Source organism: Petromyzon marinus, chromosome 15 (genome assembly GCF_048934315.1).
Source record: "Petromyzon marinus isolate PM22_M1 ecotype Great Lakes invasive population chromosome 15, UKy_Petmar_22M1.pri1.0, whole genome shotgun sequence".
Taxonomy (NCBI): domain Eukaryota; kingdom Metazoa; phylum Chordata; class Hyperoartia; order Petromyzontiformes; family Petromyzontidae; genus Petromyzon; species Petromyzon marinus.
In genome coordinates this window covers 712,361-783,495 of record NC_133681.1, presented here as the reverse complement: position 1 = coordinate 783,495, position 71,135 = coordinate 712,361, and the positions used below count along the sequence as shown (strand labels likewise).

General features: G+C 55.6%; 2 protein-coding genes across 9 annotated transcripts in view; one reads left to right on the top strand and one right to left on the bottom strand.

Annotated features, from left to right (window-relative positions):
• Positions 1-29,466, top strand: part of LOC116942550 (receptor-type tyrosine-protein phosphatase kappa-like) — a 180,280-nt gene extending 150,814 nt beyond the window's left edge. For 5 of the 7 annotated variants that reach the window (XM_076067180.1, XM_076067179.1, XM_076067181.1 and 2 more), the window contains 15 exons: positions 72-159; positions 2,310-2,386; positions 3,266-3,292; positions 7,645-7,681; positions 8,521-8,618; positions 13,022-13,138; positions 13,919-14,073; positions 17,191-17,326; positions 19,450-19,599; positions 20,647-20,820; positions 21,066-21,197; positions 21,507-21,632; positions 22,425-22,585; positions 25,778-25,913; positions 26,140-29,466. In XM_076067180.1, coding sequence (XP_075923295.1) covers positions 72-159; positions 2,310-2,386; positions 3,266-3,292; positions 7,645-7,681; positions 8,521-8,618; positions 13,022-13,138; positions 13,919-14,073; positions 17,191-17,326; positions 19,450-19,599; positions 20,647-20,820; positions 21,066-21,197; positions 21,507-21,632; positions 22,425-22,585; positions 25,778-25,913; positions 26,140-26,193 — 1,668 coding nt within the window. In that variant the 3' untranslated portion in view covers positions 26,194-29,466. The remainder of the gene's footprint in view (positions 1-71; positions 160-2,309; positions 2,387-3,265; positions 3,293-7,644; positions 7,682-8,520; positions 8,619-13,021; positions 13,139-13,918; positions 14,074-17,190; positions 17,327-19,449; positions 19,600-20,646; positions 20,821-21,065; positions 21,198-21,506; positions 21,633-22,424; positions 22,586-25,777; positions 25,914-26,139) is intronic. The other 2 variants (XM_076067178.1, XM_032954594.2) reach the window with 1 other exon arrangement.
• Positions 29,467-38,575: 9,109 nt separating this feature from the next.
• LOC116942549 (rho GTPase-activating protein 18-like) lies at positions 38,576-70,305 on the bottom strand. Of its 2 annotated transcripts, XM_032954592.2 has the most exons (16): positions 70,077-70,305; positions 67,930-68,372; positions 52,710-53,461; positions 52,259-52,572; positions 51,816-51,942; positions 50,871-51,031; positions 48,298-48,463; positions 47,716-47,807; positions 47,015-47,092; positions 46,329-46,488; positions 45,502-45,584; positions 44,855-45,061; positions 44,103-44,258; positions 43,516-43,643; positions 43,208-43,275; positions 38,576-42,582 (listed from the first exon to the last, which is right to left on the bottom strand). In XM_032954592.2, the coding sequence occupies exons 2-16, from the start codon at positions 68,034-68,036 to the stop codon at positions 42,479-42,481; spliced, it is 2,703 nt and encodes a 900-aa protein (XP_032810483.2). In that variant the 5' UTR covers positions 68,037-68,372; positions 70,077-70,305; the 3' UTR covers positions 38,576-42,478. The 2 variants fall into 2 exon arrangements, with proteins under 2 accessions (XP_032810483.2, XP_075923291.1); XM_076067176.1 differs by lacking the exons at positions 38,576-42,582; positions 43,208-43,275 and having other exon boundaries at positions 43,541-44,258.
• Between the last annotated feature and the right edge of the window lie 830 nt (positions 70,306-71,135).

The window sequence follows — 71,135 nt, the reverse complement described above, 5'->3', positions numbered from 1 at the left end:
TTGACCTTATACATCTCTCGCCCTCCTCTCGCTTCTCTCTTCCCTCCCTCCCACCCTGCCCATCTCTCCAGAGTTTCTTTGAAGGGCAGTCGGCGTCGTGGACCGTGGCCAAGCGGGAGGAGAACCGTCCCAAGAACCGCTATGGAAACATCATCGCCTGTAAGTGCTTGACCCCGCCAGGTCGCGGATCCCCCCTCGATCTCCCCCCTCGATCTCCCCCCTCGATCCCCCGGGAGGAACTGGGATCACTCGGTGCCACTCATCGCCTCGGGTCACGCGTGAGATCGCTCACTCGGCCGAGAGATAGCGGCGGCGACGCGCGGAGCGTGAGCTGGAGTCCGGTGGGGACGACTTAAGCTCCGTACGCATTTGTTCGTCCCTGCGACTCGAGCGGCACGGGGGGTGCGAGGGATCTTGCGAGGGGCGACAGTGTCGCTTGAGATGGAATTCCAGGTTCCTTCTCCATGCAACGGCGTGACGAACGTGACACTTGCGGTGCCAATGATATTATGTGTATGCAATGAAGGTGGTGATTGTGGTGATGGCGGCGGTAGTGATGATGATGATGATAGTAGTGAACATGACAGGAATGATGGTTGCGCTCATGGACCGAGTGCCCGTTTGCACAGCACACCACGTGGGCACCCGTCTGCCATCAGCGACCGTGTAGACACCTCTGTTGGGCCTTGAAGTTGGACCCTCGGTGATGCCATCCATCCATCACCCATTGTGGGGCCTTGGCCATGGATGGAGACGGCCCTGAGAGTGGGCCCTGGGGTAGGGATGGATGACGCAGCGCTCAGTATGGGTCCTGGGGCGGCCGGACTGCGGCCGGACTTCACTGAATTGGGCCCGGGGCTACTGATGATGGCCCCAGCAGTTTCCCAGTGGGTGAACGCCCCTCGCCCTCCCCCCAATATCCCCCCCCACCCCTCCCCCATCTCTCTCCTCAGCCACGCTCATCATCATTATCACTAAGACTCCACTTATAATTACATTGCAAGAGGAATGTTTTTTCTGCGTTGAACAAAATCCCGATTAGCATTCTCTGCTTTTATTATTTAGCCTTTTTCATATATATGTGTGTGTGTGTGGCGGTGAATCCGCGTCAAGATGGCCGGAGTCCGCTCGCACAACACCGACAAACTCCGCGTGAGCCGTGCCGTGGATATCGCTGCCGTCCTTACCGGAACGAAAACTCAAAAGTGCCAAAAGAAACTAAACTAGCGACCTTGGCCACAAGTGATAGCTCAACGAAGTGGCTTGTCATCCGGCGGACATTTATTGCAGCCAATTACTCCAATCGCTTGACGATGATTCTAAATGTGGAGGGAGAACCTCGGCGTGGAGCGGCACGCACCCGGACCGACCGCGAGAGACCGAGAAAGAGAGGAGCACCGGGCGGCTTGCGCAGGTCAGGGACATGGCCCACCGGCCCCTGCGCCATGGGGGGGGGCCGCCGGCCACCGGCCCCTGCGCCAGGCCGCCTCGTGGCAGCGCTCGCCGGGGGGGGGGGGGGGCCGCCGGCCACCGGCCGAGCCATTACGACGGTGGTGGCAGCCAGGGGACGTGACGAGGAGACGGAGCGATGAAATCGGCCGGCGAGCAAGGTGCTAGAACGGATCGTTGCGTCGCCATACCGTGAGAGACGGTGACGACTTGCAGAGGGAGCCTTCATCCAGCAGTGGATTGATCATGGCCGACGATGACTGTCATTGCAAGTTTGGCAAGCACGGAGGCGCAGCGTGGATCGGCTTCGCGTGCCCTCTTCGTTCACCTGCGTGAAATTCATGTTTGCTCTTTTATTTAAATGCAAATCATCGCAGCGTCTCACTCCGCGGCATCGATGCACGCGTCAACACACGCACAGTGCTCACGGGAGTGGATGTCACCAGCATGGCGTGCCTGGTGAATGTGTGTGTGTGTGTACGTGTGGGGCTCACAGTACTTGCCCCAATGCTGTTGCATGCTATATGGGGGATCTTTACCTTTTAACATGTGTCGGGCACGGTAATGTAGTGGTTGGCGTGCTCCCCTGCGAACCCGGCAACATGGTTTTAATTCCCGCCCATCTTTAACATCGGCGGCGAATGATATTAGAACAAGTGCCGAGCCCATAGGGGGACTCGGCGTAAAACGAGTACCTGGTGTGGAGTGCAATCATCAGCACTGGGGAGACGAAGGTGGCCAGACGCGGTGCCAGTCACAACGTATTCTCGTGAGCCATGCCACTAGCAAGAGGCGCTCGCTAACAGCACTTGCCCCGGGTCTCCATGTAAGCTACGTGGGGGATCTTTGTCTTTGTGCAGACGACCACTCGCGAGTCGTGCTTCAGCCAACAAACGGAGATCCGAGCTCCGACTACATCAACGCCAACTACATTGACGTGAGTGCACGCAGCCCCCCACCACCCCGCCCCCCACCACCCCGCCCCCCACCACCCCGCCCCCCACCACCCCGCCCCCCATCACCCCGGCCCCCAGCATTCTGCCCCCCACCACCCCGCCCCCCACCACCCCGGCCCCCACCATTCTGCCCCCCACCACGCCGCCCCCCACCACCCCTCCCCCCCCACCCCGCCCCCCACCACCCCGGCCTCCACCATCCCGCCCCCCACCACCACCCTGCCCCCCCACTCCCCCTGCCAACCACCGCCACCAACCTGATGGCCCTGCATCATCGCGAGCGTGGTTTAGATTCATGCCGAGGCCCCGTTAGAGAGCAAACTCCGTTTGGAGTAGCCAAGGGGTCCACGTGGAGTAGCCAAGGGGGTCCACGTGGAGTAGCCAAGGGGGCCCACGTGGAGTAGCCAAGGGGGCCCACGTGGAGTAGCCAAGGGGGCCCACGTGGAGTAGCCAAGGGGGTCCACGTGGAGTAGCCAAGGGGGTCCACGTGGAGTAGCCAAGGGGGTTCACGTGGAGTAGCCAAGGGGGTCCACGTGGAGTAGCCAAGGGGGTCCACGTGGAGTAGCCAAGGGGGTCCACGTGGAGTAGCCAAGGGGGTCTGTGTGGAGTAGCCAAGGGGGTCCACGTGGAGTAGCCAAGGGGGTCCACGTGGAGTAGCCAAGGGGGTCCATGTGGAGTAGCCAAGGGGGATTTTGATTAAGAGGTCACGGCACAGGCTCGTATTCCTCTGTCCATAAACCAGGGAAGAGGCAGCCATCCCTTCTCCCCCCGTGTAGCCCAGTGCCCCACCTGCCACCCCAACGTTCATATCTCTGTCTCCTCCTCCTGCTGCTGCTGCTGTGGATGCTGTGGATGGGTAGGTGTGCTGCTGCAGCAGCGGTAACCTGGTGAGTTGGTCCCTCTGTCTCTCTGTCTCTGCGTATGTCCGTCTCTCCGTGTTTGCCTCCCCATCTGTCCATCCTCGCGTTTCTGCCTGTACACCCCCCCTCCCTGCCCCACTCTCGCTGGGTTTCCACTTAGAATTTGGCAGGGATATTTTTGATTTTGCGGATAAGCATTGTTTATATTCTTAGCTCTTTCGGTAAAGTCACGTTGAAGGGAAACAATAAAATAATAAAATATATATAAAACAATAAAAATTCTCACGACGTTTCGACCATAACACAAACTGTCGTTGGTTTTTTCACACCTGATGACGACCGTTTGTGTTATGGTCGAAACGTCGTGAGAATTTTTATTGTTTTATATATTTTATTATTTTATTGTTTCCCTTCAACGTGACTTTACCGAAAGAGCTAAGAATATGAATTACTGCAGTCACGAAAGCTTTAAATCAAAATGTAAGCATTGTTTAGTTATGTTCTGAAGGTTGAATACACAAACAATTGATGAGATGGACACAAAATAAATGGCACATCTTTTAAAAACGTACTAAGGGAGCAGTGTCGCAGTGGTTAGCGCACACTGTGCTTCAATGCTGGAATATTGTGCTTTGATTCCCAGCCGTGGCCTACAGCAGTAGAGAGTGATATACGATCCGGTCCTGCACCACGAGGGTGGTCAAATATGCTCAAATAATCCCCGTGATTGATACGACATGGGGAGGTTTCCATCCAGCAGTGGATTAACAAAGTTACGTTTATATATTTTAAGTGATGCAAATTGGACACGAAATTACAGGAAGGGAAGTGTTTGTTCGGTGTGAGTGCTTCTAATTGGACACCCAGTGAATGTCCGACTCATTTTGTAACTCACGCTGGGGCGTTGGAATAGAGGTGCATGCACAGGAAACCTGCAACGCTGTTGTAAGATAGGGCAAGCCACTTGGGGGTTGGGAATTGGAGGTAGGGATTGGTGGCACAGATGTGCAGCGTGGAGGAAGAGGAGGTGAGGTCACGGAGATGGGCACAGCGGTGGCACACAGAGGTCGGGGACCAAAGGGAAGGGGATACCCCGAGCCAGACGACGTCGCGCCGTAAGCGACAAGCTTCGAGTTCACAAGCACCGCGGGATCTAGCGGAAGGAAGCGATTGCGGGGAGTGGCGGCATCGGCCGTGATGACCACATGCCCTTGAAGCGGTGGAGCACGTCGCGTCCGTGCGGGTGCGGAGCGAGCCAGGCCAAGGTTCGCTCTGCGGTAACGAGAGGGCTTGGGGGATTGGGCGTGGATCGGTGGCGTAGCGGCGTTGGCACGATGAGCCCTGGTGCAAGGAACACAGGGGGGGTGGTGGGGGGGAGAGACCGCCAGTCCAATTCTGCCTCACCCCCACCCTTCTCACTCATGAATCCCCAAGTGTTCGCCATCTCTTAGTCTCATGGTGCACCAATCCACCAGGCTTCTGTCCACGATATTTAATTGATCTACCACGTCATAGCCCGATGCCTGGGCCCTGGAGCAGTCGCACCCCCTGCAGGCACGGCAGCCTGGCCGCCCCCTTGTTCAGTGACCGCAGCGGGGGCCGGGGCAGACAACGGCGGGGGGGGGGGGCGTTAGAATTCGCGCCCAGGTTCGTAGGCAAAGGGGTGGAGGTAGAGTTTGTGCCGGGATCGGCGTTGAGGATGTTCACACCGAAATAATCTCTTGAATATTTAAGACGTGAGCCGCTACACAATATATTCAAGAGCAGTGGGGTTTTCAAGGTCTGGAGAGGGGGAGAGATCTTCGGACGGAATCGGGGCTGTTGTGCTGACGGCGTGCTGGGGGGGGGGGGCAGACAAGTGGACGAGCGTGGGTGGGGTGTGGGAGGGGTCAGGGGGGCAGCTGGGGGCAGCTGGGGGCAGGTGGTGGGGGGTGCGCGAGCATGCCGGCTTGTGATTATGTCTGTGAGTTATACGCTTCCTCCTGGGATGGGACATTTCCATAAGACGAGAGATTCCGCGTGCGTGCCTGTGTGTATGTGTGCATGCGAGCGTGTCTTAAAGTACCCATCCCTCGTGCTTGCATGCGTGAATGTGTCCATTCCTCCGCATGTGTGCGTGCGCCCGTATTTGTTTTACGTACACGTGTGTGTGTGTGTGTGTGCGTGCGTTCACCTCGTGTCACCTTATTCCACCGCCCCTCCCGGTTGCTGTGCACGCACGCGCTGCGTCTTGGCGCGGCACAGTCTCCGTGCGCATTGATACGTCCGAATAGCACAAGCACACGCATGTCGGTCATGTACTGCGTGCACACAGGATGCTCCTTGTTTTTACACCGATTCACGGAGCATCGCACAAGCTCACGATGCCTGTGGAATGCTCGGCGCGTGCGGTGGCCTAGAGGTTGGCACGCCGCACTGTTCACCCGGTGACCTGAGTTCCGTTCCTGGCCACGGCTAACATGAGCGGCGAGTGATATCTGAACCGGTCTTGGGGTCCACGTGCTTCACCGACCCACGCTGACCAGCGTGGTGAAGTATGGCTAAAACAACTTGCGTGACCGACTCGGAGTTTGGAGGCCTTCGTCGAGCAATGGATCGACAATCGTGGGTCGGTGACGTGGCCTAGCTCGTGGTAGCGTGTCGCAGAGGTTCGTGGTTCGAATCCGGAAACGGATAGCGTTCCCACGCAGGTGCACGAATGGCGGGGCTAGGCGGGGGTGCCTCGATGGCCTTTAAACTTCCAGTTGAGAGCCCCCTTCAGGTACGGGGGGGGGCGGGGGGGTTAAACGCAAAGAGCTGTGGGAGGGAATGTTTTTGCACGACGACAGTGAAGGATCGAAAATTGCGGAAGCTGAAACAAGTTTACGACAGAATAATGAAATGTAAGTTAGGCGAGCTGTTTTTAATTAAAGGCGATGTGCGATAATTTAATGTAAATTAGAAATGCGCTTGAAGCGGCATCTTTATCATCGTTATATCAGCCACAAAAACATCTGCCTCCTCCCAGAACCCTAGAAGTGATGGGAGGTGGTGTGGTACACCGTGTACATGGTGTACACGGTGTACACGGTGTACACGGTGTACACGGTGTACACGGTGTACACGGTGTACGTGGTGTACACGGTGTACACAGTGTATACGGTGTACGTGGTGTACACGGTGTACGTGGTGTACATTGTGTACACGGTGTACATGGTGTACGTGGTGTACATGGTGTACACGGTGTACACGGTGTACATGGTGTACATGGTGTACACTGTGTACACGGTGTACATGGTGTACATGGTGTACATGGTGTACACAGTGTACATGGTGTACACGGTGTACATAGTGTACATGGTGTACATGGTGTACACGGTGTACATGGTGTACATGGTGTACACAGTGTACATGGTGTACATGGTGTACGTGGTGTGCATGGTGTACACGGTGTACATGGTGTACATGGTGCACATGGTATACACGGTGTACGTGGTGTACATGGTGTACATGGTGTACGTGGTGTACATGGTGTACGTGGTGTACACGGTGTACACGGTGTACGTGGTGTACGTGGTATATGTGGTGTACGTGGTGTACGTGGTGTATGTGGTATATGTGGTGTACGTGGTGTACATGGTGTACGTGGTATATGTGGTGTACGTGGTGTACACGGTGTACACGGTGTACGTGGTGTACACAGTGTACATGGTGTACACGGTGTACGTGGTGTATATGGTATACATGGTGTACGTGGTGTACGTGGTGTACATGGTGTACACGGTGTACGTGGTGTACACAGTGTACGTGGTGTACATGGTGTACGTGGTGTACACAGTGTATGTGGTGTACGTGGTGTACGTGGTGTACGTGGTGTACGCGGTGTACACGGGATACAACACTGTGCCACCTCCCATCGCTTCGAGGCTTCCGGGAGGGAGCAGGCGGCCCTGGGCGCGTTGCGGGAGCAATCACGGCGTAACGGGCACGGCAGAGCGAACGCCATCGCCTCCGTCCTGGTTCCTCCACGGCCGCGCGCGGCTCCGGTGACCCTCGAGTTGCCGTGCGCTCCACGTGACCCGCGCCGCCCGTTAGCTTCGTTCCCCTGATGGGTCTCCGCATTAATCACCGTCCCCCCGCCTCGCCGCGAGCCCGAGGTGGCGGCAAAGCGATGTCGCCGAGCATCCGGCGAGCAATTTATAAACGCCTCGTTTCCCCGTGTCGCCCTCGCTCTCCGTCTCTCTCCGTCTGTCTCGCTGCTACTGTCTCTCTCTCTCTGTGTCTATTGCTCTCCCTCTCTCTCTCCCTGTGTCTCTGCACGCTCTCCGTCTCTCTCGCCGTGCATCTCTCTCTGACTCTCTCTGACTCTCTCCCTCTCCCCGTGTCGCCCCACTCTGCAGGGCTACCACCGAACTCACCACTACATCGCGACGCAAGGTGAGAGTCGCGCGCTCACATTCCACGATCTCCTGCCGTCGATCATCGTCATCAGCCATGATCAATCCACTGCTGGATGAAGGCCTCCGCAAGCGGTCATCGCTTCTGACGATCCTGCGACGTAATATTTCGTTGCTCCATCTCCGCGTTGGCCTTCTTCACCCCCCTTTGGCCGCATTCCCTCCTTTGACTGCAACACATCATTAGTCTCATCTCTCCGCGTCTATTTGGCTATTTCCACATCTGCTCTGAAGTTTGCGTGACCATTGTAAGCGTCTGGTTTTCGCCGACAGTGTTGTTGGGATTCGTTTTTTTTTTGTTGCGAGCAATTGTAATTGGAGCAGTGAGCGTTGTTTAAAGGGATTGTGTAACATTAAGTTTTCATTCCAGAGCATCTCAGATTACCTAGGGACTCGACACCTGGATCGTAAATCAGAGCCGGTTCCTCCTAGCTTGATACACACGCGTAGGGTCAGTCACGCAGAAATCTATTATTTACAAATGATGCAAATTTAATGCTAACGTTACCTTCAAGCCGACGGAGCGAATGCGAATGTCCGGACGAGACGAGACAGACCAAACAGCAAACATTGATTGAATCGCGACCCTGAATTATGATAATTAATGTCGTCAAGTCTGCGGTGGGAGGTGAATGTATCCATGCAAGGTAAGGTGGAGACCCTGACCCAGGCAGTAGGGGCGATAAGACCGTGAGAGCGGTCCCTGGATGTCCGGCGTGGCCTGTTGGGAGATCACGGAGAAGGAAGGATGGCGTTGTGGTGGCTTTGGCCATCGTGACTTCTTGACCTCGTCATGTTTGTGTCACGGCGTTCACGCAGGGCCCCTCCCGGAGACCGTCTACGACTTCTGGCGCATGGTCTGGCAGGAGCACTCTGCCTCGGTGGTGATGCTCACCAACCTGGTGGAGGTCGGGCGGGTAAGCGGTCGCGCTGCTCACCGCCCACATCGCCAGCCCCTCCTCTCTCTCCACCCCTCGTCGCCTCTTCAGCCTCACCTTCTCGCGCCTCTACTTCGCCTCCCCTGCCCATCACCTTCCGCGCCTTGTCGCCCTCTGACCTCCCTCGACCCCACACCCCCTGACACTCGTGTACTTTCCGTATCGTTGGTTTACGAGCCCTGCTCAGGTAGAACATCCGCCCGCACTGCGCCGTTCTGTACTGCTTCTGCCAAGGAAACGTGGAATTCCCATCGAATGTAGCCAACCGTGCTTATCAGAGGTGCAGGGAAAGACAACAAACTAAACACAGTGGCGAGAACGAGCGAAGTTCCGCGTTGCTCCCCCTGGTGCGGCAAACTCTGCCGACGAGGGGTTAATGTTTTCTCCCTATAGAGAGAGAGAGAGTCCATTAAACTTGCCGGGCCTCATGTTCTCAACAATTTGGCGACATTTGTTTCATAATCTCGACGTGGCGCCGGGCGTTGTTTTTGTTTAAATTAAAGACATTCATTTGGCCGATCTTGTCGCTAAATTATTTTGCGCCTGAGCTGCGAGGGAGGGGCGAAGGGGGAGGGGGGGCCCACCAGCCCCGCCCTTCACGGGGGCCGGACCACCTGCATTATTACAATCCCTTCCGTGGCCGAACCTCTGATTTGCTCTAATGGACTAAGAATGTAATTTTAATTGCAATAAGGGAGCCCCCGTCTCCGCTCAAATGCAGCTTTGCTTTATTCCCCCTTTCATTCGAGGCCCTTGCACTCGTAATGAAATACCCACAAATTGCGGTCAATTATTCATGAATAATAATCTAATCGTGCACACATATAATTTCCGCCCGCTTGTAAGATTTCCCATTAAATCATGAAATTTCATCAGACGCCCGACGCTCAGAAGATCAGGCGATCGGATATCACCCCCCCCCCTCTCAACCCGTGACCCCCAGCGCGACCCTCTATATGACCCCCTTCGCACACCCCTGCCCCCCAAACTCAAATGGTCCTTGCTTAGCATTCACAAGTGTCCACACACGCACGATGTCTAATGCACTTACTTTATCATGCGTATGCACGCACACACACACACACAAGTGCGCACGCAGTCATGCAAGCACGTGCAAGTGTAACAAGACAAAGATCCCCCTTATAGCTTTAAAATGCTGTTGGGGCAAGTGCTGTTCGCAAACACCTATGAAGGCCGGCACGGCACACGAAGGGGTGGGTGGTCAACACCACGCCCGGCCGCCTTTGTCTCCCCAGTGGCGATGTTTACGTATGGCACCAGCTACTCATTTGAGGCTAAGTCGACCTCGGGGAGGCCCAGGACCGATTCAGAATGTTGTTAGCGACGTTGGCCACCGCCCCTTTGTCATACATGTACGAACACATGCGTGCGGCCTCACCCGTGCACTCTCACACGCAGCCACCCTCTCTCGCGTCTACGTGCATGTGCGCGCTCCACGCGTGTTCCATGCGGGGTTGCGATTGGCATGGGAACGGGGAGAGTAATTTTCCGAGCGCTTGGCAGAGCAAGGAAATTATTTTTTTAAAGTGCGTGAAAGCCGTGCACCTCCCGAATCGTAATTCGCTTTTTGGGGGGAGGGCGGCGGGGGTTATTTATTTCATTTCCCCCTCTTCTCTCCCTCCTGCTTCTAACATGATGGATTCGTTAAGGGCGGCGGATTCGCTCCGACCGGAGCCGACCGCCGCATTGCGTGCCGAGCGGCGCCCACAGCAACCGCGATGTCCAGCGGTCGTCGTTTGCCGCTCGAATCGTCGTCTTGGTCGTTGTTCACGCGAGCGAGGAGCGGTGCGCGTGGTGTGCCGCCCTCCCCGTCCCAGCGCTTGGCAAGTGTGGCCAACAGCAGTCGATTGACAAAGGGCTCTAAAGTGTTGTGATCAATTTTCTTCAATTGCGCTTTAGCGGTTATGTCATTATTGCGGCTATTAAATGCGGAACTCCAAAACGTTGCAAAGTGCTACTTGGTGACGGACAGCGGGGCGCAGAAGAGGACATCGCAGAACTACTGCCGAAGTCATTTTTGATTGGTCTCTATGGTAGACGTCAGGAGGAAAGAGGAGAGAGCGCGGTGGGGGGAGGTGGGGTGAGGGGGTGGGTGTTGGTGCGGAGAGGGCAGGGTGCCCTGCCCTGCGGGTGGGAGCAGGGCCATGCCCAACAGGCCCCCCTCCCCTCAGCTGCTCACTCCCCCGCAGCCGTTCTGCTAAACGGCTAAAGGGTCCACAGCGCACGTCGTTTGTGAATTGCAGTACAAGGCGGATTTTTATTCGTTCATTCATTCTGAGACGGAAGTTAATGAAGCCCCCATTCCAGTGCGGCAGAGCAGACAAAGGTCCGCCGTGTAGCCTTCAGAGCCTGTTGGGGAAAGTGCTGTTGGCGAGTAGCACCTATGAAGGCCGGCACAGCACACAAGGGGCCGGTGGCCACTACCACGCCCGGCCGCCTTTGTCTCCCTAGTGGCGATGATTACGCACACCATCCGGTACTCACTTGAGGCTGAGTCGACCTAGGGGAGGCCCAGAACATTGTGAGGTAAGAGTTATTGGTGTTGGTCGTGAGCGGCAATCGAACTCGGGCCGCCGGGTTCGTAGTGCAGCGCGCGGTAGCTCCCCACAAGGGACCGATCCTCCGCTTAGCCTCATGAGCATTGCTGTTAGCGAGCACCTATTAAGGCCAGCAGGGTGGGGGTGGTGTGCACCGTTTACGTTCACCCCATTACCGGCCTAAATGGGCACTCGCTAACTCCGGCGGTGATCCCCGGCGGCTAACCACGTGAGCCAGAGAGCTCCGTCTCACTGGCTCCATCTCGCTGGCTCTGTGCACCACAGAGCGGAGGAGTGCCTCGCGATGATCGCCGTCAGTTTGTCCGTCGGCCTTCCGGCCCAGTCTCAGCCCATGGATCTCGCGTATGGCAGTCTATAGACGCCGACTCGCTTCACACTGGAGGTGGTGTTAACCTAATGACCAAAGTTGGCATTGACACAACCGGTCGCGCTGCCCCCGTCCCCCCAGCTCCCATGATGGTTTATTTGTCCTTACGTCTAGTTTTGTACGAAGAGAACGGTCATCATAATAATCTATCCCAATAGTTATCCTGGGCTCGAGACACCAGATAATGAATCCATGGTGAACATTCTTACAGTGCAGTGCAACTCTCCGTGTCAGACACTTGGAAGCGGATGTCACAGAGCCACCTCTGAGATCCCTTAATCCGAGTGATGTGTGGTCTCCGTAGCAAAACAGACAAACAGACAATTCGCCTCCTTCTCACCTCCGTTCCTCCGCATGCAGCCTGATCGGCCCCGCGGCCTTCTGGTTGGCACACAGTAGAGGGGCAGCACTTTCTTCCCAGCTGCTCGGCCAGAGCGACAAGGTTTGTTTGGCCTCATTGGTGATGGGGCTGGCACCCTCAGCTCACTCCTCTTGGGAACTCGGTTCGGTCGCTGCAGTTGGGCGGCTTGATTCCCCGGATTTGAGCCCATACTCTTGGCGGTGCCGCTCGGCGCTCCGACCTCTGAACCACCCCAAGGGGTTGATCAAGTCTCGGCGCTCAAATTAATGTGGAGCGGTGCTCATCTCCATCGGCAGCAGTGGAAGTTCCACATTCTTGTGACAAGCGCAGGATGGAGGAGCATGCATTGAGTACCACAAAGTGGTGCTCGTTTTATCTACCCTCAGTGGAGGATGAGGATGATAGGGACGATGAATAAGTTGTCAAGTGTCAACCTTCAGCGGGGATTTGAACCTGTACGCCTCAGGTGCAGTAACAGAGATTTTATCATTTTTTTCCAATCTCATTTTCGGAGCTGTGGAATGGAGATGCATGTGGGCGAGCGGCTGATTGCCGCGTATGTGCGTATGTTTGTGTGCTCATTTGCTCAAATGTGGTAAATTGCTAGCGTGCTTGTGTGAGTCAGTGTCGTTTCATCTGTCCTTTCACTGGAATTAGAGAGCTGTGGAATTAGGCCGAGAATAACATTCCACGTCCGTGTCTTCGTGCATGCGGTGTGCGTGTATCCTTTAGTGTGTGCTCTATTGGGAGCAGTAGCGCAGCGGTTAGCGCGCTGCGCTACAAACTTGGCTTCCCGAGTTCAATTCCCGCTCACGGCCAACACCGGTGACGATTACCTGAACCAGTCATGTGCCTCCCTTAGGTCGACTTAGCCTCAACATGAGTACCTTGTGCAGTGTGTAAACATCACCGCTCTGGAGACAAAGGGATGTGCCGTGCCGGCCTTCATAGGTGCCACTCACTAACAGCACTTGCCCCAACAGTCTGTTGAGGCTATACAGGGGATATCTGCCTTTGTGTATATGCACGTGTCCGTGTATATGCGTGCGTTCGTGCATGCGTGTTCTCCTGGCAGGTGAAGTGCTGCAAGTACTGGGCGGACGAGTGCGAGGTTTACAACGACGTCAAGGTGACGCTCGTGGGTACTGAGATGCTCGCCGAGTACATCATCCGCACTTTCAGCATCGAGCGGGTGAGGGTCACGGACACGTGGAAAGTTACACACAGACACACAGACAGTTACAGTACACGCAGACACACCAACAGTTACATACTGACAGTTAGACGCAGACACACGGAGAGTTACACGCAGACACACAGAGAGTTACACGCAGACACACCGATAGTTACACGCAGACACACCAACAGTTACATACTGACAGTTACACACAGACACACAGAAAGTTACACGCAGACACACGGAGAGTTACACGCAGACACACAGAGAGTTACACGCAGACACACCAACAGTTACACGCAGACAAACCGACAGTTACACGAAGACACACGGAGAGTTACACACAGACACACAGAGAGTTACACGCAGACACCGACAGTTACACGCAGACACACCAACAGTTACGTACTGACAGTTACACGCAGACACACCGACAGTTACACGCAGACAAACCGACAGTTACACGCAGACACACCGACAGTTACACGCAGACACACCGACAGTTACATACTGACAGTTAGACGCAGACACACCGACAGTTACACACAGACACACGGAGAGTTACACGAAGACACACCGACAATTACATACTGACAGTTACACGCAGACACACCAACAGTTACACGCAGACACACCGACAGTTACACGCAGACACACCGACAGTTACACGCAGACATCACACACGCAGACACACGGACATGTACAGTTACACACGGACGCACGGACAATTATGGACATGCAGCAGTGGATCAATCATGACTGATAATACTGCGGTCGTGCGTGCGCGTGGAGCAGGCGGGCTGCCCCGAGGTGCGCGAGGTCCGTCACTTCCACTTCACGAGCTGGCCGGACCACGGCGTGCCATACCACGCCACGGGGCTGCTCGCGTTCGTACGCCGCGTCAAGGCGCTCAACCCGCCCGACGCGGGGCCCTGCGTCGTGCACTGCAGGTGAGGAGGGGGGGGAGGTGTGGCTGGCCTCACCACAGGGGCGTGTTGTGCCGGTACAACTCCAGCACTCGCATCACTCGCCCCTGCAGTCCGTTGAAGGGTACACGGTGGGTGCTGTCTCTGTTTCTGCTGTGCGTAGGGGAACGGCGGTGTTACACTATATCTTTTTTACTATTTTTTTGTTCACCAGGTAAGGCCCACGCTCAGCTGCGTAGCGCTTGTTCAGAAGCGACCTGGATATCACAAATCATAGCTCAGCAAAGTGTGGTTTACCGTCACTTGGAAATTCATGGCGGCCAAATACTGTGAATGCAGATTGATTCTAAATGTGGAGGGAAAAACCTTAGGGCCCGGGAGGGAAAATCCACACGACCACGGGGAGAACACGCAATCTCCAAATACACAGCAGTCAGGGTCGGGATCGAAACAACGACCTCCTGCATACCAGGTGATGTAGTTAACATCTCGCCACCGTGGCGCCCATAAGGGTTAGAACATCGCGCAATGAACCACACACACATGTACACAAATACAGAGATGTCCCGTGTTGCCTACATAGTCTGTTAAGGGAAGTGTTGTTAGTGAGCACCCACGTAGGACAGGACGCCACCTAATTGGGCCGGTGTGGCCAGCACCACAACCGGTCACCTTTACGTCCCCCTTGCCGATGTTTTACATGATGTGACACACACTCGGCATTCATTTAAGGCCACCCTCGCGGTGGGAAGCCCAGGATCGGTTTGGACAATCACCACCGATGATCGCCGTGGTCGCGCATCGAACTCTGGTCACTGTCCCGGTTCGTGGAGCGGCGGACTAACCGCTGTAACAGCACACACACACACACGCCGAGAACCACCTCTCACACGAAACACACGTTCTCTTCCTGGTCACGGCTAAATTCAGTGGCGAGCGACATGAGAGCCGTCGTGATCCGTGCTTGGCACGTGCTGGCGGTGGCGGCGGCGGTGGCGGTGGCGGCGGTGGTGGCGACGATGGTGGCGGTGGTGGCGGCGGTAGCGGCGGTGGTGGCGACGATGGTGGCGGTGGTGGCGGCGGTAGTGGCAGTGATAGTGACGGTGCGGGGAGACGCTCCGTCACGACCTTCCCCGACATTGCCGATCTCCCGCCCCGCTGGGCTCCCAGCCAATTAGCGATGCAAATTACACCGTAAAGAGGCCTTAAAGGGATTGCTTCCCAAAATTTGATTTACAAACTGCGCAATTCTCAAAGAGATGCAAACACTTCCCGGCCCTCCTCGAGGGGACCGCTTGCTTGTGTAACGCACTCGCGGCACACGTGTGTGTGTGTGTGAGCGCAGTACACGTGTGTGTGTGTGTGTGCAGTACACGTGTGTGTGCGCAGTACACGTGTGTGTGTGTGACCGCAGTACACGTGTGTGTGTGTGTGTGCGTGCGTGTGCAGTACACGTGTGCGTGCGTGCGCAGTACACGTGTGTGTGCGTGCGCAGTACACGTGTGTGTGTGTGTGTGCGCAGTACACGTGTGCATGCATGCGCAGTACACGTGTGTGTGCGTAGTACACGTGTGTGTGTGTGTGTGCGCAGTACACGTGTGTGTGTGTGCGCAGTACACGTGTGTGTGCGTGCGCAGTACACGTGTGTGTGCGTACGCAGTACACGTGTGTGTGTGTGTGTGCGCAGTACACGTGTGTGTGTGTGTGTGTGCACAGTACACGTTTGTGTGTGCGTAGTACACGTGTGTGTGTGCGTGCGCAGTACACGTGTGTGTGTGTGCGCAGTACACGTGTGTGTGCGTGCGCAGTACACGTGTGTGTGCGTGCACAGTACACGTGTGTGTGCGTACACAGTACACGTGTGTGTGTGTGCGTGCGCAGTACACGTGTGTGTGTGTGCGCAGTACACGTATGTGTGTGTGTGTGCGCAGTACACGTATGTGTGTGTGTGCATGCGCAGTACACGTGTGTGTGTGTGCGCAGTACACGTGTGTGTGTGTGTGTGTGCGTGCGCGTGCGCAGTACACGTGTGTGTGTGCGCAGTACACGTATGTGTGTGTGCATGCGCAGTACACGTGTGTGTGTGTGTCCGCAGTACACGTGTGTATGTGTGCGTGCACAGTACACGTGTGTGTGCGTGCGCAGTACACTGGTGTGTGTGTGCGTGCGCAGTACACGTGTGTGCGCGCAGTGCGCAGTACACGTGTGTGTGCGCAGTACACGTGTGTGTGCGTGCGCAGTACACGTCTGTGTGTGTGTGTGCGTGCACAGTACACGTGTGTGTGTGTGTGCGTGCACAGTACACGTGTGTGTGTGTGCGTGCGCAGTACACGTGTGTGTGTGTGTGTGTGCGTGTGTGTGTGCGTGCACAGTACACGTGTGTGTGTGTGTGTGTGCGTGCACAGTACACGTGTGTGTCTGTGTGTGTGTGCGCAGTACACGTGTGTGTGTGTGTGTGTGCATGCGCAGTACACGTGTGCCCATCGGCGCGTGCTTGTGTGCCGGTCTTGGGCCTCCCCTAGGACAAATTGGCCTCAAATGAGTACGTGTTGCAGTGTGTAAATATCAGCACCGGGAATATAAAGGCAGCCAGGCGTGGTGCTGGCCACATCACCCCCTCATACACACTGCTCGCACCAATTACGTACGAGTTTATGTGGGTCCGCCTGTGTGTGCATGTGTTTGAAATTTTGTTTAATTAAAAATCACAATCAGCACATATAATAGGAAGATCATTTTTCGTGGAGGATTTTGTAAATTATAAAATCCGAGAAGAAATCGGCACATTGTGTGTGAATGACGTGCGCGCGTGTGTGTGTGCGCGCGCGTTTGCCTGTGCGCTAGTGCCCTAGTGTGTGTCTTGTGCATGTCTTCGCATCTGTACTTGTGTATGCGTGTGTGTGCCCGTGCACGTGTCCTCGTCCGCGCGTGTCGGGAGCGCTAGCATAGAGATTAGCGGCATCTGGACCGGTCCTGGGCCGCCCCTAGCGTGTAAACACATCAGCACCGGGGAGACAAAGACGGCCGGGTGCAGTGGCGGCCACACCACCCCGTCACGCGCCAACCTTAAAAGGCCCTCGCTATTGTGGTACTTTCCCCAACAGTCTGTCGTCGTATATTTGTGCGTCTGTGCGTGCGTAGCGCGGGAGCAGGTCGTACGGGCTGCTTCATGGTGATCGACATCACGCTGGACATGGCGGAGAAGGAGGGCGTCGTGGACATCTACAACTGCGTGCAGGAGCTGCGCTCGCGCCGCGTCAACACGGTGCAGACCGAGGCAAGCGGCGAGCGCACGACACAAAAGAGCCACGTGACTTCGGGATCTCCCACGCGCTCTCCTACCTCTACGGTGCAGAGGGGCTCTCTGGAGTTCCCTCAAGCGGAGGTCCTTCCGCCAGCAGGCAGCGGGGACGAGCCACTGCAGAGTTGCACGTCTTAATTTTCTACCAGTCGGCAAACGCCGCCGTTCTCTGCCGCAGAGACAATTTTCCAGCTCGTTAGGCTAATGGGCTGAGAGGGAGCGGAGCGGAGGGCTGTCCTCCGACCCCTCGGCCCCGCTGAGTAATTACCACCGGCCCCGGCGCGCTAATTGCCGGCAAGCGTCTTATTAACCTCGTCGCCGCCAATTAGCACGCAGACGCCCCTCATCCCTCGCTGTCCACGAGAGCTCTCACCGGGGCCCCCAGCGCCATGCTGGCCAGAAATTCTGGCCGGGCGGGGTCTGCGCCGCTGTGCGTTCATGACGGCGTCGGCCGGAGTCTACCGCACTGTGGCTTGGTGGAGCCTGGGGGTTCACTGTGGCTTGGTGGAGCCGGGGGGTTCACTGTGGCTTGGTGGAGCCTGGGGGTTCACTGTGGCTTGGTGGAGCCGGGGGGTTCACTGTGGCTTGGTGGAGCCTGGGGGTTCACTGTGGCTTGGTGGAGCCAGGGGGTTCACTGTGTCTTGGTGGAGCCGGGGGGTTCACTGTGGCTTGGTGGAGCCAGGGGGTTCACTGTGGCTTGGTGGAGCCAGGGGGTTCACTGTGGCTTGGTGGAGCCGGGGGGTTCACTGTGGCTTGGTGGAGCCAGGGGGTTCACTGTGGCTTGGTGGAGCCAGGGGGTTCACTGTGGCTTGGTGGAGCCGGGGGGTTCACTGTGGCTTGGTGGAGCCGGGGGGTTCACTGTGGCTTGGTGGAGCCGGAGGGTTCACTGTGGCTTGGTGGAGCCAGGGGGTTCACTGTGGCTTGGTGGAGCCGAGGGGTTCACTGTGGCTTGGTGGAGCCAGGGGGTTCACTGTGGCTTGGTGGAGCCGGGGGGTTCACTGTGGCTTGGTGGAGCCGGGGGGTTCACTGTGGCTTGGTGGAGCCGGGAGGTTCACTGTGGCTTGGTGGAGCCAGGAGGTTCACTGTGGCTTGGTGGAGCCAGGAGGTTCACTGTGGCTTGGCGCTCGCGGCCCGGCCAGGCACCTCGGGTCGCTCGGCACTCGGAGTGGAGTCGGATGCAGAGGGGTTAAATCACTCGCTCGACTATCCACTCCCTCCGCCCGTCCTCCACCACCCCCACCCCAGCCCCCCACCACCCCTCCCCACCAACCTCCCTCCAACCCCCCTCCACCTTGCCATCAGCACCTGGGCACCCCGATCACCGTGGAATGTGTTTACTTCCATTTGATTAACATTAATAATTTCCTTTTCGGGCCACTGTCTTCTTTAACTGGAATGTGGTGGGCTGATGCTGCTGCTGCTGTAATTATGTGTGTGCGCGTGTCCGTGTTGTGTTTTCAATCATCCTTTTACTTGAATTAGAATAGATATGCGTTACAGGACAGACTGCAAGCTTGGAATAAATGTTCTGTGTGTGTTGGTGGGTGTGAGCATATGTGTGTGTGTGTGTTCGTGTGTGTCTGTGTGAAGATATGTGGGGAGAGGTGGTGTAGCAGTTAGCTCGCTTTTCTACGAACTCGGCGACCCGAGTTCGATTCGCGCTCATGGCCAACAGCAGTGACGATCATCTGAACCGGTCCTGGGCCTCCCCTAGGTCGACTCCGCCTCAAATGAGTGCCTGATGCAGTATGTAAATATCGCCGTTCGGGATACCAAGGCGGCCGGGCCGCCTGTTCCAGACTTCATAGATGCTCGCTAACAGCACTTGCTCCAACAGTCTGTGGGATCTTCGTCTGTGTGTCTGTGGTAGCAGCGGTGTAGGCAGGGGTTTCTGCACTGCCCTATAAACCTAACAACCCGGGTTAGAGTCCTGCTCACGGCCACATCCGTGCTAACGTCCGAGCTAGTCCTGGGCACACAGCGGCGGTGGGCAGACGCGGGCGGACACGCCGGGGGCCGCACCTCCTCCCCGCGCGCCGCCCTCGATGGGCGCTCGCTGACGCCGTTCGTGTCCTCGCTTGGGTGGTCTCGGGCGACAGGAACAGTACGTGTTCATCCACGACGCCATGCTGGAGGCGTGCCTCTGCGGCGACACGGCCATCCCCGCGTCCGACTTCCGCGCGGCGTACTGCGACCTCCTGCGCCTGGAGCCGCAGAGCAGCTCCAGCCACGTCAAGGACGAGGTCCAGGTCAGAGGAGGAGGCGGAGGCCGGCCGCTCAGAGTCTCGGGGCGACCGAGCCGGCGGCGGCGGCGCCGGCGCCACGGCCGCCCGGGTTCCAATCCGAGTCGACGGTCCCGGCCCGGTCGAGGTTGACTCGCGTCGAGACTCTGCGGTTTTGGGCGACGCGAGCGGAGAGAGGAGATGGTGGCGGCGACGGAGAGTGGCGGTGGCTGCTCCACCTTCGGTGGTTGAGTCCTGGACGTGTGTCTCGTGTCGGGCGTCTTGACGATCGAGCGTTGTCTGTCTACCTGGCGTGGTGTCCACGGCCTTCAGATTCCATTGAGACGGACGCGATTCGCGCGACACGTGGGCTGTCTATCCCCAAATAAATAATAAATGTATGAATTTGCCCGTTGGCTGAATATATAGGTCCATTAGCGACGTAAAAAAATGTGCAGTAATAAACATTCCGGTCGAAAGTCTAAAATTAATTACGTGAATTCCAGAATGAATTGCTTTTAGACACGGCTACTTTGTCCTCAGGGTCCCTGGTTTGTGTGTCAGTGTTTGTGTTTGAGTATATATCTGTGGGTGTGTTGATGTATGTGTGCGTGCGTTCGAATGTGGAGCGGTAGTGTAGTGGGTGCACACTGTTCTATGAACCCAGCGACCCGAGTTCAATTCCCGCTCATAGCCAACACCAGTGACGATTATCTGAACCGGTCCTGGGGCTCCCCTAGGTCGACTCAGCCTCAAATGAGTACCTGGTGCTGTGTGTAAACATCGCCACTGGGGTGAAAAGGTGCCGTGCAGACCTTCATAAGTGCTCGCTATTAGCACTTGCCAAAAGAGTATGTTAAGACTATATGGGGGGTCTTTGTATGTGTGTGTGTTAGAGAATGTGTGCGCGCATGGGTTGATAACAAAAGTGACGTCACTTGGTCACGTTTCCCAGAACGTGTGAATTCCAAAACTCCGGACCTCAATCCAATTTCCGGACGAATCCGCTCTCCCGGCGCCTCCTTGGCTGACCCGTGCAGTGACTCGCTCGCTCGCTCGCTCGCTCGCTCGCAGACCCTGCACATGGTGACGCCGCCGCTGCGCGCCGAGGACTGCAGCATCGCGCTGCTGCCGCGCAACCACGACAAGAACCGCTTCCGCGACTTCCTGCCGCCCGACCGGTGCCTGCCGTTCCTCATCGCCATGGACGGGGACAGCAGCAACTACGTGAACGCCGCGCTGCTCGACGTGAGCTCGCCCGCACCGCGCCCATCGCCGCCCTCGCGCGCGAGCCGGTCGCCGTGCCGACCACCGCGATGTCGCCGCGGCGCCCGCTCTCCCATTCACCGTCTCGCGTTGCACGCGTCCCGCTTCCTGTTGTCTCGTATCCTGTCCGGTGTCTCGTCTGTGCGGCGTCCCGAATGCTCGGCGTCGCGTCGGTCTGGCCATGGGCCCAGAGAGTTGAAGCCGCGTCTCCGTGTCTCGCACCGCAGAGCTACTCCCAGCCGTCGGCATTCATCGCGACCCAGCACCCGCTGCCCAACTCCGTCAAGGATTTCTGGCGTCTCGTCTTCGACTACCATTGCACGGCCATCGTCATGCTCAACGAGCTCGACCCCACGCAGGTGCGGACACGCGGTCACGCTGGCACGTGGACACGCGGGTACATGGACACGCGGACACACAGACACGCGGACACGCGGACACGCTGGCACGCGGACACGAAGACATGCTGGCACACGGACACGCGGATATGCAGACACGCGGACACACAGACACGCGGACACGCGGACACGCAGACACGTGGACACGCGGACACGCAGACACACGGACACGCTGGCACGCGGACACACGGACACGCTGGCGCGCACACACGCGAACACAGACGGACACGAGCGTACGCGGACACGATCACGACTTGTCGCTGCCCACAGCTCTGCCCCCAGTACTGGCCGGAGGAGGGCCTCCTGCGCCACGGCCCCATCCAGGTGGAGTTCGCCGGCTGCTTCCTCGACGGCGACATCACCAACCGCACCTTCCGCATCTGCAACGTGACGCGGGTGAGGGCGGGGGGGTGTGGAGCGGGGGTGGGGGAGCGGGGGGGGGGGGCCGTTCCATTCCTCGCACCGCCCCGCCGCGCGCCGCCGCGTGCACAGGGGCCGGGGAGTCGACGGCCGCCGCCCCTCCGCGTGTACTCCGTGGGGAGCGGCGGCGCGGCGGTCATCGCTCTGTGCTGCGAACCTGTCGGCCCGAGTTCCATTCCCGCTCGCGGACAAATATCTTTACCGGTCTCGGGGCTCGAATGAGTACCCGGGGTGGTGTTTAAACACCGGGGAAGACAAAGGCGGCCAGGCGCGGTGCCGGCCACCCCACCCCCTCGCGGGGCCGTGCCGGCCTTGGCGGGTGCCGCTCGCTAACGACGCTTGCCCCGTCGGTCTGGTGAAGGCGACTCGGCGGATCTTTGTTACACGCTTTCATTTAACTCACTCTGCCTGTTGTTGTTGTCGTTGTATCCTCAAATCTTGTAACTCAATTTTAACCCACTTTCCAATGTGGTATCGACTGCAAATTTGGTATACTTATTTCATACTGATGACAATACTATATTATATCATTAAAAAAATACATCTTTTTAAACATTTTTTATATGTTATGTTTCGGCTTGGGTCTAATTGTCCACGGTCAACTCACGTTGGCTGTAATTGACCACGGCCCCTTACGTTATGGCAAGCATCGGGGCCACTTCCTGGAGTCGTGGAGTTCTTCCATTACTCGTACGGTACACTTCATTAAAGCGTGTTTAAAAAAAAGTTTTTTTTAAATATGACTTATTGCTTTGCGTTGTTTGTTAGCCGCAGGATGGGTACCGCACGGTGCAGCACTTCCAGTACGCGGGCTGGGCGCTGCGCAAGGACGTGCCGGCCTCACGCCGCTCCTTCCTGCACCTGGTGGCACAGGTGGAGAAGTGGCAGCAGGAGTACGGTGCCGAGGGGCGCGTCCTGGCACACTGCCTGTGGGTGCCGCACGTACACACGCACGCACGCACACGCACGTACACACGCACGCACACACACACGTTCACGCACATACACACGCACGCACACGCACGTTCACGCACGTACACACGCACGCACGCACACACACGTTCACGCACGTACACAAGCACGCACGCACACGCACGTTCACGCACGTACACATGCGCATATGCTGTGTATACCATGTAGACCATGTACACCACGTACACCATGCACACCATGTATACCACGTACACCATGCACACCGTGTATACCATGTACACCATGTGCACCGTGTACATCACGTACACCATGTGCACCATGTATACCATGTACACCATGTGCACCGTGACATCACGTACACCATGTGCACCATGTACACCATGTATACCATGTACACCATGTACACCATGCACACCATGCACACCATGTACACCATGTACACCATGCACACCATGTATACCATGTATACCATGTACACCACGTACACCATGTTCACCGTGTATACCGTGTACACCATGTAGACCGTGTACACCGCGTATACCATGTACACCATGTATACCATGTACACCATGTATACCATGTACACCATGTACGCCATGTATACCATATATACCATGTCGGTGTACACCACGTACACCATGTACACCGTGTATACCATGTACACCGTGTATACCTCTTCTTTGGTTCTTTCGGTAAAGTCACGTAGAATGAGAATAAAATAATAAATTGATAAAATAAAATAACACAATAATATTCTCGCGACGTTTCGGCCACAACACAAGCGGCCTTCATCAGGTGAAGGGACGAGACTGTCGGGTAGGACAGCGCTGGAGAATATTATTGTGTTATTTAATTTTATCAATTTATTATTTTATTCTCATTCTACGTGACTTTACCGAAAGAACCAAAGAAGATGAATCCTTGCAGTCACGAAAGCTTTAAATCGAAATTTAACCGTGTATACCGTGTACACCACGTATACCATGTACACCACGTACACCATGTACACCGTGTATACCATGTACACCATGTATACCATGTAGACCATGCACACGATGTACACCATGTGTACCATGTACACCATGTATACCATGCACACCATGTATATCATGCACACCGTGTACACCACGTACACCATGTACACCATGCACACCATGTATACCATGTACGCCATGTATACCATGCACACCATGTATACCATGTACACCGTGTACACGGTGTACATGGTGTACATGGTATATACGGTGTACACCACGTACACGGTGTACATGGTGTACCGAGTATTGTTTTGTTGCGAGGCCGTGTGAGATGGCGGTGGCTCTGGGAGGCCCTCACTCAGCAGCGGATAGATCGTGGCTGACGACGAGGAGGTCGCGGGGTGCGGAGAGAGGCAGGCAGAGCGGAGGATCGCCGCTGGCGATGGCGGAGCAAGCGGGCTGCTAGAAACTCCGCGGGCGTGCGGCTCGGTGGCGGGGTTAGCGGCCACCGCTAATTGTTACGGAGCCTGGTGGTGATGGTGGTGGTGACGATGGTCGTGGTGGTGGTAATGGTGGTGATCGTGGTTGTGATTGGGCCGATGGTGGTGGTGGTGGTGATTGCGGCGGTGATGGCGATGGTGATAGCAGCGGTAGTTGGGTTGGTGGCGATGGTAGTGATGCTGATGGCGGCAGTGGTGGCTGTGGCGGTGGAGATGGCGGCGGTGGTGGTAATGGTGATGGCAGCCGTGGTGGTGGCGGTGGTGGTGATGATGGCGGTGGTGGTGATGATGGCGGTGGTGATGGCAGTGGTGATGGCAGTAGTGATGGAGGTGTTGGCTGTGGTGGTGGTGATGGTGGTAGCTGTAGCTGTGGCTTTGGTTTTTAATGTTTTGAGACGGGGGCGTAATGCGGAGCGGCGGAGGCAATAAACGTAAATAATCTGGCGTCGCGGTTATTAAACCCACAGGGATAATCACCACGAGTTCCTCCGGCCTTCATTGGACTCTCAGCAGCCGCAGCGGTGCATGGCGAGTTCACTTGGGGGAGAGAAAACTATTTTAATGTTTTTCAATAATAAATTAAAATATTTTTTCCGCCACGTCCATACCTGTCAACCCCTTGTCAGTGCCCTACTTTATTACAGACCAATTCAAACCCTATTGGTCACCCCGTGCCCTTATAAATCTCAACGTTCATCCTACCAAGTCGAAAAACAAGGGATAAACACAAACAAATAGACTAAATTTCCCTGTACAAGAATACAGGTACACCGTATGGGTTGACAGGTATGCACATGAGTCACGCCGCCACTTATAGCGTTATACCGGAGTAAATGTTAGCGAGGTGAGAGAGGGTTTAACAGACGGGAGCAGAGCTCAGGATCAGCCATGAGGAGTGCAGGATGAGGATGATGACAGGGAGCAGATGCAGTTGCGTTCCTTCTGCCTCCGTGTGTGGCTCGTACAACACAGATGATGAAGATGTTGTGAAACTCCAGGAGATGGCGGTATAGCTTCTGTCAGTACGGGGATAGAGCGTTGCCCCCTCGCGCAAGTTGTGGGTTTTCTCCGGGTGCTTCGGTTTCCTCCCACACGAATGCAGAACGCTCGTCATTAAACATAAACACCCAACGTAGCAGCAGCAGCAGGACTTCCCGAGTCCTGCAACTCTCTAAATAGGTAAATCAGTAAATGTAGCTTCCTCTGTGCACAGATTATACGTGCATCGTTTCTGTCCCCCATTTTTTTTTATTGGAGGTCAGGATCATTGGGGGTGGCGTCTGGCTGGGTTCCGACCCCAGCTCGCGTCTTCGATCGGTCATTGTGACCGGGCACCAAGCGTGTGATCACACCGCCGCGTTAGAACACGTGCACCATACGGTGTTTAGCGAGCTGCGCTCCGAGCCGGCCAACCGAGTTCGATGCCCCGGCTATGGCTGACGTCAGCTTCAATTGACGTGGGGAGCGGTCGTGGGCACGTCATCCCCGCCGGTGCTCTGATCTCTGTCCACGCGCTCGGAGCGATTTGACTCCCAAACGCCTCCACGGCGAGCACTCCGAGTGGAAGCCGCTCCGTGTCCAGCGAGTGCGGAGCTCTCTGCCCAGTCGCCGCTTTAACAACCCCGCTTTGGTGCGGTGTGTGCGTGCGTGCGTGCGATGGTTGATGTGCGTGTCCACGCGATGGTGCGGTGTGTGTGTGGTCGCGGCATAGTAACGGCTCGGGGCGGACCGGCCTTTTCTGCGCCGCTACCAACGTGTGCGAGATGATCCGAAGGCAGAACGTGGTGGACGTGTTCTGCGTGGTCAAGGCCCTGCGCAACAACAAGGCCAACATGGTGGACTCGCTGGTGAGGCCGCACGCCACCCCGGTTCATCCTCACACTCGGCTGCCCGTCCACCCACCTATTCACCTACTCATCCAGCCACTCGTCCGCCCGGTCATCACCAGCTTACTAATTCACTCGCACGCTCACGGACACACCCAGATGGGTGTTAATGGAGTGAGTAACGTGCATCAACGCCACCGCGTCTGCGTGTCCCCTGTTGCCCTCCCCCACCCTCCCTACCCCGCAGAGTCAGTACCAGTTCTGCTACGACATCGCCCTCGAGTACCTGGAGTCCGGATAGACTCCGGCTACCCCAGCTCACAGAGGTCCTGACCCCGACTCAACCCGTGGTGGACATTCCTTGGCGGGCGGCCCCACCCTGCACGCTTACACGCGAACTGCGGGGGCAACAATGAGCTCACCAGCGCATAAGCATGTGAGCCGGTGAGCTCACGGGCAAGCCGGTGAGCTCAATAGCCAATCGGGGGGGGGGAGGGGGCAGATGGATGAGCCGGCGAGCTCACAGAGGAAAATCGGGCGTGAGCCAACACCGGGATTTGTGAACTCGCCGGAGCGAACCCCTGGGCCGGAGGGCAACCAGGCGAGTGACCTGGCGGACTTACAAGTGACCTGACGAGCTTATGAGCAACCTGGCGAGCTTACGAGCTATTGCTCGTGTGCTCACTGGCGAGCGGTTTGTTATTTTGACGGGTGGGCCACCGTCGTCGCAGCGTTGTGGCTTGACAGCTGTAGCCACCCGCGACCCCCGCACACTGCATGCTCCATCTCGTCGTCTCGCCGACGTGCGAGCGCACGCTATTTTTGTAGTTGAGCGTTTACGTCGTTTTGTTACGAATCCTCGCGTCGGGGGTTTAGTTACGCGTCCCGGTTTCCAAGGCAGCTGTGCGCCGTGCCGCTTACGAAGGCCGCAATTAGCGGAGGGGGAGTTGTGTAATTATATTTCACTCGAAGTTTTGTGGATTTTACGCAGAAAATAACGCGTTCCGTCGGGCTCTTGACATTTCGCTTTTTTTATACTGGTTGTAGCGCCTCGTCGTGCTTATTGTGCAAAATGTTATTCATAAAACGAGCTTTTTAACAAACGCCGACAATTGGTAAACGCTCGGTGAGCCAGATCACCGCATCGTCGCCATTCCTGAGATGAAGCAAAGACACCATGTTGCGGACACGACGGCGGTTTTATTTTTATTTTTTATGTTTGTACAGAATCTCTCCCAACGTGTTTACGTGCGCGCGCGGGCGAGTGTATGCACGCCTCTCCACACGCTTGTGTTTGTGTCTCGCTGTCGCAAGATTCGTCCACGCGAGCACCCGGAATTCACAGCCGTCACGTCACTTCCGACGTCTTTTTTTACACTGCACAACCGAGCCGCGCCGAGCCAGCCTGGCACGGTTCCACTGGCGCCACGGTCCTTTTTCCGCCACTGACGTCATGCGCAGTTAACGAGTGGAGAGGCACGTCGCACGCAACAAACGCATCATTAACCCCGCCCCTGCTTGGCCCCGAGCCACATTTACATGACTTATTGCGAGGCCAGCGCATCACGGTTTGGTCCCGGCTCAGCTAGGATGTGCCAATGGAAAAGGGATAACTGAGACACTCCCCCCACGCCCCCCCCCCCACTCCACCAGTTTTCGAGTGTGTGGTGCATTTTAGTGTAATTGGTGTGCGGGGTTTAATTGCCACAGCTGGGACCGTGCCGCTCTGAGCCAGCCTCACGTGGGGTGAGGCTGACTCAAAGCGGCAGCATCAACACCATTGTAAATATGACAGCAGAACCAGCACCATCAACAGCAACATGAGTACCAACATCACGTGTAATAGCAGCACCATCACCAGGACCAAAAAAATATCACCGCCATCAGCAAATTCCGCACCATCATTGTCGCCATCATCAGCACCAGCACTCACGGCACCAAAGCCACCACCAGCACGGATAGGTGCTGGCAATGCCCCATAACCCAAGGAATTGCAGCGGCTGCACTTTTATCTTTTGACTCCCATCGCGTTGCAGGGTCTGGATGCACAGCAGGAGGACACCTCTCTTTTTATACTTGCAACCACAATACATGAGCCACCCGTGTGCTGCTCTCCAACAATTCGACTTTACATTTGGTGACCGCCCCCCCCCCCCCCATCACGGGAGGGGTGCCCGGGGCGCGACCCCTCTGCTCGTCCTGTCCGGGAGAGGGGACGCGGAGAGGGTGCCGGGGGAAAGAGGAGCGAGATTCTGGATACGTGCCACGAGCCGGAGCGCCAAGAGCAGCGCGCCTCTGGTTCCGCGTTACTCCCAGCTTCACAGCGCCGAGCCACGGCAGAGTTAGCGCAGCTAAGACCCCTGGCTGCCGGACGTTCAAATCCACCCGGCTCCCCCACTCTCAAACCCTTGCACCTCCGTTCGTCTCCATCCTTCGAATCCACGGCCAACCACGTGGCCGCCGTTCATCGATCCCGCCCTTCAATTTTATTGGACACCGCTCAGCCAATCGGGGCTTAGGCCAGCTTTCCGCATTGACCAATTGGAGACCCCCCACGCCGTGTTTGAGTGACAGAGACGATTTTTAACGCGTGCGTTGCGGCGGCCAACTTGATTCATGACAGGGCCTTTGGGTCAGATGGCGATAATTGAAATGCGAATCAGTTGATCGGTGTCGCGAGCGTAGGCGTTCCCTTATCAGCAACAAGGGTCCCCCTCTCGAATGGCATTTGCGTTGCTACGTATCATTTCCGGCAATATATTTCGTCGACTTGTTTAACATGTCCTCAAGCAGTGACAACATACCAAATTAATAATTTAATATGCTGTCGGTAATTGATAATGTATTACATGCGTTTGTTAAATATATTTTCGGAAATCAATACTGTGACTACGTCCCTTTCGTCGACACAAACACGTGGCCTGCCGCGCCGCCACGTGGCCAAACGTGGCCACTGCACGCGACGCGCGGACAATCCTCGATTATTCACAGCGGACTGATGACATTGATGATCGTGATATCACGGTCACGGATGATGACGGTGACGATGGTGATGGTAATGATCATGAGGATGGTGAAGACCGCGACGGTGATAATTACCACGGTAATAACGATCATGATGATGATGGTGATCATGTTGATGGAGATCGTGATGATGATGATGATTACGAGGATCCTACATGGCCCCTGGTGTCCCAAAGCTTTTTTTGCAAATCGGGATTTTGTCCCCCGTTTGAAAATTGTCTGGCGTCATGGTGGACTCGTGATGCGGACCAAGGGGCGAGACTACCCGAGTAACGGGGTGAGGTGGGAGGAGGAGGGAGATGTGAAGAGGGCATCAGGAGGGGCATGAGCTGTCTGACCAAAGCGAGTTGTCTTGTGGAGAGAGAGAGAGACACACAGAGAGCGCTCCCAGTGCGGGACGGGAGAGACGACCACGTTCGCGCCACGTCTCTGTTCGCGTTTGGTGTCGCGCGCGTGGATCGCGATGTTGTGCCGGGTTCACCTCGGCCGCGGCTTTGGCGAACGAGAGAGTTTGTCGAGTCAGCAGTTCCCATTAAAGGCGCGGACCCTGGCTCCTGGTGCGGTGTGTGTGAGGGTGCGTGTGTGTTGTGGCGCGGTGATTAGCGCCCTGCGCTACGAACCCGGCGACCAGAATTCGATTCCCGCTCACGGCCACCAACACCATTGACGATTATGTTATCTGTACCGGTCCTGGGTCTCCCCTATGTCGGCTCAGCACGGTTGGTTATGTACGGTGCTAAAGAAGTTCAACACACACATGCCCGCGCATGTGTGCTGTGCCGGCCTTCAGAGGTGCTCGCTAACAGCACTTGCCCCAAGAGTGTGTTAAGGTTACACGGGGGATCTTTGTCTTGGGTGTGTATGTTCGTGAATTGGGTGCCAGTCAACCCGTGAGGCCTGCGTCCGTCCCGACACCTGCCCACGAGCCTTCGACACTTCGCGTGGCCTCAAAGTGCAATGTTCCCCACTACCACGCGGATCGGAAACATCGACTTGAGCAAAGAAAATGGAGCGAAAATCTACAAAGTGAGCAAAGCTGCCATGGAGAGATGACAGCTTGGCGTTGAGAGACGAGAGGAGCAACCACGTGGTTCAGAGGGCACGCAACGTGCACCACTGCCTTCAACAAGACTGGAGCTGGGCACGGCACGGTCGCTGGTGGACACCGGATGGGAGCCGAAGGAGAGATCACTGATGACGCGTGGCCACCCAGGAAGGCCTCACTGAGCCTCGTGACTCTTTTGCAGGAGGCTCCTGCCAAGCGTTGTAATGGGGGAGGCGGGGGGGTGGTCACTTTGTAAATCCCAATCGAGTAATTTGCGGTAATTTTAGTTTTTTATTTGACAAATCTTGATAAGTGACGCCGGTGCACAGTGGCTTCCTCTCGCAATAGACGCCACGGGATCTTTAACGTCCACTGGGAAGCCAGCGGCGCTGAGTATCGTCACGGTGAATGCGCACGCCCACGGTATTGATCGGGGCGGCCGCAGGAGTCGAACCGCGAGCCTCTGCAGCGAGCAGTGAACTCGCCTGCCGCTCAATCGCGTCACCACGACGATGGTGGATCAGCAAGATCAAAACTTGAAACTATTACATTTATAGCCAAACACTCACAACTCATGTTTCTAACTGTGGAAGGAAACCCGAAGGACCCGGAAAAGAATCCACGCGCCCATCGAGAGAAACGCAACCTCCAAATATACAGCAGCAGGGTCTGGATCGAACCCACGACCTCCTTGCAACCAGGCGAGGGAGTTAACATCTACCACGACCTCCTTGCAACCAGGCGAGGGAGTTAACATCTACCACGACCTCCTGTGTACCAGGCAAGGGAGATAACATCTCGCCACCGTGATGATGAGAGAGGGACACGCAAACTCTAAATATACAGCAGCAGGCGTCAGGGTCGGGATCGAATCCACGACCTCCTGTGTACCAGGCGAGGGAGTTAACATCTACCACGACCTCCTGTACACCAGGCGAGGGAGTTAACATCTACCACGACCTCCTGTACACCAGGCGAGGTAGTTAACATCTACCACGACCTCCTGTACACCAGGCGAGGGAGTTAACATCTTCCACGACCTCCTGTATACCAGGCGAGGGAGTTAACATCTACCACGACCTCCTGTACACCAGGCGAAGGAGTTAACATCTACCAGGACCTCCTGTGTACCAGGCGAGGGAGTTAACATCTACCTCGACCTCCTGTGTACCAGGCGAGGGAGTTAACATCTTCCACGACCTCCTGTACACCAGGCGAGGTAGTTAACATCTACCACGACCTCCTGTACACCAGGCGAAGGAGATAACATCTACCAGGACCTCCTGTGTACCAGGCGAGGGAGTTAACATCTACCTCGACCTTCTGTGTACCAGGCGAGGGAGTTAACATCTACCACGATCTCCTGTGTACCAGGCGAGGTAGTTAACATCTTCCACGACCTCCTGTAAACCAGGCGAGGGAGTTAACATCTACCACGACTTCCTGCACACCAGGCGAGGTAGTTAACATCTACCACGACCTCCTGTACACCAGGCGAGGGAGTGAACATCTACCACGACCTCCTGTGTACCAGGCGAGGTAGTTAACATCTTTCACGACCTCCTGTATACCAGGCGAGGGAGTTAACATCTACCACGACCTCCTGTGCACCAGGCGAGGTAGTTAACATCTACCACGACCTCCTGTATACCAGGCGAGGGAGTTAACATCTGCCACGACCTCCTGTATACCAGGCGAGGGAGGTAACATCTACCACGACCTCCTGTGTACCAGGCGAGGGAGTTAACATCTACCACGACCTCCTGTATACTAGGCGAGGGAGTTAACATCTACCACGACCTTCTGTATACTAGATGAGGGAGTTAACATTTACCACGACCTCCTGTATACTAGGCAAGGGAGTTAACATCTACCACGACCTCCTGTATACCAGGCGAGGGAGTTAACATCTACCACGACCTCCTGTACACCAGGCGAGGTAGTTAACATCTACCACGACCTCCTGTACACCAGGCGAGAGAGTTAACATCTACCACGACCTCCTGTACACCAGGCGAGGGAGTTAACATCTACCACGACCTCCTGTGTAGCAGGCGAGGTAGTTAACATCTTTCACGACCTCCTGTATACCAGGCGAGGGAGTTAACATCTACCACGACCTCCTGTGCACCAGGCGAGGTAGTTAACATCTACCACGACCTCCTGTATACCAGGCGAAGGAGTTAACATCTACCACGACCTCCTGTATACCAGGCGAGGGAGGTAACATCTACCACGACCTCCTGTTACCAGGCGAGGGAGTTAACATCTACCACGACCTCCTGTATACTAGGCGAGGGAGTTAACATCTACCACGACCTTCTGTATACCAGGTGAGGGAGTTAACATTTACCACGACCTCCTGTATACTAGGCAAGGGAGTTAACATCTACCACGACCTCCTGTATACCAGGCGAGGGAGTTAACATCTACCACGACCTCCTGTATACTAGGCAAGGGAGTTAACATCTACCACGACCTCCTGTACACCAGACGAGGGAGTTAACATCTACCACGACCTCCTGTGTACCAGGCGAGGGAGTTAACATCTACCACGACCTCCTGTACACCAGGCGAGGTAGTTAACATCTACCACGACCTCCTGTACACCAGGCGAGGGAGTTCACATCTACCACGACCTCCTGTACACCATGCGAGGGAGTTAACATCTACCATGACCTCCTGTATACCAGGCGAGGGAGTTAACATCTACCACGACCTCCTGTATACCAGGCGAGGGAGTTAACATCTACCACGACCTCCTGTACACCAGGCGAGGGAGTTAACATCTACCATGACCTCTTGTATACCAGGCGAGGGAGTTAACATCTACCACGACCTCCTGTACACCAGGCGAGGGAGTTAACATCTACCACGACCTCCTGTGTACCAGGCGAGGGAGTTAACATCTACCACGACCTCCTGTACACCAGGCGAGGTAGTTAACATCTACCACGACCTCCTGTACACCAGGCGAGGGAGTTCACATCTACCACGACCTCCTGTACACCATGCGAGGGAGTTAACATCTACCATGACCTCCTGTATACCAGGCGAGGGAGTTAACATCAACCACGACCTCCTGTATACCAGGCGAGGGAGTTAACATCTACCACGACCTCCTGTACACCAGGCGAGGGAGTTAACATCTACCATGACCTCCTGTATACCAGGCGAGGGAGTTAACATCTACCACGACCTCCTGTACACCAGGCGAGGGAGTTAACATCTACCACGACCTCGTGTACACAAGGCGAGGTAGTTAACATCTACCACGACCTCCTGTACACCAGGCGAGGGAGTTAACATCTACCACGACCTCCTGTACACCAGGCGAGGGAGTTAACATCTACCACGACCTCGTGTACACCAAGCGAGGGATTTAACATCTACCACGATCTCCTGTGTACCAGGCGAGGGAGTTAACATCTACCACGACCTCCTGTGTACCAGGCGAGGGAGTTAACATCTACCACGACCTCCTGTGTACCAGGCGAGGTAGTTAACATCTACCACGACCTCCTGTATACCAGGCGAAGGAGTTAACATCTACCACGACCTCCTGTACACCAGGCGAGGTAGTTAACATCTACCACGACCTCCTGTGTACCAGGCGAGGGAGTTAACATCTACCACGACCTCCTGTGTACCAGGCGAGGGAGTTAACATCTACCACGACCTCGTGTACACCAGGCGAGGGAGTTAACATCTACCACGACCTCCTGTATACCAGGCGAGGGAGTTAACATCTACCACGACCTCCTGTATACTAGGCGAGGGAGTTAACATCTACCACGACCTTCTGTATACTAGGTGAGGGAGTTAACATTTACCACGACCTCCTGTATACTAGGCAAGGGAGTTAACATCTACCACGACCTCCTGTATACCAGGCGAGGGAGTTAACATCTACCACGACCTCCTGTACACCAGGCGAGGTAGTTAACATCTACCACGACCTCCTGTACACCAGGCGAGAGAGTTAACATCTACCACGACCTCCTGTACACTAGGCGAGGGAGTTAACATCTACCACGACCTCCTGTGTAGCAGGCGAGGTAGTTAACATCTTTCACGACCTCCTGTATACCAGGCGAGGGAGTTAACATCTACCACGACCTCCTGTGCACCAGGCGAGGTAGTTAACATCTACCACGACCTCCTGTATACCAGGCGAAGGAGTTAACATCTACCACGACCTCCTGTATACCAGGCGAGGGAGGTAACATCTACCACGACCTCCTGTTACCAGGCGAGGGAGTTAACATCTACCACGACCTCCTGTATACTAGGCGAGGGAGTTAACATCTACCACGACCTCCTGTATACCAGGCGAGGGAGTTAACATCTACCACGACCTCCTGTATACTAGGCAAGGGAGTTAACATCTACCACGACCTCCTGTACACCAGACGAGGGAGTTAACATCTACCACGACCTCCTGTGTACCAGGCGAGGGAGTTAACATCTACCACGACCTCCTGTACACCAGGCGAGGTAGTTAACATCTACCACGACCTCCTGTACACCAGGCGAGGGAGTTCACATCTACCACGACCTCCTGTACACCATGCGAGGGAGTTAACATCTACCATGACCTCCTGTATACCAGGCGAGGGAGTTAACATCTACCACGACCTCCTGTATACCAGGCGAGGGAGTTAACATCTACCACGACCTCCTGTACACCAGGCGAGGGAGTTAACATCTACCATGACCTCCTGTATACCAGGCGAGGGAGTTAACATCTACCACGACCTCCTGTACACCAGGCGAGGGAGTTAACATCTACCACGACCTCCTGTGTACCAGGCGAGGGAGTTAACATCTACCACGACCTCCTGTACACCAGGCGAGGTAGTTAACATCTACCACGACCTCCTGTACACCAGGCGAGGGAGTTCACATCTACCACGACCTCCTGTACACCATGCGAGGGAGTTAACATCTACCATGACCTCCTGTATACCAGGCGAGGGAGTTAACATCAACCACGACCTCCTGTATACCAGGCGAGGGAGTTAACATCTACCACGACCTCCTGTACACCAGGCGAGGGAGTTAACATCTACCATGACCTCCTGTATACCAGGCGAGGGAGTTAACATCTACCACGACCTCCTGTACACCAGGCGAGGGAGTTAACATCTACCACGACCTCGTGTACACAAGGCGAGGTAGTTAACATCTACCACGACCTCCTGTACACCAGGCGAGGGAGTTAACATCTACCACGACCTCCTGTACACCAGGCGAGGGAGTTAACATCTACCACGACCTCGTGTACACCAAGCGAGGGATTTAACATCTACCACGATCTCCTGTGTACCAGGCGAGGGAGTTAACATCTACCACGACCTCCTGTGTACCAGGCGAGGGAGTTAACATCTACCACGACCTCCTGTGTACCAGGCGAGGTAGTTAACATCTACCACGACCTCCTGTATACCAGGCGAAGGAGTTAACATCTACCACGACCTCCTGTACACCAGGCGAGGTAGTTAACATCTACCACGACCTCCTGTGTACCAGGCGAGGGAGTTAACATCTACCACGACCTCCTGTGTACCAGGCGAGGGAGTTAACATCTACCACGACCTCGTGTACACCAGGCGAGGGAGTTAACATCTACCACGACCTCCTGTATACCAGGCGAGGGAGTTAACATCTACCACGACCTCCTGTATACTAGGCGAGGGAGTTAACATCTACCACGACCTTCTGTATACTAGGTGAGGGAGTTAACATTTACCACGACCTCCTGTATACTAGGCAAGGGAGTTAACATCTACCACGACCTCCTGTATACCAGGCGAGGGAGTTAACATCTACCACGACCTCCTGTACACCAGGCGAGGTAGTTAACATCTACCACGACCTCCTGTACACCAGGCGAGAGAGTTAACATCTACCACGACCTCCTGTACACCAGGCGAGGGAGTTAACATCTACCACGACCTCCTGTGTAGCAGGCGAGGTAGTTAACATCTTTCACGACCTCCTGTATACCAGGCGAGGGAGTTAACATCTACCACGACCTCCTGTGCACCAGGCGAGGTAGTTAACATCTACCACGACCTCCTGTATACCAGGCGAAGGAGTTAACATCTACCACGACCTCCTGTATACCAGGCGAGGGAGGTAACATCTACCACGACCTCCTGTTACCAGGCGAGGGAGTTAACATCTACCACGACCTCCTGTATACTAGGCGAGGGAGTTAACATCTACCACGACCTTCTGTATACCAGGTGAGGGAGTTAACATTTACCACGACCTCCTGTATACTAGGCAAGGGAGTTAACATCTACCACGACCTCCTGTATACCAGGCGAGGGAGTTAACATCTACCACGACCTCCTGTATACTAGGCAAGGGAGTTAACATCTACCACGACCTCCTGTACACCAGACGAGGGAGTTAACATCTACCACGACCTCCTGTGTACCAGGCGAGGGAGTTAACATCTACCACGACCTCCTGTACACCAGGCGAGGTAGTTAACATCTACCACGACCTCCTGTACACCAGGCGAGGGAGTTCACATCTACCACGACCTCCTGTACACCATGCGAGGGAGTTAACATCTACCATGACCTCCTGTATACCAGGCGAGGGAGTTAACATCTACCACGACCTCCTGTATACCAGGCGAGGGAGTTAACATCTACCACGACCTCCTGTACACCAGGCGAGGGAGTTAACATCTACCATGACCTCCTGTACACCAGGCAAGGTAGTTAACATCTACCACGACCTCCTGTACACCAGGCGAGGGAGTTCACATCTACCACGACCTCCTGTACACCATGCGAGGGAGTTAACATCTACCATGACCTCCTGTATACCAGGCGAGGGAGTTAACATCAACCACGACCTCCTGTATACCAGGCGAGGGAGTTAACATCTACCACAACCTCCTGTACACCAGGCGAGGGAGTTAACATCTACCATGACCTCCTGTATACCAGGCGAGGGAGTTAACATCTACCACGACCTCCTGTACACCAGGCGAGGGAGTTAACATCTACCACGACCTCGTGTACACAAGGCGAGGGATTTAACATCTACCACGATCGCCTGTGTACCAGGCGAGGGAGTTAACATCTACCACGACCTCCTGTGTACCAGGCGAGGGAGTTAACATCTACCACGACCTCCTGTGTACCAGGCGAGGTAGTTAACATCTACCACGACCTCCTGTATACCAGGCGAAGGAGTTAACATCTACCACGACCTCCTGTACACCAGGCGAGGTAGTTAACATCTACCACGACCTCCTGTGTACCAGGCGAGGGAGTTAACATCTACCACGACCTCCTGTATACTAGGCAAGGGAGTTAACATCTACCACGACCTCCTGTACACCAGACGAGGGAGTGAACATCTACCACGACCTCCTGTGTACCAGGCGAGGGAGTTAACATCTACCACGACCTCCTGTACACCAGGCGAGGTAGTTAACATCTACCACGACCTCCTGTACACCAGGCGAGGGAGTTAACATCTACCACGACCTCCTGTACACCATGCGAGGGAGTTAACATCTACCATGACCTCCTGTATACCAGGCGAGGGAGTTAACATCTACCACGACCTCCTGTATACCAGGCGAGGGAGTTAACATCTACCACGACCTCCTGTACACCAGGCGAGGGAGTTAACAGCTACCATGACCTCCTGTATACCAGGCGAGGGAGTTAACATCTACCACGACCTCCTGTACACCAGGCGAGGGAGTTAACATCTACCACGACCTCGTGTACACCAAGCGAGGGATTTAACATCTACCACGATCTCCTGTGTACCAGGCGAGGGAGTTAACATCTACCACGACCTCCTGTGTACCAGGCGAGGGAGTTAACATCTACCACGACCTCCTGTGTACCAGGCGAGGTAGTTAACATCTACCACGACCTCCTGTATACCAGGCGAAGGAGTTAACATCTACCACGACCTCCTGTACACCAGGCGAGGTAGTTAACATCTACCACGACCTCCTGTGTACCAGGCGAGGGAGTTAACATCTACCACGACCTCCTGTGTACCAGGCGAGGGAGTTAACATCTACCACGACCTCGTGTACACCAGGCGAGGGAGTTAACATCTACCACGACCTCCTGTATACCAGGCGAGGGAGTTAACATCTACCACGACCTCCTGTATACCAGGCGATGGAGTTAACATCTACCACAACCTCCTGTACACCAGGCGAGGTAGTTAACATCTACCACGACCTCGTGTACACCAGGCGAGGGAGTTAACATCTACCACGACCTCCTGTGTACCAGGCGAGGGAGTTAACATCTACCACGACCTCCTGTACACCAGGCGAGGTAGTTAACATCTACCACGACCTCCTGTGTACCAGGCGAGGGAGTTAACATCTACCACGACCTCGTGTACACCAGGCGAGGGAGTTAACATCTACCACGACCTCCTGTATACCAGGCGAGGGAGTTAACATCTCGTAGCCACCGTGGCGCCAGGAGCAGAGTGGATTGGAGCGCGGCGCGTCCCGAGGGGATGGTGACGGCGTGGGGCGGCGACCTTCATCCAACAGTGGAAAGATACTGGCTGATAATAATAATAATAAACAGGGGAGTCCACCAGGTAAGCACGTTCTTGGCTTTTAATGTCCAAAACCACGACCTTTCCGCATTACAAAATATAATAACATTAACATAGACGCGTGTGATCGTTAATACGGAATAGACAGCGATAGGTTCACACTACGCGTCACCAATACTGTAAGACGAGCACTGAACTGCTGTGGGGTCGTGATGGGCTACCGTATTCTCTCGATTAGGAGACACACTCCCTCTATGTCAGAGCAAAAGTTGGGCGATCATGTCTGTAATCTGGAGAATACGGTAAATCAGGAGATCGGAGACGACCTGGGAAGATCAAAAGAGCAGGGAACCTCACAGGGAGAGGGTCAGGGGAGAGGAGTAGAGAGAGAGCGCAGGGGTAACGAGGGGGATCAGGGGGAGCCAGAGAGATCACGAGCTGAGAAAGGGGATCGGCAGGCAATAAGGGGAAACCAAGGGAACCGGAGAGACCGGGGGGCTCTGAGAACAGCGGGGATCGGGGAGGGATCGGAGTCCTGGAGAGACCAGGAGCCAGGGGGGTCGCGTGGGACATCAGGGCGCCTCTCACGCGTCCCGCACCACGAGGGGTACAATGCTCACTCCACTGCTAGCGTGGCTACGCAGGAACATGCAGCCCTGGCCACGCCTGACCCGGCCGGCCTTTGGGCTGGGGTCAGGGTTAGGGCCCGGGTCACAGTGACGAAGCGGAGATGACGAGACTTCATTCTCCACATCATCATCATCATCACGATCATCACAATCATCATCTCTAGAGCGGTCTGAAGCTAAAGTGCGGAAATCTCTCCTCTCTCTTCATGGGTGGGGGGAGGAAGTCGGGCGTGGACGGTGGAGAAAGTGGGGGTGCATGGTGGGGGTGGGGGGGTACATGGCAGGGGGTGGGGGTACTTGGGGGTGGGGGTGAGACCATAGCAGCGAAATCCACGGCAGACGAGCCTGGTGGAGATGATGACGATGATCGCGACGCGTGGTTCACCAGGAGTCTCGAGACTCAAGCCAGGAGGGTCCTGCCAAGTCCATGATGCTACCATGCACAATGATGTGCACCTCCGATGAGCACGGTTGGCTACGTTCAACATATTTACACACATTATTGATGAGATTGCTGCTGTTGATGATGATGCTACTGATTATGATCATTTCGTATGGCTGATGAAGATGCAGAGCATCTACAATTTCACATTCAGCTGTTCAAGGCAGATAACGGCGTCAGATTATAATCACCAATGATGATGATTTTGCTCATGATTATGCTGCTGCTGCGGATGATAATTCCTGAATGATGCCACTGTCGATGATGGTGACAATAACAATAAAATGACTTCATAAAAGCTTGCGAATGCTGGGCTGGTGGGGGGAGGTAATGCGTGGGGTTCGCGAGGTCGAGGAGTCAAGGTCAGGGCAAGCGTCAGGGTCACCGTGTCACCAGCTCGCGTCCCAGACGCGCTGCACACGAAGTGCTGGCGGGGGTGACGCGTGAAGGTTGGCGAGGAGCCACGCTTTGCCCCGCCACAGAGCGAGTCACAGATGCAGTGGTCATACCCACTGTACGCAGGCCACGTGGAGAGGGACACGTGGTCTTAATATGTATGCACTGCACATATATACCTACGTGTATTTGATCAAATATATACCCATTATATTCCAGATATACGATATATACTATGTAAATGTAGGTTATTTATATATATTTTTAAAAAAAATAACATACTAACATATTCGAATTGTATCATAGCTCTTAATATCATTGTATGAGTGTGTGTCTGTGAATATTTGTGTATTTGTGTGTATGTGTGGCTGTATATGTGGGGCGTGGTGGAGCAGTTTGTAGCGCACTGCGCTACAAACTTGGTAACCCGAGTTCGATTCCAGCTCAGGGCTAACGTCAATGGCGACTGATATCCGAACCAGTCCTGGGTCCCTCCCATAGGTCCACTTAGCTGTGGAGACAAAGGCAGCCGGGCAAGGAACTGCCCACACCAGCCTCCATAGGTCCTTGCAAACAGCATTGCCCCCAACAGTCTGTGCAGGCTACACAGGAAGTCTTTGTGTGTGTGTACCTGTGTGTGTGTGTGCCTGATCGATGCCCGGGTACGGTCAAGGGATGGCTCCCTATTGCTCAACCACGTTATGTATACCGATGATTTGGTAATAGCTGGAGATGGGGCCTTACCACCAACCCCACCAAATCTAAGCACCTGCCCTGGGTATTTTGTACCATCGGACACTCCACCCCCACAACTCCCAATCGGTGATGGGGCAGTTGTGGAGAGAGTGGAGAGTTTCCCATACCTGGGTAGTGTGCTTATGACTGGCTCCAGTTTAACAGCAGAGGTCTCACTCCGAATCAGTCGAGCGGCAATATCTTTTCATCGGTTGCGTAACGCTGTGTGGAAGCTACCTGGTCTGTCGCTCCGCACTAAGCTTCAGGTCTTCTCGGCCACGGTCATTCCCTCCCTTCTCTATGCTTGCGAAACGTGGACCCCCCTAATGGAACATCTTCGCCGGTTAGAAACATTTAGGCTGGCCTGCCTACGATCCATCCTGGGTTTAACCAGACTGGATTGTGTGAGGAGCTCACAAATCCTTGAAAGATCTGGGCAAGGTCCCATCGGTGAGCTCCTCCGGCGGGCAAGGCTGCGATGGCTGGGTCATGTAGCCCGCATGCCCAGCCAACGCATGCCGAAACAGCTTTTGTTCGGCCTGATTGAGGGGGCTAAGCGGGCGCGGCACGGGCTAGAGAAGAGATGGAGTGATGTGGTACAGGAGGACGTGGAGCTGAGTGGACTTGCCGATGACTGGTACCAGCGGTGTCAAGATCGACCTCTGTGTAGGAGGCTCGTGAAGGATGCTACTGGGCAGTTGGAGGTAGTCGCCCTCCAACAACAACGGAGGGCGGAGGAGCGACGCTCACAACAACGAGCGCAGCGCCGGGTGGCTAAAGCACAGCAGATTGGCACAGTAGGGGGCACAGGTGGTGCATCAGCCAGTCATCTCAGTCATCTTAGTCAGTCGACCCGTGGCACTTGGGTCTGCCCCGTGACCTCCTGCCAGTGGGCGTTCGACACTTCACGTGGCCTCAAGGTGCACATGGCCTGGCACAAGCGTCGTGGTGACGTCACCGCCACTTAGTGGTGAATGGCGGTTGTTGTGTGCCTGTGTGTGCGCGCCTGTGTGTGTGCCTCTGTGTGTGCCTGTGTGTGCGCCTGTGTGTGTGCCTGTGTGTGTGTCTGTGTGTGTGCCTTTGTGTGTGCCTGTGTGTGTGTCTGTGTGTGTGTGCTTGTGTGTGCGCCTGTGTGTGTGTCTGTGTCTGTGTGTGTGTGCCTGTGTGTGTGCCTGTGTGTGTGCCTGTGTCTGTGTGTGTGTGCCTGTGTGTGTGTCTGTGTGTGTGTGCCTGTGTGTGTGTCTGTGTGTCTTTGTCTTTGTTCACGGTGTGTGGATACACTTTGGGCAGCGCACTGCGCTGTGAACCCGGTCACCTGAGTTCGATTCCTGGCGACATCAGTGAGAACACGTGATCTGGACCTGTGCTGGCCTTCATCCAGATAGGCTCGGCCTACAGTGTTGGTCGCACCACTCCGCCACTGTCATCCCGACCTTCATAGCTGCTTGCTAACTGTCCGCAAGGCTCTGTCGAGAATTGGAGTCTATATGCCGCACACACGCAGCTCTTTGCCACTGCTGGATGACGGCCTCCCCACGCATTGCAGCTCGTGGGGGTTATCTGACCAGATGTCAACACGTTGGTCAGTTCGGGTTGGTGTATGGGAGCAGTGGCGGGGAGCATAGAAGCGCAGCGTAACAATGGATGTCACTGCCCCGCCCCCCAATTCTCGGTGTAAGCAGAGGTCTGGGTTCAATCGCACGTCCCTTGGGCTCCAGTCCCACCCGGCCCGATCTGACCCACGCTAGGCTGAGACCCGCTTCAGTCGGCGCTTGACGATCCATTCCGCGTTCCTGTTCACGGCGCACAGCTCCATCATGCGCGCCCCGTTGTCCAGAACCCGCTCGTCTGGGGGAACACGCACAGCGGCCGCCGCCGTGGTGACGCTCCGGCGAGACGTGGGAACGAGAGGCACGGGACCCCCGGTCGGCGGTCACGCTTCCAACCCCGGCGAGTGGTGGGCGCGTCCACGTGGAGGGTTCATGCCACGGCAAGGATGTGGGGGGGGGGGTGGGAGGTGGGGGGTAGGGGGAGGTAGGGGGAGGTGGGGGGTGGTGGGGAGAGGTGGGGATTGGGGGGGGGAATGGGGGGGATGGGAGGGATGGGGCGGTGGGGGAATGGGGGGGGATGGGAGGGGATGGGGGGGGTGGGGGGGGTGGGGCAATGGGGGGTGGGGGGAATGGGGGGGGTGGGGGGGTGGGGGGGATGGGGGAGGTGGGGGGGGTAAAGCGGCCGAGAGACCAAGTTCACCGTGGTCCACGCCGTCGCCTCCCGGGTTGGGCCTCTCGGCCGCTTTACCCCCCCCCCCACCTCCCCCCACGGTAACGGGGGGGGTCACGGTAACGGGGGGGGGGTCACGGTAACGGGGGGGGGTCACGGTAACGGGGGGGGGGTCACGGTAACGGGGGTCACGGTGGGGGGGGGGGGTCCATGGCCCACAGGCTCCCTGCCCCTGCCATGAGGCTCCACTCACCGATGTTGCCCTTCGTCTCGCAGAGGCAGCACTCGTCGAGGAACGAGCTCTTGACGTGCAGCTCTCTTCTAGAGGGGGGACGAGAGAGTGCATCGTCGTCATCATCAGACACGATACATAATCTTCATTGTCATGGCACACACTATCCATCATCATATCGGATGATGATAATGATGCACCTCCCATTAGCAGGGACCAGACGCAGAGACTCAGAGACGCAGAGACAAGACTCAGAGACAAGACAGAGGGGCGAGAGAACCATCCATGGGTCCCCGATGAGCTGCACTACATCACCCCCCCCCCCCCACCTTTGGCGCAGGACGTGCTGCTCGAAGCAGACGAGGACGTCGCCCACCGTGGTGCCACGGACCAGGTCCACGGCCAGCTCGGGCACGCGAAGCCACCCGTCGCCTCTCACCGTGATCACGCCCGTCGGCTGCTCGCGCGACACGTAACACCATCGGCATCGGCGTCGTCAGAAGCAGCAGCATCAGCAGCAGCATCAGAAGCATCAATCATCAGCAGCAGCATCATCGGTATCATCAGCATCATTAGAATCAGAAGCATCATAATGATCAGCAGCAGCATAAGTAACAGCAGCATCATCAGCAGCAGCATCATCATCACCAGTCTCAACATCATCATCAGCAGCATCAGCAGCATCAGCAACAACATTATTGGCAGCATCATCAGGAGCAGCATCATCATCACCAGTCTCAGCATCATCATCAGCAGCATCAGCAGCATCAGCAACAACATTATTGGCAGCATCATCAGGAGCAGCATCATCATCACCAGTCTCAGCATCATCATCAGCAGCATCAGCAGCATCAGCAGCAACCTTATTGGCAGCATCATCGTCAGCATCATCATCATTGGCAGTGCCACCTCCCACCTGTGCGGGATTTGTCCGTAGTGCTGAACCGTCTCGACCCCCCTGGATGCGTCTCAGGAACCTGAGCCCCCCCGCGTTGGCCCCGTGCTCCTTCTGACGATGCCGCTGCCTCAGCTCGTTCTGCTCCCTCACCTGGCGCAGCAGGAACGCGGGGACCTGGGGGGAGGGGGGGGACGAGAGGAGCGAGGGGGAATGGTCGTTGAATGGAACATTACTCCAATAGCAGCCCCCTGTATCTGCGGAATGCTTCTGTAACTCATCGTTATATTGTAACTATAGTCAGTCTAAAAATAATCTGCCCGAGTCAGCTTTTGCCTCGCAGTGAATTTATTATCGAACATGTTTGTGCAATATATTCGCTTCCCCATGCGACAGAGAAGTTGTCTCTGTGCCCCTTTCTATTTGCTCCATCGCTGTACTTGATTTAGATTTGCCTTCGTCACCCACGCAGGAGTGCACACACTGATCAACGCGTGAACACACGCACACACAACGTACACAATTACATCTTCACAAAGACGCCCCCTATAGCCTTCAACAGATTGTTGGAGCAAGTGCTGTTGGCGAGAACCTGATAGTTGCCAACACCACGCCCAGCCGCCTTCATCTCCCCAAGTGGCGACGTTTACCAACCGCAACAGATACGTATTTGAAGCTGAGTCGACCTAGGGGAGGCCCACGACCGGCTCAGATAACCATCACCGCCCGCACCAACACACATACAGAGACCCCTCCCACGGCCACACGCGCACCGTCCAGATGATGTGGCGGTAGTTGACGAGGAAGGCCACCACGTCCGCCGTATCGGCGTGCGCCTGCATCTGCGCCCACTCCCGGCCCATGCCGCGTAGCCCCTTGGGCATGAAGAGGTTGGGGGCCATGATCTTGGCGACGTTGCCCAGCCCCATGCGGTTCTGCTGCTCCCTCGACACCACCTTGCCCAGTAGCAGCAGCAGCGCCTGCGTGGGGCGGGGCGGAGGGGATGGAGGAATCGGGGCAGAGGTTTTAGACCATTTATCGATATGTTCATTATTTTGTTTTATGTTCTGAGGGTTTGCATTCACTTATTCATCGCCATAAACAGGATGTAGGAGACGGGACGGCTGGAGGTGTTCCGAGTGAACCAGGCGTTGGACCTGCCACCAAATCTTCCGAAGTCATCAGATCTTGCAAGCTGAGCGGGGGTAGTGCCTGGCTAGCCGTGGCCGGGAATCTAACTCGGGTCACCGGGTTTGTAGTTTATCACGCTAGCCGCCATGCCCCCCCCCCCCCCCACACACACCTCGACTGTCCCCCCCCCCACCGCACGTTGCCCAACCAGACCCTGGTCACGAACCCTAACCGTGACCCCGACCCCACCGACCCCCAGCTCCTCCACACCGTCACCCACGGCCCCCACCTCCAGCGTGTCCCTGTTGGCGTCGGGCAGCAGCAGCACGAGCAGGTTGAGCGCCTGAATTCTCTGTCTCGTCGAGTTGATTTCTGGTGAGGACGGTGGGGGGGAGAGAGGGAGAGAGGGGTGAGCGGTTGGGGTGAGCGACATCACACCGATGATTGGTTCGTATTGAACGTGCACCAGTGTGCACGTATAGCCGCGTGAATGTGCATGCATACATGCATGGACGTGTGTATATGCACGTATGTGTACACGTGTTTGTGTGTACACATGTGTTTGTGTGTACACGTGTGTGTGTGTGCGTCTACACTCGTGTGTGTGTGCGTGTGCACGTGTGTGTACACGTGTGTGTGTGTGCGTGTACACGTGTGTGTACACGTGTGTGTGTGCGTGTACACGTGTGTGTACACGTGTATGTGTGTCCGTGTACACGTGTGTGTACACGTGTGTGTGTGTCCGTGTACACGTGTGTGTACACGTGTGTGTGTGTGTGCGTGTACGTGTGTGTGTGCGTGTACACGTGTGTGTGTGCGTGTACACGTGTGTTTGTGTGCGTGTACACGTGTGTGTGTGTGTGCGTGTACACGTGTGTGTCCACGTGTGTGTGTACACGTGTGTGTACACGTGTGTATGCGTGTACACGTGTGTGTGTACACGTGTGTGTACACGTGTGTGTGTACACGTGTGTGTTTGCGTGTACACGTGTGTGTACGCGTGTGTGTGTACACGTGTGTGTACACGTGTGTGTGCGTGTACACGTGTGTGTACACGTGTGTGTGTACACGTGTGTGTACACGTGTGTGTGTGTACACGTGTGTGTGTCCACGCACTGGTGACGGTGGCGAAGGCGATCATGTACTCCACTGTAAGCAGTGGGGTCGGCAGCTCCCGCACGAACATCTTCAGCAGCGCCGCTGCATCCGCAGAGCTCAGCTGCCCCCACGCGAACGAGTCCCGAGTCAGCGGATTGTCCAACTGCTTGCGCGCAGCCTGAGGTCACGGGGGGGTCACGGGGGGGTCAAGGGGGGGGGGTGGTCACGGGAGCGTTGGGGGTCAAGGGAGAACAGGAGGATGGACAGCCATGATGATGATGACCGTGGTGGTAGTGTCGGTGCTGCTGGTGGTAGTGAGGATGGTAATGATAATGATGAGGACTGCAGTGATCATGATAACTATTGTATAGATGTTGATGTGTCACAATGATAATGACGGTGATCGTGGTCATCATGACAACAACGATGATCGTGGCAATGGTGGTAGTCATTGTAATTGTGGTGATGCCAACCATCACCAATCATGGCGGTGGTAACGGGGGAAACGATAACGATCGTAAGCGATGATGTGATTATGATGACGTTGATCGTTGACGATGATTACAGAAATGATACTGACGATGACTGTCATGGTGACGGTGATGTTGACTGCGGTGACGACGATGATCATGGTAGTGGTGGCCATGATGCCAATGATGAGCACGATGATGCCCCCCACCCACCCCCTCATCCCCGTCGCTCACCTTCACCCTCGCCGCGTTGCCCGACACGCGCAGGATCCCGTCCTGGTCGAGTCCCTGCTTCTCCAGGTGCTGGATCAGCTGTGAGAGTGGCGGGGTCACACGGGGTCACACAGGGTCACACGGGGTCAACCCTACCCGACCTCCACACACGGGCGCAAGCAATTGCCCAAGCTCTGAGGTTTGCCAGCAGGGGGTGATGGTCCCTTTGCATAGTTTTCTGTAATCATAGTCGCGTAATTTGTGGTGATTTTTGTTATATTTGGAAAAATGTGAACCATGAGACTGCCTAGCAACAATGACCGACTCTTGCGGAATACGTCACGGGATCTTTAACGCCCGCGGTGAGGCAGACGGTCCCACTCGGCGCGCTCTGTAAATGTGCCTGCGGGCGCGGCTTCACCAGAATTTCTGCGTCGTTGTCATCGTCATCAGCCATGATCAATCCAATGCTGGGTGATGGCCTCCCAAAGCTGTCGCCACCTCTCACGACCCCGCGATGGAACAATCCACCCGGCACCAGCTCACGAGCTGACCTCTTTGCTCCATCTCCCCGTTGGACGCCCTTTTGGGTGCATTCCTCTCCTTGACACACACTCCATTCTCTTGACAATCGATCAGCAACCCTTCCTGGGCGCACTTTGTAAGCGTGCTTGTGGGTATGGTTCCTGCAGTGCGCCTGAGTGCAGTGTGAGTTTGCTCACCTGTTCCATGATTCGCGGCACGCAGATGCCTTCCTCTCTCCTCCGGTCCTGCTCCAGGAGCTCGGCGAGGGACACCCCGAACACGGCTTGGTCTGTGGGAGAGACGGCACCGTAAACGTGATCAATAGCAACAGCACGAGACTTGTGCCAGGCTAGGTGCACTCTGAACTCTGCACCCCACACCCCATACCCTGCCACTCCACACCCTGCACCCACACCCTGCACCCACACCCTGCCAACCCACACCCTGCACACAGACCCTTCACACACACCCTGCACCCACACCCACACCCTGCACCCACACCGTGCCAACCCACACCATGCACACACACCCTGCACACACACCCTGCACCCACACTCCACACCCACACCATGCTACCCCACACCCACACCCTGCACCCACACCCTGCACCCACACCCTGCACCCACACCCTGCACCCACACCCTGCCACCCCACACCCACACCCGCATCCACACCCTGCACCACACCCTGCACCCACACCCTGCACCCACACACCCTGCACCCACACCCACACCATGCCACCCCACACCCCGCACCCACACCCACACCATGCCACCCACCTCCGCGCTTGGTCTTGGCCGCCCTGCACCGCTTGAGCTGCAGGCTGAGGCTGTCGAACAGCGCCGTGAGCTCGATGAGCGCCACGCGCCGCATGCGCGTGAGGTCACGTGGGGAGAGCGCGTCCGGGCGCGTGGCGCCCAGCCAGTCCTGGCTCAGACAGAACTCCTGCACAGCGGCGGACAGCGGGGGGGGGTTCGATGGGGGGGGGGGGGGGGGGGCGATGGGGGGGGGGCGATGGGGGGGAGCAGGAAGTGGAGGAGGTCCATCATATTACTGTTTCCATAATCGCCGAGGATGGGTCATCATCGCCATCGCGATCAGCATCAGGGAGCTGGTTATCGGCCAGCTACAACCAGCGCAACCGAAGTGGTGGTAGTCTGGGTAGTGGTTGAGAGTCTCGAATTCTCAGCGCTTGGGGAAAAGAGATGATGGTGATGGGGGGAGGAGGAGGGAAGGGAATTCCAAAGCGGAGCAGTGCGAGGGAAGACGCAGAGAGAGAGAAGAGTTTTGACCTGCAGTGTCGTGAGTGGGTGGGTGGGTGGGTGAGGGGGTGAGTGGGCGAGTAATTGGGTGGGTGAGTGAGTGGGTGAGTAATTGGGTGAGTGGTGAATCAGTGGGTGGGTGAGTGGGTGAGTGAGTGGGTGGGTGAGGGGGTGAGTAAGTGGGTGAGTGAGTGAGTGAGTGGGTGAGTGAATGAGTGAGTGAGTGGGTGAGTGAATGAATGAGTGGAAGAGTGAGTGAGTGAATGGGTGAGTGAGTGAGTGGGTGAGTGAATGAGTGAATGAGTGGGTGAGTGAGTGAGTGAATGAGTGGGTGAGTGAGTGAGTGGGTGGGTGAGTGAGTGAGTGAGTGGGTGAGTGAATGAATGGGTGAGTGAATGAGTGGGTGAGTGAGTGAATGAGTGGGTGAATGAGTGAATGAGTGAGTGAGTGAATGAGTGAGTGAGTGAGTGGGTGGGTGAATGGGTGAGTGAATGAGTGGGTGAGTGAATGAGTGGGTGAGTGAATGAGTGAGTGAATGAGTGGGTGAGTGGGTGAGTGAATGAGTGAGTGAGTAAATGAGTGGGTGAGTGAGTGGGTGAGTGCGTGAGTGAGTGAGTGGGTGAGTGAATGAATGAGTGGGTGAGTCAGTGAGTGAGTGAGTGAATGGGTGAGTGAGTGAGTGGGTGAGTGAATGAATGGGTGAGTGAATGAGTGAATGAGTGGGTGAGTGAGTGAATGAGTGAATGAGTGGGTGAGTGAGTGAGTGGATGAATGAGTGAGTGAGTGGGTGAGTGAATGAATGGGTGAGTGAATGAGTGAGTGAGTGAATGAGTGGGTGAGTGAGTGAATGAGTGAGTGAGTGAGTGAATGAGTGAGTGAGTGGGTGAATGGGTGAGTGAATGAGTGGGTGAGTGAATGAGTGGGTGAGTGAATGAGTGAGTGAATGAGTGGGTGAGTGGGTGAGTGAATGAGTGAGTGAGTAAATGAGTGGGTGAGTGAGTGAGTGCGTGAGTGCGTGAGTGAGTGAGTGAGTGGGTGGGTGAGTGAGTGAGTGAGTGAATGAGTGGGTGAGTGAGTGAGTGAGTGGGTGAGTGCGTGAGTGAGTGGGTGAGTGAGTGAGTGAATGAATGGGTGAGTGAATGAATGAGTGAGTAAATGAGTGGGTGAGTGAGTGGGTGAGTGCGTGAGTGAGTGAGTGAGTGGGTGAGTGAATGAATGAGTGGGTGAGTCAGTGAGTGAGTGAGTGAGTGAATGGGTGAGTGAGTGAGTGAGTGGGTGAGTGAATGAATGGGTGAGTGAATGAGTGAATGAGTGGGTGAGTGAGTGAATGAGTGGGTGAGTGAGTGAGTGGGTGAGTGGGTGAGTGAATGAATGGGTGAGTAAATGAGTGAGTGAGTGAGTGAGTGAATGAGTGGGTGAGTGAGTGAATGAGTGAATGAGTGAGTGAGTGAATGAGTGAGTGAGTGGGTGAATGGGTGAGTGAATGAGTGGGTGAGTGAATGAGTGGGTGAGTGAATGAGTGAGTGAATGAGTGGGTGAGTGGGTGAGTGAATGAGTGAGTGAGTAAATGAGTGGGTGAATGAGTGAGTGCGTGAGTGCGTGAGTGAGTGAGTGGGTGAGTGCGTGAGTGAGTGAGTGGGTGAGTGAGTGAGTGAGTGGGTGAGTGCGTGAGTGAGTGACTGGGTGAGTGAGTGAATGAGTGGGTGAGTGAATGAGTGAGTGAATGAGTGGGTGAGTGGGTGAGTGAATGAGTGAGTGAGTAAATTAGTGGGTGAGTGAGTGGGTGATTGCGTGAGTGAGTGAGTGAGTGGGTGAGTGAGTGGGTGAGTGAATGAGTGAGTGAATGAGTGAATGAGTGGGTGAGTGAATGAGTGAGTGGATGAGTGGGTGAGTGGGTGAGTGAATGAGTGAGTGAGTAAATGAGTGGGTGAGTGAGTGGGTGAGTGCGTGAGTGAGTGAGTGAGTCGGTGAGTGAGTGAGTGAGTGAAAGAGTGGGTGAGTGAGTGAGTGAGTGGGTGAGTGAGTGAGTGAATGAGTGGGTGAGTGAGTGAGTCCTCAACATCGGTGGATTGTGGGGGGGGGGCTCGTACGGGCAGCCTGGTGCCCGGGGTAAGTTCTGGGGGGGGGCCGTCATGGGAGGCATTCCCCTGCTCCGAGTAGGCGATGTCCGTGCGGAAGAGGCCGAGGTCGGGGGCCCTGTGGGGTTCACGCCTCTCGGGCGGGGGGGGCCGCTCCGAGCCGGCCTGGCGCTCTGCGGCAGAAACGGTCGCATCACCGTGGTTACGCGTTGCAACTCATCACCGTGGTTACGCGTTGCAACTCATCACCGTGGTTACGCGTTGCAACTCATCACCGTGGTTACGCGTTGCAACTCATCACCGTGGTTACGCGTTGCAACTCATCACCGTGGTTACGCGTTACAACTCATCACCATGGTTACGCGTTGCAACTCATCACCGTGGTTACGCGTTGCAACTCATCACCGTGGTTACGCGTTGCAACTCATCACCGTGGTTACGCGTTGCAACTCATCACCGTGGTTATGCGTTGCAACTCATCACCGTGGTTACGCGTTGCAACTCATCACCGTGGTTACGTGTTGCAACTCATCACCGTGGTTACGCGTTGCAACTCATCACCGTGGTTACGCGTTGCAACTCCTCACCGTGGTTACGCGTTGCAACTCCTCACCGTGGTTACGCGTTGCAACTCCTCACCGTGGTTACGCGTTGCAACTCATCACCAGGGTTACGCGTTGCAACTCATCTGTTGTAGCCTGTTGTGGTGGTGGTTGTTGTGGTGGTTGTTGTGGTTGTTGTGGTGGTGGTTGTTGTGGTGGTGGTTGTTGTGGTTGTTGTGGTTGTTGTGGGGGTGGTTGTTGTGGTTGTTGTGGTTGTTGTGGTGGTGGTTGTTGTGGTGGTGGTTGTTGTGGTTGTTGTGGGGGTGGTGGTTGTTGTGGTGGTGGTTGTTGTGGTTGTTGTGGTGGTGGTGGTTGTTGTGGTTGTTGTGGTAGTGATTGTTGTGGCTCCGGGCACCTTCCGCGTCCTTGACGCTGTAGTGCGACGCGCGCGGCTTGAAAGCGCTCAGCATTCCCGACGGACTCACGATGGCCAGCTCGGGTATCGTGAGGGGGTTCCTCTCCTGGGGATCAGAGCTCATCGCCTGGGGGCACGGGGTCAGCAGAGGAAGGGGGGGGGGGGTGAGGATAGGTGTGTGTACGAGCCCAGTGACCCGAGTTTGATTCCCATTCACAGCCAACACCAGTGACGAGAATCTAAACCGGTCCTGGGCCCCCCCTAGGTCGGCCCAGCCTCAAGTGAGTCCCCGGTAAGCGATGTGTAAACATCGCCACCCACCCCCTCGTGTGCCGTGCCGGCTACCTGCTAGCAGCGCTTGCCCCCACAGTCTGCTGAGGCTACAGGGTCCGGGGCGGGGGGGCGGGGGGGCAGGGGGGGGGATCTTTGTTGGTGCCGCCCACCTCGACGGCGCTCAGGAACACGTCGCGCACGTCACGTGGGCCCTTCTTGTCGGGCGCCCGGGTCGACTGCGTGAAGTTGTTCATGCGCTTCTGCACGGTGATCCTCTGCGCAACGCTCAGGGTGGACATCAGCTCCTCGCGGTGCGACTCCTCGTCCTCGTCCGATTCCACCAGCCCCAGCTCGTCCCCGGCAGTGTCGTCGTCGCCGCCGCCGTCGCCCGCTCCGGTGCGGCCCTTGCGGCTCGACCTCCGCGGCCGCTCCCCCTGGGTCAGGAATCCGGTCTCCTTCAGCCAGTCGGCCTCCTGCTCGTTCTCTGGATGGCGCAAAGACAAAGATTAAGCGCGTAGTCTTAGCGGGCTGTCGAGGCCCACTGCGGGCCCACGGGGGCCCACGAGGGACCACGTTGATCCGACCCTCCCCCGGCCCTCGAGCTCCGCCGCCCAATCTCACCGTCCGGCGTCTTGATCTCCACCAACGTGAAATCCTCACTGCCGCGCCGAATCTTGTTCACCTCGCGCTGGAAGAGGTCCTCCTGCGAGTCGTCGAGCGACTCCTGTGAGGCCCACGAATCGAGGCCCGACGTTTCGCTGCTCTGGCTCAGGCTGAGGCTGGGCGACGGCCTCCTCCTCCCGCCGTCGCTGCCGCTGCCCACACTGGCGCTCAGGTCCAGCGAAGAGCCGGCTCCTCCTCCGTTCCTCCGCATCATCCTCAACGACGACATCTTCATCATCGTCGTCATCATCATCCCGTTCTCCTGGCTGTCCAAGCCGCCCTTCTCCTCGTCCTCCGCAACGGAGGGTGGCCGGTCCGGCTGGCCGGGGCCTTCCCCGGGGGCCCTCAATGATCTCGGAGCCAGCTCGGGGGACGCGGCGCACAGGTCGATGACGTCGTCGTTGGAGTCGGCGTCGTGAGATCCTCGCGGGGACGAGACTCCGGAATCCGGGGTAGGGTCCCCGTTGGAATCGCCTTTCTCTGAAGAGGAGGAGAAGGAGGAGCGGTCCGTGGTGGCCGCGTGCGGCGAGGCGTAGTAGCCGTTGGTGGCCAAACGGGAGATCGGGGGGCCCCGGAACGGGAGGTTGAGGGTCGGGGTCCGACGGATCCCGGATAAGGGGGCCCCCTCGTTGGGGGACTGCGACACGCGACCAGGAGCAGCGGAGAGCCGGCGGACGGGGGCACGCTCGGCGGAATTGTGAGCGTCACTCCTGCGTGCAATCAGAATCATCTTAATTGTCATCATTATCATCATCATTGTGATCATCATCGCTGTCATAATTTTCTTCATTATCATCAGCAGCATCATCGTCATCATAAGCAGTAGCAGCAATACTACCACCACCACCGCCACCGCTATCATCATTCCCAGCAGCCTTATCATCACCATTAGCAGCAGCAACAGCTGCATCATCAGCAAGAGCAGCAGCACACTCTGGAATGATGTGTGTGCAGTGCATTGTGTGCCATGTCAATCCCCCAATGCTGAGAGGATCGTGAGGATGCTCATCGCCGCACGTGCACACTTTCGGAGGCTTTGCCGCAGGAGGCCGCCCCATTCGCCGCTCTCTGTCTCGCTACTATCGTCCATTGGGGGTTCCTACGCGACCGCGAGTCCCAGCATCACCTCTCATGTCTACGGTGCACGATGGGGGGGGGGGGGAGTTCTTTCGTGGTTGTGCCGCGAAGCTTCTTTAGAAACTGGAGACCGCGGAGTGAAATGTCAGAGATGCCGAACAACACGCGGCCCGGAGCCGAACACGCAGCGGACAGCCGCGACGTCACAGCAGCTGTGACGTCACAGCAGCAGTGAAGACGGCAGCCACGTGCACGAGTCATGAGGCCAGAGCGTGGCGCGCGTGGCGGAGCGCAGACACCCTCGGGAGGAGGGGGGGGGACCAAGCAAGGGAAGTCGGGAAAATAAGTGACTACCCGCTCACTTACACACTCACTTACAAACTCACACACTCACCCACTCACTCACCCAATCACTTACCCACTCACTCATTCCCCCACTCACCAGGCCACTCAACTCCTCCACTCAATTACGCACTCACCCATTCACTTACACACATACACACTTACCCATTCACTTACACACTCACTTACAAACGCACACACTCATCCACTCACTTACTCACCCACTCACTCACACACTCACTCACACAATCACGTACACACTCACTCACTTACATAATCATACACCCAACCACTTACAGCTTCACCCACTCACTCACCCACTCAATTACACACTCAGAAACTCACCCACTCACACAATCATACACCCAACCACTTACTGCTTCACCCACTCACCCACCCACTCACTCACCCACTCACCCACCCACCCACTCACCCACCCACTCACTCACCCACCCACTCACTCACCCACTCACCCACCCACTCACTCACCCACTCATCCACTCACCCACCCACTCACTCACCCACTCACCCACCCACTCACCCACCCACCCACTCACTCACCCACCCACCCACCCACTCACTCACTCACCCACTCACCCACCCACTCACTCACCCACTCACCCACTCACCCACTCACCCACTCACTCATCCACCCACCCACCCACTCACCCACTCACTCACCCACCCACTCACCCACTCACTCACCCACTCACTCACCCACTCACCCACCCACCCACTCACCCACCCACTCACCCACTCACTCACCCACCCACCCACTCACTCACCCACTCACCCACTCACTCACCCACCCACTCACCCACCCACTCGCCCACCGACCCACTAACTCAGCCAGTCACGCCGCGCTTCATGGACAGCGGAGCGAGCGCGCGACGTGAAGGAGATGCACTCCAGTGACGTCACCGCGAGCCTGGCTGATCGCTTTGATAAAAATCAACCACCAGGCGCCATCAGCATTATCATCATCCACGCCATGCGGCGAATGCGCAAGCGGCCGTGGCATGCTGATGAGCGATAAGAGCTCAAAACTTGTGCACTTTTTAAAAATCTCATTGCGTGCGTCACTGAATCTGCTGTCAACGTTGGAACCAAATCAAAGTGTTAGGCAGTGGCGTTTCTATCCTCGGCAAGAGTGAGTGCCAGAAACGTCAGCCTCATATGTTATTTTATGAGGCAGCGTTAGTGGTTAAAGGAATGCGATTTCTTAAATGTCATCACAATTAAAAAAAAAATATACAATGTTTTTTATTTACACGGGATCGCCTCAATGAGTCTCAAGACTCGATTCCACGAGGGTCCTGCCCCACGTTCATGAGTTTGGCTTCTTCGAGTTGGAGGTCAACCAGAGAAATCTCATCACGGATACCTGGGGATGCCGGATTCAGCTAGTGCCGGGCCTGTAGATTATGTTATAAAGGGGCCCTAAAAACATTTTAAAAAACACATAAATATTAAAACACTAATTGTAACTTGCATAGCAAAGTCACTGTATTTTTTTATTTACTATACAGGCAGATAATACGACAAATTTCTAACGTTAAACACCCAGTCGTTCATAATAGTTGAAGGCAGTATAGTACTATAGTAATAGAGCAAGTGCAGAATCACTGAACCGGAATTGATAGCTTGAAGGCATTTAGCGCGGGGCCCTTGAAAGTGCGGGGCCCGTAGCTACTACATATGTAGCTACTACATGTGTAGCTACTACATACGTAGCTACTACATATGTAGCTATTACATACGTAGCTACTACATACGTAGCTACTACACTTGTGTAGCTATTACATACGTAGCTACTACATACGTAGCTACTACTTGCTGCAAGGACAATCCAGCACTGATACCAGGGGGTGACACTCAAAGCTCTGGGATTCTATCATCCATTGCTGTTCTACCAAGGCAATCTGAGCACTACCCGGGCTCAATCCCACTTCGCTTTTTGGGATCCGACGAGGTCCCGGAGGATTTAGTCGGAGGTGGCAACTCTCAAAATCTGGTTCTTACTCAGCCGAGCGAGAGGCGGTGACGATGTTCTGTTTACAGCTCAGGGCCGATGGTGAAATTCCACATTCTATTTGTCGGGGAAAGTACGTCTATTCCACAAGCATTGCCCCTTACCTTCCAAGTGGTGGCTCCATTATTCACGGTGGCTAGGAGATGTTAACTACCTCGCCTGTTATGCAGGAGTTCGTCGTGTCGATCCCGACCCTGACGCCTGCTGTATATTTGGAGTTGTGTTTTTCTCTCCCCGTGATCGCATGGATTTTTCTCCGGCTTTCCCCTCCACATTTAGAAACATGCGTTGAGATTATTTGGCTGCTATGAATTTCCACATGGGAAGCCACTTCGTTGAGCTTTCATTTGTGGTCAGGTCGCTTCTGAATTAAAGCTATATAGCTCAGGGGGGCCTTACCTAGTAAAATATGTTTTTTATAGTGTTAGTTTATGATCGATCCCCGAGGCATAAAGAGCTCTTGGGATGTTATTGAACTCTCGTCACGTCGTGCAATCACCGTCATCGCAATCGCACCTCCGGCTGACGTCACGAAACGCGTTCCAATCATTCCGCCGTGAGCCCGAGAAGTTGTCGTGGTGAAAAGTTAAACGAAAACCCCCGGGTCCGCGAAGACGCACGGCTCGTTCTCCGAGAGGGCGCCCATCACCTGACCTAGCGAGTGGACGGAAATGTTTGAATGGAATTGGGAAAAAAACAGAAGCTCATAGCTCAGCGGCCACCGCCTCACTGCCATCTGCGAGTCGCAAAAAAAACACAGCCGACAAACGGGCAAAGCGTGCGGGAAAGCGCGTGTGGATTTAGCAACAGGGCTTGTTGCAGTTGGCGGCCCGCAACAATAACACGGCCGCACACGTTCAGCGCTGTCGAGTTGGTGGCTTAAACAAGGCTGAGAGCATTGCGCACGTGGTGTGGTGGTCACATGACATGCATGCAAGGCATTATGGGAGTCGAGCCCTCAAGATGTGTTTGAGCTTCACACCTCGGGCGTGGTGCTGGCCACCCGCCCCCTCGTGCGCCGTGTCAGCCTTCACAGGTGTTACTCGCTAACAGCACTTGTCCCAACAGGACGCTAAGGCTATACGGGTGATCTTTGTCTGCTTGCTATCTCTGTGTTGCCGTCCTGCGCGACGCAGTTCCGTGTCGCGATAGGATTTCTCATCATTCGCAGAAAATGTTGGATATTAATTACGGCGCATGCAAGGCGACGTCAGAAGGCGGGGACTGCAGGCCAGGTCATAACGTGGGCAGCCTTCCGTGACAACTATCATCCATGATGACGGGTTGCTTGTGTTAGATTGCGTAAATGTGAATGTGTCATTAAATCCGCCCACCCTTGGACACAGCCAATTAGTGAGGCTTGTCACGAAAACAAAACGTGCCAATTAGTTTCTAGTTCGAAGGTAAACCCACAACATGTACAATTCAAGAACGACGTTTCGCTGGTGATCACAACCGGCGTCTCTATTCTGATTTGCAGGTCAATCGACGCGCTGCAGCGGACGACTGCGGACGGGGAGGCGCAGCGTGAGGAGGTAGTGGAGGAGGAGTGGCGACCGTGTACTCAGGGTTTTGTGTTTGTCAACGCCGACGGCTATTTTTAGATTCGCGCTGTTCGACTGAGAGCACAGCACCCTGCGTGCGCACACACACTCACAATACAGACAAACATCCCCCGTGTAGCCTTGACGGACTGTTGGGGCAGATGCTGTTAGCGAGCAGCACCTATGAAGGCCGGCACGGTACACGAGGGGGTGGGTGGCCAGCGCCAGACCCGACCGCCTTTGTCTCCCAAAGCCGACGCACACAACCTCGCACACGCGCCGCGGACTCAAACAAGCTCGCGCAGCACGCACGCTCACAACACACATTCGCACTAACCCCATTCCCACAAACACTTTCTCGAATAAACAACACAAACTCATCCATAATAGAAGTGTTTTTTGGAGTAAGATCGCGTAAATATGAATGTGTCGTTAAACCCGCCACCACCCGACACGACCAATTAGTAAGGTTTGGCACGTAACCAGAACGTGCCAATTCGTTACTAGTACAGCGCACCGGTGTGTTGGAGAGCTAATCCACAACATTTACAATCCGAGTACGACGTTTCGCCAGCCTGGTATCATCAGGCGACAGAGCCAAGCGGTTTTCACGTGGGCAAATATGCCAAATGATTTGCGGTGATTCGCCAAACGGGAAGATGATGAATGTCGAAGTGCGTGCCGCGGCTCTCGATGCTGGAGGTCATCTCCAGGGAAACGTCTTCGTGTACAATTGCCACAATGCCGATTGCTCGTCGGCGTTCCGGTTTTGCTGCACTCGCATCGCTCGCTCGAAGGTCAGGCCACGGGGGCCCGCCTCATCAGGGTCACGGCTGCTCTTGCCCATCTCTCCGCACGTCGCTCAGGCGAGCCCGGAACGCGGTGCTGCTGGCCCGTGCCTCCGCTGACAAAGAATGCCGAGCAACCCGTCCTGTAACCCGTCCTGTAACCCGTCCCTGTGACACGGCTTTCCGTTCGAACGTGATGTGAATGAGTGTTTTGTTCTTGGCGTGTGTTCTACGAATGCAATTGGATGTTTTGAATCGCTCCTCGTCTCCGCAGGGCTGGGCGTCTGGGCTAAAGGCTTGCCGGTGACGTCAACGTGGCACTTGTGTGCCAGGCTAGGTACGCTTTAGGTCACCTGATGTGGTGAGAGCTCGCTGGGAATAGGTCAACGGAGACACCCTCCCCAAACCCAGGTGTTCGGGGTCAGCGACACGGCGCGGCGCCGTAGCGTACAATGTGGGCGCAGTATACGTAGCGACCGACTACCCGAGACACTTTAGAGAAGTTGGTCATTATGTTAATTGTATAGAGAGCAGCGAGAGAGACGCAGCCAACCATAGGCAGAGGATGGATGGCGATGTCGAGCCTCGAAGAGTGCCAGGAAGCCGACTGCATTGGCGGCGTGCGGAAGGGAGTTCCAGGCAATGGGGGCGGCAAAGGAGAAGGAGCGAGCCCCCACTCCTCTACGGTTGACCGAGGGCTTCGAGAGAAAGCCTTGGTTGCTGGAGTGGAGAGCGCTTGGAGGGGAGTCGAGTGAGATAGGGAAGCGGCACGGAGGATCTTGTAGATGCTCAGGGCGACCTTGAGATCGTTCTGGAATTGGGGGTCATTGGAGGAATTTAAGCATTGGGGTGACGCGGCTTCATTTACAGATGGGGGTGAGAAGTGTCGAACAAAGACCCCCCCCCCCCCGTATAGCCTTAGCAGACGTTTGAGGGCAAGTGCACTCGTACACATTGGCACACCATGCGCCTCTAACACGTATCCGCAACACGCACAGACAGCACGAACACACGTTCCCTGCACACATACCACGGGCATTTTTGTACAAAAACTCATCGCAAACAGCCGATACCACCATGACAAAGATCCCCCAGATAGCCTTGCGCAGGCTGTTAGGGCAAGTTATGTTCGCGAGCGCCACGCCCGGCTGCACCCCCCCCCCCCCCCCCCCCCCCAGTGCTTATGTTTGTCAACTCGGGTATCCAGGTTCACTGGGCAGTGCAGCAACCGATGCACCACTCTTCCACCCACACCTGTAACGCACGCACTGTCGATCACACCATCTGTGTCGCGCGCGCACACCCTACATAATCACCCCCGGCACTCATACAATACATTTACAACTCGTGCGCTCGCATCTGTAACGCCCGCACCTGTAACACTCGCGCCTCTATCTGACAGCCACGCCTGAGTTTAGTCTCGGATTTGTAAGGCCCTGCACTTGTATGAGCTCTTAACGGACCTGGGCAAGGGATGGCGTGGGGGGGGGTCGCAAATCGGTGGCGTGACCCCCCCCCCCCACCGCAAGCGAAGCCCGGTTTGGCGAGATTTTCAAAGCTGCTTCCACGTGGTTGCTAATTCCCCCATTGCTCAGCGACTTCCTGCACAACTCCCCACCCCACCCACCCACCCCCACCTCCTCCAAACTCCAAACAAAGAGTTTAAAATATATCTCCGGTGACTACAAATAGCCCGTGCCACCCCGCCCTCCCCTCGCAAGGGCCGGCGTGAGCAGGTGGAGAGGAGCGAGCAGCTGAGATGAGGTCCAGCGAGGACTGACGGCCAGGACGGGCAGACAGGCACGTAGGCAGGCAGACAGGTACGTAGGCACGTAGGCAGGTAGGCAGGTAGGCAGGCAGACAGGCAGGTAAGCAGGTAGGCAGGCGAGTAGACAAGCGACTGGAGAAATTCGCATGGGAGATGCTTTGCGTTTTACCCTTCCAATGGGACATACATCTGACTCGAGTTTAATGACTCCAGCTCTCTAACGTGGGGGTCTCACGTCGGTGGGGGAGGGGGCTCTCGGTAGGGGTCGGAAGGGCGAGGGGGGATTGGGGCGGGGGTCTGGGGGGATGCGGGCTCCAAATGTGATTTTCTAAGAAATCACTGCCAAGCTTTAAAGGTGACGTGTCAATCTCAGTCACGTGTCAATCTCGGGGCCCAGCAGCCCCGGGCAGCGTCCACTCATCACGACCTCCTCACTGCTCGTCACTGCTCACCACGCCTCATCTCCACAAACATCCTCAGCTCCTCCTCACTCATCCACACACCTCATCTGCTACCACAAGCCACAGCCGACCACCGTCACCCTCCACCCAGTGAGCTATCCACACCAGCATGGGTGACCTGGTGGACTACAATAAGTCAAGGTGGCCTGGTGGTCTATGATGAGGCCCTACTGGAACGTAATTGTGCCAGATTTCAAGGTGGTCTCGGAGACTGTATCCCAACTGCAGGCTCAACCAACTTGTGGTGAGTCGTGGCTCTCAATGTTATTGACTCATTCAGGTGCTTTTTGTGTTGAGTGTTGTTGTCCTTCCCCGCACCTCTGATTAGCACGGTTGGCTACGTACGGTGCAAAAGAAGTTCAAACGTACATGCATCCTGTGACCTGCCATGGCGTCCACCACAGTGTCCACCACGGGTTGGACCATGGGTGGACGCTGTGGTGTCACAATGTCTTTAACCCGATCCCTAACCCACCAAAAACAATCCAGCCCATTTCACCTTGGTGGCTACAACACAAAAAAACATGGAGCAGACAGCAGCTGCAATAATGATAGCAACAGCTGCAGCAGTAATCGCTGCCGTTGCAAGACAGCGCCCAGAGAGAGAGAGAGAGACACCTGCCCAGAGAGAGAGAGAGACACCTGCCCAGAGAGAGAGAGAGACACCTGCCCAGAGAGAGAGAGACACCTGCCCAGAGAGAGAGAGAGAGACACCTGCCCAGAGAGAGAGAGAGACACTTGCCCAGAGAGAGAGAGACACCTGCCCAGAGAGAGAGAGAGACACCTGCCCAGAGAGAGAGAGAGAGAGACACCTGCCCAGAGAGAGAGAGACACCTGCCCAGAGAGAGAGAGACACCTGCCCAGAGAGACACCTGCCCAGAGAGACACCTGCCCAGAGAGAGAGAGAGAGACACCTGCCCAGAGAGAGAGAGACACCTGCCCAGAGAGAGAGAGACACCTGCCCAGAGAGATACCTCCGCAAATATTCGCACTGACGTCACGCGCCCCCCTCCTCGTGCTGAATTCTCCAAACGTCGCCGCGGATTCCTCGTCGCATTGCCGCGCGTGTCGCTACCGAGAATCCGTGAGTGCCAGGGGAGGAGCGGTGTAAGCCGCGTCAGCCAGGTATGCGTGCACCTGTGTGCGTTGAAATTCTCTCTCACCGTACGTAGCCAACCGTGCTCATCGGAGATGCGCGTGTGTCGGCGTCAGGGTTAGGGCCGTGTGCGGGGCCGCGATCCTATTGGTCGGCGGAAGAAACAGCCACCCCGACCCAGCCAATCACGGCAGAGCGTGGACTCGGGGTGAGGTTTGTGACGCTGTAGTTGAGATCTGTGATTGTAATCACAGACGTGAACGTGCGTACCGCCCTGTTGACAATCCACTGCTGGATGACAGCCTCCTCACCCAGTGCGGGTTGTGGTGGCAACTATTTGACCATACTTCACCGCGCTCGTCACAGTGCGGAGGGTTCTTGAAGGGCAGCAGAGACGAGGGAGCACAGGGATGAGGTGCAAGAGATAGATGCTGTGCACTAAGTGTAGCCCAGGGCAGCCTGTAACAACCTGATATGCATCCAAGCACCGTCGCGAGCCTCTTTTGCAAAGGGGACCTGGGTCGTAAGAGCTAAACAAGAAAAGGTAAAGCGAGTAAAGATCACAGCGGCAGCTGCACAACAATAACATTCTCAGGTACAAACACCGCTCAGATGATTTGTCATAGACGGCGTTTCACAAGAGCGAGGTGGAAACGCGACGTTCGTCGAGGAGTTATTGCGCAGATAAGTGGAGGAGGAAACGTCCAAGTGCGTTTGTTTGATGATCCTTGTCTTGAGGCATGGGGTGGGGGTGGTTTACCGGTATTTGTTTAAAGAAGCCTCAATCTGCTGATGAGATGCTAAATGTCAAATCCGGTCCTGAGTGTTTGTGTTTTACACCCACGCTACTGAAGAGACCCACCGCGAGAAATCCGTGCGGCCGATGGGACGTGTGAAACTGATAGCTATATTGTGTTCATATGGAGGGACACATATGGGAGGAGGGGGGCGTTACATCTGCTGAGACATGTTGTGATATTAAGCTTAAAGCTGGGCTGTCGGATTATCTAAGTAATCGATGACTCAACTGGTTGTCGGTTCGACGACTCGTCGAATAACAAAGGCCGAACGTTCAAAGGGGGAAGTATTGCAGCAGCAGCAGGGCAGGAATTGAACCGATCAGCGCGGTTGGACGTCAATGCCACAGCGCATCAAAACAACACGAACACTCCAGTGGAGCGGATCGCGACAGAAGTCGCACGTGGGGCAGAAACGATCATCAAACGCCACTTCCATCGACCCCGCGCGTCCCGTAAGAAACAAGAACCACTGACGTCACAACAGCAGCACGGTGGCCACGTGACGCGCAAGGCGCGTGGTTGGCGCCGTGCCCTTCCTGCTGCGAGCGAGCAGCAGCCGCTCGTCCCGTGCGGCATAAGGGGAATAGGAATAACCACGTGCCAAGTGAGGTTTATAGATGAACCTATCAATCACATTTTGCAGGACAGACAACTTCATACCGGGTTTAGGCGTGTCTGGATTCATCAGCCAGTACGGCATAGCCATCATTGCCCATCTCAATATTCATGAAGTACATATGAAGGCAGTAACACCTCCCTCCAATCAATGTCATGTCACTCCACGTAATAAACAACGCTTTCATATTTTACGCGCAGGGACAGACATTGGAAGGACGCCTGCTCATTTACTCTGTGACGTAAAGTGAGTGGTCGAGTGGGTGCGAGGTGGCCAGGCTATCAGACACGTGTATCGCACGAGCCGTGACGATGCTCCTCCAGGTAAGGGTAGCAATCTCCAAATCTAGCGTCCATCCTCACGGGCTGCATGAACAAACCACAAGAGGAAATCACAAATCACAGGAGCAGTCGGGCAGGGAGACACCCTCTCACTGAGCCTATTCGGAGGGATTTCGGAAGACGAAATTAAATAACCAGCTCAGATGTACCGATGACATCGTCGTTTTAACGGACAATGGGACTGGACTGCGACACGTCATTGAATCGTTTACCAAAGGAGGCGGCCAAGTTTGGCTCAAGACAAAGACGAGCAAAACGATGGCCACGTGCTGAGAATTCTTAACCGAAGCTCTATGGGTGGTGTCACGTACAACGAAGACATTTAGTCCGTGGGGCTGTGCAAAATTCGGTACCACCGAAGGTAGCAAAGCTTTAGCAGCACCGATTTAATTCGGTGGCCAAGACGAGTTAGTTACTCGATAACCCCCCACTCATTTCAAACGCCGATCGCGTCAGTCCCTGTTGTTGGCCACAAGAAGAGACCTAAATACACAATGGGTGCCACCTCAGGTGGGGCCGACAAGTGAGATATCAGCTCTGGGCTCGTGCAAGAGTTCTTGCAGAGACGCAACTGGAAAACACATCAGAGTATCTGTACCGAACATTGCATTACATTTATAAACATAGAACAGACAAAGATCCCCCGTGTAACCTGAACGGACTTTTGGGGCAAACGTTTGTTGAGGAACCAACGGGCTGGGTAGCCAGCACCACGCCCGGCTGCCTTTGCCTTCCTAGTGGCGATATTTACACAGCACTCCAGGTACTCGTTTGAGACCGAGGTGACCCAGAGGAAGCCCAAGACCGGTTGAGAAATTATAATCTGATGTTGGCCGCTGAGCGGGAATCGAACCCGGGTCGTCGGGGCTTTTTGTTTGTTTATACCGAAGGTTCATTCGCATGGACCATCTTAATCTACGAGTATGGGGCGGTGGGATGGACACAGCCAACGCAGAACCGCTTTCCATCTCGGTTGGAGCGCGTGAACCAAACCTTGGGAGACCGCTCACCGCACGCGCGCCCCTCACTGTCGCTGGCGACGTCAGCGCGAGGGATGGGTGCGTTGGGGGGCCCGGGGGGGGGGGGCGATCGCTCCCTGGGCGGTCGAGGGGACGTGACCCCTGGACCCCGCTCGCTCCCTCCGGCTGTTGACGAAGGGGCGACGTGCGCTGGGCACCCCGCGCAGCCGGTTTCCCTTTGCCGCCCGCCCTCCTCATCGCTCACAGCAGATTGACGCCCGTCAGTGATGATGGATGGCGGTGCCTCTCTCCTGCCCTCCCTCTTCTCTTACCCTCTCCCCTGTCTCTATACTCTCTCTCTCTCAAGTGCAATAAATGCAGTAATAACAGAGGTACGCAAATAACCATGAAGTTCATAAACAAATGAAGTGCACAAGCGGTGCATCTACACCAGGGGCCGTGTGGAAGCGTGGCTGGCAACGAAGATGCACCCGAGTTGTACGACACTTCATAAGTCCCCTTGGCTACTGCACAGGTACCCCCTTGGCTACTGCACAGGTACCCCCTTGACTACTGCACAGGTACCCCCTTGGCCACTGCACAGGTACCCCCTTGACTACTGCACAGGTACCCCCTTGGCCACTGCACAGGTACCCCCTTGACTATTGCACAGGTACCCCCTTGGCTACTGCACAAGTACCCCCTTGACTACTGCACAGGTACCCCCTTGACTACTGCACAGGTACCCCTTTGGCCACTGCACAGGTACCCCCTTGACTATTGCACAGGTACCCCCTTGGCTACTGCACAAGTACCCCCTTGACTACTGCACAGGTACCCCCTTGACTACTGCACAGGTACCCCCTTGGCTATTGCACAGGTACCCCCTTGGCTACTGCACAGGTACCCCCTTGGCTACTGCACAGGTACCCCCTTGGCCACTGCACAGGTACCCCCTTGACTACTGCACAGGTACCCCCTTGGCTACTGCACAGGTACCCCCTTGACTACTGCACAGGTACCCCCTTGGCTACTGCACAGGTACCCCCTTGGCTACTGCACAGGTACCCCCTTGGCTACTCCACGTACGTCCCCTTGGCTCCTTAGCCCCCAATTTAAACATCGTCCCCACGAACTCGAACTGGGGGGGGAGGGAGGGGTGTCTAAGCTGCTCGGCGAGATCTCACGCTGCCGGCAACAGGTGCTAGAGGCTTCTGCCGGGCTGCGTGGTGGGTAGCAGAAGGCAGCGCAGCCAAATCCACTGTTAGACTGCACTGCTATGCTCCAGAGTATCCCGGTGCACTGGCCCGGTTTGCGAACCAGGCTGGCCGGGCTGCTCGTGGTCATGAGGACGCGGCATCGTCAGAGTGCCTGGGGAGCGGTTCCTTTCGAGGCTTCAATTAGCCACATGCCACGAATTAATGAACCACAATTCAGAGCTTAGCAAAGCGTTAATTGCTCCTTGCAGTCGCGAGGGTGGCGGAGGAGCTTCGTTTCTGTAGCCACCCAGTAAACCAAATTGCCAAGGGGAAATACGCGGCACTTTGAACAATTTCGTGTACAGCTGTGGACTATTTTGTGTAACAAGAAATTTACGTTGGGCAACGCCCATATGTCTCTCCCAAGAGGGCTGTGAGTGTGTATAGGTGCGTGTGTATAATGCGTGTATCGGTGTGTGTAGGGGTGTGTGTATAGGTGCGTGTGTATAATGCGTGTATAGGTGTGTGTAGGTGTGTGTGTATAGGTGCGTGTGTATAATGCGTGTATAGGTGTTTGTGTAGGTGTGTGTGTATAGGTGCGTGTGTATAATGCATGTATAGGTGTGTGTGTATAGGTGCGTGTGTATAATGCGTGTATAGGTGTGTGTGTGTAGGTGTGTGTGTATAGGTGCGTGTGTATAATGCGTGTATAGGTGTGTGTGTGTAGGTGTGTGTGTATAGGTGCGTGTCTATAATGCGTGTATAGGTGTGTGTGTGTAGGTGTGTGTGTATAGGTGCGTGTGTATAATGCGTGTATAGGTGTGTGTGTGTGTGTGTATAATGTGTGTATGGGGAGCGGTAGTGTAGCAGTTAGGGCGCTGCGCTACGAACCTGGCGACCCGAGTTCGATTCCCGCCCACGGCAAACACCGGTGACGATTACTGTATTTGAACCGGTCCTGGGCCTCCCCTAGTTCGACTTAGCCTCAAATGAGTGCCTGGTGCGGTGTATAAACATCGACACTGGGGAGATAAAGGCGGCCGGGCGTGGTGTTGGCCACCCACCCCCTCGCTAACAGCAGTTGCCCCTACAGTTTGTTAAGGCTATTTGGGGGATCTTTGTCTGGAGCTGCACTAGGAACCCGGTGACCTGAGTTCGATTCCCGCTCACGGCCAACGCGAGTGACAAATATCTGAATCGGTCCTGGGCCTCCACTCGATCGACTCAGCCTCAAATAAGTACCTGGTGCGATGTGTGAATATACTGTATATGATGTATGTTGAGTTTTTTTCGCACCGTACGTAACCAATCGTGATAATCGGAGGGAGAGGCAACTAACTAAACACAACAATCAGTTCCAAATAAACGAGTTTTTTAATCGAGATTTAAACATTCGTAGCTCCCAGTGGCTTCTTAATATTGTAAGGAAGAGCCATTTGGAGAGACAAAGGCGTCCAGGCGAGTTGCTGGCCACCCACCCTTTCGTGTGCCGTCCCAGCATTCAGAGGTGCTCGCTACCAGCACGGTCAGTTGCAGGATATTCGTGTTGGCACAGCGTCGGGCACAGGATGGTGCATCTGTCAGTCACTTCAGTCAGCACTCCTGTGCTATGTGCACACCTGTCACGTGAGCTGCCAGCAACGAGCCTTCTACAATTCACGTGGCCTCAAGGTGCACCTAGCCTGGCGCAAGCGTAGTGGTGTGTCACAGCCACTTAGTGGCAAATGGCGGTGGTTGTTGAACGTGTGTGAGTGGTGGTGGTGTCGTGGATTGCCCACTGCTCTCCGAATATCTGAACCGGTCCGGTGCCCTCGGTCGATTCGGTGTGCTAACGTGGTGTCCGCCCCATATCCCGTTGTGCACCATGCCTTCGTACGCGTATATAACACGTGCGGGCCTTCATAAAGGCTCGCGGTGGTGCGTACGTGTGAACGCGTACATGCGTCTCGACCCACGACCGCCGTTGTGCACACCCGTGCACACTCGTGCTAACTTTGTGCACACCCGTGCCAACTTTGTGCACACCCGTGCTAACTTTGTGCACACCCGTGCTAACTTTGTGCACACCCGTGCTAACTTTGTGCACACCCGTGCACACCCGTGCTAACTCTGTGTACACACGTGCTAACTTTGTGTACACACGTGATCAACTCACCTGTGCGTCGAGTCCCTGTGGCTAAGGGAGCTGCTCTCGCCGTCGTTCTTGCGCCTGTAGGCCATGAGAACGATGCCCTGCTGCTTCTGCTTCCTGCGATATTCCATGCTGCTTGCGGGCGGCGGAGTCCACAGGTGAGTCCACAGGTGAGTCCACAGGTGAGTCCACAGGTGAGTCCACAGGTGAGTCCACAGGTGAGTCCACAGGTGAGTCCACAGGTGAGTCCACAGGTGAGTCCACAGGTGAGTCCACAGGTGAGTCCACAGGTGAGTCTCCTGCAGGAGCAGGTGAGCGCAGACCGGCGCCGACTCGCATGTATGAGTGCTTCACCACACCCCGAGACCGCCGAGGTAGACTCCTGAGCGTCTCTCGGTCCTCGAGTCGTCTTTGAGGGATGAGCTCCGTCAGATTTATCCACTCGACTCCATCACAGCAGCTACGGCCTAGAACAAAGACAAATACCCCCGTATAGGCTTTAATATACTGTAGGGGCAAGTGCGGTTCGCGAACACCTATGAAGGTCGGAACAGCTCAGGAGGTGGTGGGTGGCTAACACCATGCCCGACCGCCTTTGTTTTCCCAATGCTGATGTTTACACAACGAACCAGGTACCCATTTGAAGCTGAATCCACCTAGGATCGGTTTAGCTGTGCCTCACAGATGTTAGCCGTGAGCAGGAATCGAACTCGGGATGCTGGGTTCGTAGCGCAGTGTGCTAACCATTGTGCCACTGCTCCCCACAAACATGTTAGAGAACACACATACACCCCAACAACACACACACCTACAACACACACACACCTACAACACACACACCTACACACACATCCCTACAACACACACACCTACACACACAAAGACACACTCCCATCCCTACAACACACTCTCACACCCCTACAACACACACACCTACACACACAAAGACACACACTCCCATCCCTACAACACACTCTCACACCCCTACAAGACACACACCTACAACACACGCACACATCGTGCAACACACATATACCACGGCCTATACCCCAAGTATGTGTTGTGTTTGTGTTGTACGGTTGTGTGTGTGTGTTGTTGGAGTGTGTTGTGGAAGTGTATTGTCGGAGTATGTGTGTAGTAGGTGTGTGTGTGTGTGAGCGTGTTGAGGGGGTGTGAAGGTGTTCTAAGTGTGTTGTACGGTTGTGTGTTGTGAGTGTTTAGAGTGCGAGTGTTGTAGGGGAGTTTGTGCGCTGATGGGGTTTATGGGTGTGTATTGTAGGGGTGTGAGTGTGTGTTGTAGGGGTGTGAGTGTGTTGTAGGGGTGTGAGTGTGTGTTGTAGGGGTGTGTGTGTTGTAGGGGTGTGTGAGTGTGTGTTGTAGGGGTGTGAGTGTGTGTTGTAGGGTTGTGTGTGTGTGTGGTAGGGGTGTGTGAGTGTGTGTTGTAGGGGTGTGTGTGTGTGTGGTAGGGGTGTGTGAGTGTGTGTTGTAGGGGTGTGAGTGTGTGTTGTAGGGTTGTGTGTGTGTGTCTGTTGTAGGGGTGTGTAAGTGTGTGCTGTAGGGGTGTGAGTGTGTGTTGTAGGGGTGTGTGTGTGTGTAGGTGTGGTAGGGGTGTGTGTGTTGTAGGGGTGTGAGTGTGTGTTGTAGGGGTGTGTGTGTGTGTGTGGTAGGGGTGTGTGTGTTGTAGGGGTGTGAGTGTGTGTTGTAGGGGTGTGTGAGTGTGTGTTGTAGGGGTGTGAGTGTGTGTTGTAGGGGTGTGTGTGTGTTGTAGGGGTGTGTGTGTGTGGTAGGGGTGTGTGTGTTGTAGGGGTGTGAGTGTGTGTTGTAGGGGTGCGTGTGTGTGGTAGGGGTGTGTGTGTTGTAGGGGTGTGAGTGTGTGTTGTAGGGGTGTGTGTGTTGTAGGGTTGTGTGTGTGTTGTAGGGGTGTGAGTGTGTGTTGTAGGGTTGTGTGTGTGTGTTGTAGGTGTGTGTCAGAGTGTGTTGTAGGGGTGTGTGTGTGTGTTGTAGGGTTGTGTGTGTGTTGTAGGGTTGTGTGTGTGTTGTAGGTGTGTGTCAGAGTGTGTTGTAGGGGTGTGTGTGTGTGTTGTAGGGTTGTGTGTGTGTTGTAGGTGTGTGTCAGAGTGTGTTGTAGGGGTGTGAGTGTGGTTCGTGGCCGAAGCCGCAGTGCCTGCTACCTGCACTCTGCCTTCACGTCCCAGGTGTCGCGTCCCGGTCTTCGGCACTTCGCTTCACTCGCTCATCTGAGCTAACATGTGCGCGACCACCGCTCTACTTTGCCAGCAATAATCGCTATACTGCTGCTACTGTTGCTGAACTGAGCGACCCTCGGCTGATAACGCGTTATCAGTGTCCGTCTGAGCGGATCTAGAAGCGGGACAGAGCTCGCCAGCCACTGTTCATAGCCCGTCAGATCAAACTGACGGGGGAACGAGGTGGGAGGAGGAGCTGATGGAGGTAGCGGAGGAGGCGGGACGAGGCGTGGGCTCAGTAGCGAGCGTCGAGGAGCGAGTGAGTGAGGAGTGAGAGAGGGAGTGAGTGAGGGAGCGAGTGAGTGAGTGAGGGAGCGAGTGAGTGAGTGAGGAGTGAGAGAGGGAGTGAGTGAGTGAGGGAGTGAGGGAGGGAGGGAGTGAGTGAGTGAGTGAGGGAGTGAGTGAGTGAGTGAGGGAGTGAGTGAGTGAGTGAGGGAGTGAGTGAGTGAGTGAGGGAGTGAGTGAGTGAGTGAGGGAGTGAGTGAGTGAGTGAGGGAGTGAGTGAGTGAGGGAGTGAGTGAGTGAGAGAGGGAGTGAGTGAGGAGTGAGTGAGGGAGTGAGTGAGTGAGTGAGGAGTGAGTGAGTGAGTGAGGGAGTGAGTGAGAGAGGGAGTGAGTGAGGAGTGAGTGAGTGAGTGAGAGAGTGAGTGAGTGAGGGAGTGAGTGAGTGAGTGAGGGAGTGAGGGAGTGAGTGAGAGAGGGATTGAGAGAGGGAGTGAGTGAGTGAGTCGGTGAGTGAGTGAGTGAGAGAGGGAGTGAGTGAGGGAGTGAGAGAGGGAGTGAGTGAGGGAGGGAGGGAGTGAGAGAGGGAGTGAGTGAGTGAGTGGGTGAGTGAGTGAGAGAGGAAGTGAGTGAGTGAGTGAGGGAGTGAGTGAGTGAGGGAGTGAGTGAGGGAGTGACGGAGTGAGTGAGTGAGGGAGTGAGTGAGCGAGTGAGGGAGTGAGTGAGAGGGGGAGTGAATGAGGAGTGAGTGAGGGAGTGAGTG

What these genes read in the sequence shown, in the direction of transcription:
- LOC116942549 (XM_076067176.1), bottom strand. Translation starts at nt 68,036, where the DNA reads ATGGAATATCGCAGGAAGCAGAAGCAGCAGGGCATCGTTCTCATGGCC. An exon ending in TGCCGCGAATCATGGAACAG is followed by an intron (nt 47,093 to 47,715) that starts GTGAGCAAACTC and finishes CCACTCTCACAG; the next exon opens with CTGATCCAGCACCTGGAGAA. An exon ending in CCAACAGGGACACGCTGGAG is followed by an intron (nt 45,062 to 45,501) that starts GTGGGGGCCGTG and finishes CGCCCCACGCAG; the next exon opens with GCGCTGCTGCTGCTACTGGG.